This window comes from Erythrolamprus reginae, chromosome 3 (genome assembly GCF_031021105.1).
Source record: "Erythrolamprus reginae isolate rEryReg1 chromosome 3, rEryReg1.hap1, whole genome shotgun sequence".
NCBI lineage: Eukaryota > Metazoa > Chordata > Lepidosauria > Squamata > Dipsadidae > Erythrolamprus > Erythrolamprus reginae.
Genome location: NC_091952.1, coordinates 170,782,539 through 170,849,279, shown reverse-complemented (window position 1 = coordinate 170,849,279; position 66,741 = coordinate 170,782,539). Strand labels below are relative to the sequence as shown.

General features: G+C 44.4%; 1 pseudogene; it reads left to right on the top strand.

Moving 5' to 3' along the window:
• Window positions 1–10,873: 10,873 nt before the first annotated feature.
• Window positions 10,874–62,430, top strand: LOC139165447 (PH domain leucine-rich repeat-containing protein phosphatase 1-like; annotated as a pseudogene).
• The last annotated feature ends 4,311 nt before the right edge of the window (window positions 62,431–66,741 follow it).

The window sequence follows — 66,741 nt, the reverse complement described above, 5'->3', positions numbered from 1 at the left end:
AGGCAGGACGTTGCAGCATATGATCTTGTGGGCAATACTTAGATCTTGTTTAAGGCATCTTAGTTCTAAACTTTCTAGGCCCAGGATTGAAAGTCTAGTCTCATAGGGTATTCTATTTCGAGTGGAGGAGTGAAGGACTCTGCTGGTGAAGTATCTTTGGACATTTTCAAGGATGTTAATGTATGAGATGCGATATGGGTTCCAAACAGATGAGCTGTATTCGAGGATGGGTCTGTCTAAGAGCCTTTCATTGGGATGGGGAAACTGAGGGTAAGGTAGGGAAGGGCTGCCCTCAAGATTGGACTTCTTGGCAGAGATTATTTATTTATTTGTTTGTTTGTTTGTTTATTATTTTTTTGTCCAATACAAATTGAAAGTTAAGGAGAATAAAAACGTGTAGTAGTAAATATAAGGGAAGGGATAGAAGAAGAGATATGAGAATAGAATACATCAATGAAGAGTAGAGGAAGGATATTGGATGGGAGAAAACATATATAAAATATAGGAGAGACAATTGGACAAAGGACGGAAGGCACACAAGTGCCTTATGCTCGCCCCTTACTGACCTCTAAGGAATCTGGAGAAGTCAACTGTGGAAAGTCTAAGGGAACAATGTTGGGGGTTGGGGGTTGACGCCACGGAGTCTGGTAATGAGTTCCACACTTCAACAACTCGATTGCTAAAGTCATATTTTTTACAGTCAAGTTTAGAGCGGTTGATATTAAGTTTGAGCCTGTTGCGTGCTCTTGTATTGTTGCAGTTGAAGCTGAGGTAGTTTGTTGACAGGCAGGATGTTGCAGCATATGATCTTGTGGGCAATACTTAGATCATGTTTAAGGCATCATAGTTCTAAGCTTTCTACAATGAGGGTTTTAGTGGGTAGGTGGGTGTGGGTGTGGGTGTGTGTATATATATATATACACACACACACACACACAGTAAAATACATGGTGAAGGTTATAGAGGAGATACTCATAGTAAAATATAATTAAGAAAGAATAGAAAAGGAGATATAGTAATAGAACATATCAATGAAAGAATAGAAGAGATATAGGAATAAAAGAAGGTATAGGAGATATAGGAGAGCAATAGGACAGGGGACGGAAGGCACTCTAGTGCACTAGTACTCGCCCCTAACTGACCTCTTAGGAATCTGGATAGGTCAACCGTAGATAATCTAAGAGTAAAGTGTTGGGGATTTGAGGATGACACTATGGAGTCTGGTAATGAGTTCCACAATTCGAGAACTTGGTTACTGAAGTCATATTTTTTACAGTCAGGTTTGGAGCGGTTAATATTAAGTTTAAATCTGTTGTGTGCTCTTGTGTTGTTGTGGTTGAAGCTGAAGTAGTCGCCGACAGGCAGGACGTTGCAGCATATGATCTTGTGGGCAATACTTAGATCTTGTTTAAGGTGTCTTAGTTCTAAACTTTCTAGGCCCAGGATTGAAAGTCTAGTCTCGTAGGGTATTCTATTTCGAGTGGAGGAGTGAAGGGCTCTTCTGGTGAAGTATCTTTGGACATTTTCAAGGGTGTTAATGTCTGAGATGCGATATGGGTTCCAAACAGATGAGCTGTATTCGAGGATGGGTCTGTCTCAGAGCCTTTCACTGGGATGGGGAAACTGAGAGGGTAAGGTAGGGAAGGGCTGCCCTCAATATTGGACTCGTTGGCAGAGATTATTTATTTATTTATTTATTTATTTATTTATTTATTTATTTATCTCCAATACAAATTGAAAGTTAAGGAGAATAAAAACGTGTACAGTAATAGTAAATATCAGGGAAGGGATAGAAGAAGAGATATGAGAATAGAATACATCAATGAAGAGTAGAGGAAGGATATATGGATGGGAGAAAAGATATATAAAATATAGGAGAGACAATTGGATAGGGGACGGAAGGCACACTAGTGCACTTATGCTTGGCCCTTACTGACCTCTAAGGAATCTGGAGAAGTCAACCGTGGAAAGTCTAAGGGAAAAATGTTGGGGGTTGACACCATGGAGTCGGGTAATGAGTTCCATGCTTCAACAACTCGATTGCTAAATTCATATTTTTTACAGTCAAGTTTAGAGCGGTTGATATTAAGCTTGAACCTGTTGCGTGCTCTTGTGTTATTGCAGTTGAAGCTGAAGTAGTTGTTGACAGGCAGGATGTTGCAGCATATGATCTTGTCGGCAATACTTAGATCATGTTTAATGCATCGTAGTTCTAAGCTTTCTAGACAGAAAGCTTAGATTTCACAGAAGGAGCTGCTCTCTTGGCCCAAATGCTCTCTCTGTTTATTTTTATTTATTTATTTATTTATTTATTTATTTCAATATACAATGAGGGTTTTAGTGTTTGTGTGTGTGTGTGAGTTTGTGTGTGTGTGTGTGTATATATGTATATATATATATATATATATACACACACACACACACACACAGAGTAAAATACATAATGAAGGTTATAGAGGAGATACTCATAGTATAATATATCTAAGAAAGAATAGAAAAGAAGATATAGTAATAGAACATATCAATGAAAGAATAGAAGAAGAGATATAGGAATGGAAGAAAGGTATAGGAGATATAGGAGAGCAATAGGACAGGGGACGGAAGGCACTCTAGTGCACTAGTACTCGCCCCTTACTGGCCTCTTAGGAATCTGGATAGGTCAACCGTAGATAATCTAAGGGTAAAGTGTTGGGGGTTTGGGGATGACACTATGGAGTCCAGTAATGAGTTCCACACTTTGACAACTCGGTTACTGAAGTAATATTTTTTACAGTCAAGTTTGGAGCGGTTAATATTAATTTTAAATCTGTTGTGTGCTCTTGTGTTGTTGTGGTTGAAGCTGAAGTAGTCGCCGACAGGTGGGACGTTGCAGAATATGATCTTATGGGCAATACTTAGATCTTGTTTAAGACACAGAGCAGGTAGAGTCTATCAGAGAGGTTTTACTCCTTTCCATTCCTTTTCTTAGGTTCCTGACATTTCAGAGACGCTTCAGAGATATATTCTCCTGCTACAGGCCACAAAAACCTTTGAACTCGTCTTCAAAGGATGGGTGCCATTGCTTTCCTCGTAGAAGAAAGCGAGTTACATTTGAAATACAACACGAAGGGGACCAACGTGAGTACACCCTCTTGTTTGGAAAGACTATCTCAGCTTTAGTGGATTGTATCAATTATTCTGATTGGGATAATTACATGATTGGCTGTCCCTGCTGTAATTTAAGTTTTATGTATGGTTTGTTTGGGTTGCATGAATGTTTTTAATTAAGGGCTTTTTTAACTGTTCTGCTTTTTTAATCAGTGGATTTGTATTTTGTGTTCCTGTTGTGAGCCGCTCCGAGTCTTTGGAAAGGGGCGGCATTCAAATCAAATCAAATAATCAAATCAAATCAAATCAAATCAAATCAAATCAAATTGTTGAATGAATGGTGTGTATGTAATTTATTCTTCTAGGTAAGCATGCTGGTGCTTGTAAGATAAGCTAACAACTACTAGGACCAGAGTGTTTCTGACAGTGGTGCCACATATAACAAATATTTTTTCATTGCAGATACCATAATTTTCCTGCACAAAATCCACTGAGGTATTTTGGCTATGATTAATAGAGCAATCCAATCCTTAGTAATAAGCCTGATTGATTACATCAATCTTAATTTAGTCTCAGATGAGGGAGACTTCTCTGGTAGGCTACAGCTTAAAAGATTTTAGTCCACCAAATGTTTTAAATGGAACTACGTCAAGTATTGTAGCAACAATTGATTGCAAACATGTCTCTTTACACTAAGGAGAGTCATTGGGGAAGAAAACTGTAGGTAGCCCAGTATTATCAAGTTCAAGGTCACTTCTGACAATTATAGAGGTTAATGCAGCAATCTCAGAGGTCATTTTCTTCCTTATTCACAGAAAGTTTGTCTAGGCAAACGAAATTGCGCACTATACAGTTTTGTGCCAGAGGATTCATGCCTGTTTATGCAAAGCACCAATGTTCTAAATTTAGCTGCAGGGTGATTATCAAGGCATTTTGCTACACCTAGACAGAATTTTATATTTAGTGACATTTGAAATGCATTTGCAAAATTGCACCATGGGCTAGAATCCAAGCTAATGTATTTGAATGCTAAATTTGCTTACCACGTCTAGGTTTCAAGCTGAGTTACTGTAAGAATAAGATCACTATATTGCTTTTAAAAACCCAGTGAGAATCAAATATAACTAATAAAAGAAAGCACCAAAAAACTGTTAAGCTCTGTGACATAAAATGCAAGCATATCCATTTTCATAGCTTCAGGTTTGCCTATAGGAAAGAGAAAGGGAAGGAGAGAAAGGAAAGAGAGAGAAAGGGAGGGAGAGAAAGAGGGAATGAAGGAAAGAGAGAAAGAAAGAGCGGCTCACAACAAGCAATACAAAGTACAAATCCAATATTAAAAAAAAACAATTTTAAAACCCTTATTAAAAACAATCATACAGTCCAAACAAATCATACAAAAAACAGAACAGCTGAGGGGTATATCAATTTCCCCATGCCTGGCGACATAGGTGGGTTTTCAGGAGTTTACGACAGGCAAGGAGGGTGGGGGCAATCCTAATCTCTGGGGGGAGTTGATTCCAGAGGGCCGGGGCCGCCACAGAGAAGGCTCTTCCCCTGGGTCCCGCCAGAAAACTTTTGTCGACGGAACCTGGAGAAGGCCAACTCTGTGGGACCTAATCGGTCGCTGGGATTCGTGCGGCAGATGGGAATTAGTAAAGGTAGACTATCACCTGAGACAGTGAAGGACTACCAAACTTTTTACTACCACACTGTGGGTGTGGCTTATGTAGGCTTATGCATTTTCTTTCAACATCTTTCAGTGTAAATTGGGTGCTCTGGGCTGGAACTCTATTTTCGCTACCCCACTGTGTTCCCCCCCCCCATCTGGGCAGTAATAATAATAATAATAATCATGATCCAGGTGTTTCAACTCAGTAGACCGGCTTAGGCCTGCATAATAAGTGAATTCTGTCAATGATGTAAGAAGACAAAAAAGAGGCTATTTCTGTTTATAGCAAACTTTTACATGTTTGTTCTTGAAATAACTTGCTTTGTGACCTCTCATGGCAGCATCAAACTTAATGTGTTCTGGCCAATTTTGTCAGTGGAAACCTATGAATACCTAAGTTATTAGACAGATTATTCCTGTGCGTGGAAAGAACATGATGTGTAGGAGATAGGAGGGAATAATCTCACATAGCAAGGCCAAAAGGTCAAGCAGTATACAAGGTAGCAATATGTACCATACAGAGAACAAATAAACACAGGCCCTATTCTAATAAACTTCCCTCAGTTTCATTATTGGAATGAGTAGGAATTCATACAGCACTCTTCAGAGAAGTAGCCATGTAGATTGTCCTGAAAAATTAACAATTGAGCTGTGGCAGAAAGAGTAGCTTTTTAAAAAAATACATGAAATGACTGTCTTAGATTGCTATGGACTGTGTATTGTTCAGTCTTGTTTTTAGAAATAAATTCCTTTGTCTGACTTAAGACAATTTTCTCAGGGGGCCCAGAATAAGTAAGCAGGTTTTATGGTCTCAAGAATTTTTCATTAGTCAAGGTGATATATGATGGTAGTGGGAGAAAACGGTGTATGTTTTTCTAGCTGAGTAAACACATTGACTAGGGTCACACATCACCCAAGCCTAGACTTATTTAGTTATAATTGAACTAAATTATTATTAATAATCCTGGTTTAGAAAACATAAAATCTGTATTTCCGCAGCAAATTAAAAATACTTCAAATGTATGTAGGATGGATATTTCTTTCCAGAAACCAGAGTTTTCATTCACAGGAATACCAAAACCATCAATAATCAGCCACTACCTAGGACAGAATATGGGAAGAATAAAACAGGAAAGGGCAGGATGAATAGGTGCCAATTTTAACGTTTTGGGGAAGCTTCAGCCATATTGTAGCTAGCCTAAAGAAAGCCTGAGAGAAGCCATGTTTTGATAAAGCAGGATAATGAACAGTCTTTTAAAATTAAGCTTTATTGATAAACCACGGGTTAGCTGAATCTATGAACAGTTTATTAAATGATAAATTATGGTTTACACCCATGATGGGTAAAATCAGATAGTAAGCCAAGCTAAATCCAGCCATCAGCAAGTGCTGATTTAGCAACGTCTATTAGTAACTATTCTTAGATGGAATGCTGGAATGGTATGCTGGCATTCAAATTAATCTTATAATGTGCTATGATTGTTAAGTGCATCCAAAGCTATCTTCAGTGTTGCCTGGAGGGAAGAAACAAACTGACTGATTGCAGCATTTTTAATAGTGGAATTATAAGCCACTCTGGGCATATATTTTATAGAAGTGCCTCAAACTGTTTGAATTCAAAATTAATTAAAAATTAAAAATATTTTTAGAGAGAATAGAGTTAGAATTTTACCCAAGACTCAAAACACTATATAATAATAATCCTCAATGTAGAATGGAGATAAATACAGATTCTGATTAAATATGTGAAGAATTTCTGTGTAAAAGGGTGAAAATATATCATTTTGATTAATAGACAGAAACAAATTGTCATTAAACACTGGAAAAACAAGATTTATGGTTATTAGGGAGCAAATGATTCTCTGTACAAATGGTAGAAAGAAAAGGTTTGGAGAATACACATAAGTCTTAAGATGTGGACCCTTCTGTAATTATTAATCTTCTGAATGAGGATACTACCACAAGTGGCAACAAGAAATATAAAGCTGATACAGTAAGTCAATTTAGTGGGTTCATCTGATTGGATTAGATATACATATGGTGAAGAGGCAATGCTTCATTTCAACTAAGGCCACTTCTAATGTCTGGTCTGAATCCCTCTATGGGAATCTCCTTAATTAAACTGTGCCTTTTCCTGGTGTTGCACAACTATTGTGCGAGTCCAGATGAAGACACAGCTCTTATAAGAAAATGCTGGTTTGTGTGCTATGTGAATTCCTGCATGCTCTTCTTGCTGTTGGTATGGTTTTATACACGCTAATAATTACTTTTTACCTTTGCTGTCCAAGGAATCAGCAGGAGCCTTTTACTGTCATCATAGCCTGAACAAGTGGTGGCGTTTACTTAAAAGCCCCAAAATAGAGCTGAATCTTTATTTAATGTTGTGCAGTGAGAAAACTAACCAAACTTGGGAGATATGAGCTACTCCAAAGGAGGATGACTACTCAGGGAATAATTGAATCAGGAATGAAGATGGTTAAGAAGAGGTCATTGATTATATACATATGCACATACATATAGACATATATCTGTGGTGCGTGTGTGTGTATACATCCATACACACAGATACACGAGTGTGTCCCAGTGAAGGGCTACCAAAATTTTTACTACCACACTGTGGGCGTGGCTTATGCAGGATGCCTTGCATTTTCTTTCATCTTACAGTGCAAATTGGGTGCTCTGGGGTGGAGCTCCATTTTTTGCTACTCCATTGCATCCCCGTACGGACAGCAGCCCACCCCTGAGTGTGTGTGTGCGCATGTGTGTATCAGAGTTGGTATTCAGGAGGTTCTGACCAGTTCTGGAACACCAGTAGTGGAAACTTTGAGTAGTTTGGAGAACTGGTAAATACCACCTCCGACTGCCCCTCCCCTCCACATCTATTCTCTGTCTCCCGAATCTCAGCTGATTGGGAGGAAATGGGGGATTTTGCAGTATCCTTCCCCTGCCCCGCTCACCAAGCCACGCCCACAGAATCAGTAGTAATTTTTTAAAAATCTCACCCTGGGATGTGTATGTGTGTCTATGTGTGTGTGTTTGCGTGTATACATAGGTCTTGGCATATTTGGGTCTTTCCCCATGTAAGATTGATTCAATCTTGGCGACATTTTGACAAGGTCCAACTCATCATCTTCAGGCTGGTCCTTTAGGCTTCATGTTAGGGCAAACAAAATGTGGTCTGAGCTTCTGTCCCCCTATAAATACTGGGGTATGTGGAGTGCCGGTTCAACTGCTGCAAGCGGGTTGATGGGCTGTGTTGGAACATCCCGATTAGTTGTTGGCGTAACACCTTGAGTAGTTGGTGCAGTTGATGTTTGCAGATTTGGGATGGCATCCTGAGTAGTTTTTGCAGTTGATGCCTGCAGACTAGCCAACTGTTTTGTAAAAACTAGAAAACAGCTGTGGGGAAACAGCTGACTACTTGTGGGGAAATAGGAGGTGGAAAGTAACATACTGCATCCATCGTGCCATAGATTCTGGACAATTTTCCTGTGTCTTTGTAGCTCATACATCCTCAAAACATCAGCGATCTACCTCCATGTTTCACAATAGGAATGGTGTAGATTTCATCATAGGCCTTGTTGACTCCTCTCCAAATATAATGTTTGCCGTTTATGGTTGTGGCCGTATAGCTTAATTTTGGTTGAGCTTTTCAAAATCACCACTCCAAAGGATTTTGTACCAGAAGGTTTGAGCATTTGGGTAGTAATGGCTTTCTTCTGGCAACTCAACAATGCAGCCCATCTTTCTCCAAGTGCCTCCTTATTGTGCATCTTGCAGCGGCCACACCACATGTTTTCAGAGTGTCCTGTACTGCACCTGAAGTTATCTGTGGGCTGTTCTTTGCATCCCAAACAATTTTCCTGGCAGTTGTGGCTGGACCTTTAGTTGGTCTACCTGACCGTGCTTTGGTTTCAACAGAACCTCTCATTTTTCACTTCTTGATTAGAATTTGAAAACTGCTGATTGGCATTCTCAATTTCTTGGATACCCTTTTTTTCTTGTATATAGTTCAATTACCTTTTCCCACAGATCCTTTGATATTTCATTTGCTTTCCCCATGACTCAGGATCCATACACATCAGTGCAGCACTGGATGAATGATGTCTGTCATGCAGCCAGAAACTCACTGGCCTTTGATACACACACACTGATTACATGCAGATGTCAGGTGTGACTGGTTACCTTTAACCATTCACTCCTCTTTGTGCCAATATGTGTGCATATTATCAGGCCAAAATCACTATGTATATAAACTTTCGATCCGGGTCATTTAGGAAGTTTCTCTGGTCATTGTGATTGAAAAACACAGTTGATTGATAATAAATGGCTTCAGTCAAACACCAACTATGAGTGACCGAAAGGTTTTTGGGTTATCATTCATATTCTCTGAAAAATGGCTAGGAAATCATAATTATAAACACAACTGTATTATTAACAGAAAATCCCTGTTTAAATATTTTTCTGAGATAAGCTTTATTTACTAAACAAACTGCTATTCTGTGTATGAAGAGAAAGTTTCAATTGAAAATTTGAAACCCCATTTTATGCTAAGAAATGTGAACCACATTACAAATACATGTACTTAATTCCCAGCTTCATTGATTAAAACCGATGAATGAACTGCAGCTTTAGATTAGTAACTGCTGATTAAAGCTTTCCGCTCTAATAGTTAAAACAGAAAACTGGAAGGGGTGATAGTGAGATCTTTTGCTTCTTGTCCCTCCCTTTGGCAGAAAACCCGAGTGAGTTGTCTGTGATTTGCATGGCATTGCTCCTGCTTATGCAACTGAGTGCATTGAGATGTGCAGCCAACTTTTGCATTAAGTCCCCCAGTCATGTTTTGCTGACTGAAAACATATTTAGAATGCTTGTTGGAGGAAAAATTATTTTCTGTCTCATCCAATGATAATGTTTGTAGATTCCTGCAACATCATTCACTTTAGGACAGAATGTAGCATTCCTGAACAAGCATTTGGCACGAGGTTTCATTGCAGCCTTTACAGAATGAGAGCCTGTAGGAGGAAGGACAGACAGCCACAGGCAAAAGCTGCAGTTATTAATCAATCACTAAGAGGAGCAGGCTCTTTAGGCTTCCTCTGGAGAAAGAGAGGGACAATTCCCTTCTGCTTTCAGAGGCATGTTTGGCAAATTAATCAGTGGTACCATAGTCAAAACAGAGAACAAAGACTAAGATGGGGCTGAAGTATGGAAGCAGTTCTGCATTCAACATGAATGTTATGCATATGCTGACATTTGCTGGTACTCTCTTACGATTATTTTTGTTTCTCATGACCTGGCATCGGAATCATTGTCAATATTCCAGCATTGACTGTTGTTTTCTTATCCTATGGCTGCAATTATTACTTGGTTTGGATATCTCTCTTGTAATTTTAATCATGCAGATTCTATCCTGCAGAGTTGGTGCCCTCTGGATGTCTTAATTGAAAACAATGTCATTTATCCAGACTCCAGAAATGTGCCTTCTCTGTAAGAACACCTGTTCTGGAACAAAGTTCTTTCTAAGATCTGGATGATTCCCACTCTGCTGTTGTTCAGGAGAGCTGGGAAGACCTGGCTGTCCATCCAGGCCTTGGTGAGAGTGAGTGAGAGCCATTAAGCGCACCATTTTTTAATCTTTATCTTTTATTGATTTTATGTAATTAGTTTCATTGTTCTGAGTGCCTAGACTGGAGTCACTGAGGATCAGTTTAAATCAGAATATTGTAACCCAGTTTAAATATCTGGCTGACTCTGTGAAGAACAATAATTAGTAGAAACATCAGAAGCCTTGTGCAAAGATGAATAGCACAATGGAAGACCCAGTTGCTGGTCAATGATGACAGGTTAATTCAAGAGAGGAATTTTTCAAGGAGACTCATTATTTCTCTGTCAACAATACTTGAACAAGTCATGCCATAGTTAGCAACCATCAAAAACATTTAGCTATCTTACCTCCTTTACACAATATGAAGGTGTATGGAAAAACACCCTCTGATATTGAATTGCTGCTCAATGCTACCCTTATATACAGCCAAGATATTGCAATAGTTTGGACTGGACAAACATATCACCCCCACTAACAGGGAAAAAGTAATGAAAATGGAAGAAATAAAGATGCACCATGAAAGTCTGGATGGAAGAGCACCACAAAATACAGGGACACCTTCAAACGACAATGTCAAGCACACTGAAGTCAAGAAGGTTAGTAGTGAATACATCATGAGAATGAAGAAGCTTTTAAAGTCAGTGAAGAAAATACCATCAAGGCAATTAACACCTGGGCAATTCCAGTCATTAGATACTCAACTGGCATAGTGAACAGGACTTAAGCAGAATTAGAAGAATTTTAAAAAATAATGAAAATGAATCATGCTCTTCATCCACTCAGTAACACTGACAGAATCTTCTTACCAAGGAGCATAGATAGGCATGTAATGTTTACTTATTTATTTACTTATTTATTAAGGTTTTATGTTACCCATCTCACCTACTGTGACTCTGGGTAGCTTAATGTTAATGTTGCCCGGTGTATGTGTTGTGGTTGGCTCTGCCCCAGCTCCTGCCCCAAGGAATATGGAGGTAGATGTGGGGGAAACATCCACATGCCACAGGCCGGTTTTGGTCCCGATAGAATCTCCCGACGAAGTCTCCTCTGACGAAGGAAGCTTGAGTGGCAGGGAAGAGGGGAGTTTGGCAGACAGCCCAGGAGGAGATCAATCATCCTTATCACCTCTAGATTCTGAACAAGAACTTATGACAGACCCACGCATGCGTAGAGTGATGCATAGGAGAGAACAACTGAAGGATTATTACAGGAGATAAGTGAGGCAACCTGTGGTTGGGGGGGGCTGCTCTAATTAGGGCTACAGATAAAAAGAGCAGCATGTTGGTTTAGCCTCGTGGAAGTTTATCTGATTCATAGTTTCGTCAAGATGTGCTGTTTCCCTGTTCAAGACTGTGTGTGGCCTTTCTGGACTTTGGAATTGGACTCAATTTCCCAGCTACTGGGTGAGAAATTGGATTGCATTTAACCTGTGCCTTGTGTGTACCAGAAAATCCCTTTGACATTTAAAAAAGGAGTTTTTTCTGCTTTTCTGTTGATAAAGACTTTTGGTTTTCCTTCTATCATGTGTCTTTTTGGACTAATTACGCTGTAATTACGGGTGGTTGGGACACGCCGGCAGAACAGTATGTATCTACAAAGACAGTTGAAGAAGAAAAAAGGGCATTGGAACAGTACTCAAAGGACAAGAAGATCCTGTAGGACATCCTGTAGGCTTATACTGTAGAGATGAAACTTGCCAATAAAAAGACCAAATGAAGAATAGAAAATGTACATTGCAAGGCAAAGCTAGTACAGAAAGAAAAACTATCAGGTAAAACAGATAACAAGAAGTCCTGGCAATGGCTAAGAGCCAGAAAGTTGAAGAAAAAGATAGAGGGGCTAATTCTCTTTGCATAATAGCAAGCCCTTAGAATGCTTACAAAAGAAAAGAAGTTGAAGAAACCCTGGTTGGAGCATTGCTGCAAAATAATCACACAGACTGACCACAAACAATGGCATGACAAAGTAGTAACAATGATACATTGAAAGATCTGCATGAATTATCATTTGCCTGCAAGCCAGAAATAACAAAAGCCCCAAATAGATAAAGTAATAATAATAAAAAAGAAAATAAAGAAGTAAAGTGCTTTGGAACGTTAAAATTCAAACACCCGCCACATAATACCCCAGAATTATCAATTGTTGATAAGAAAGAGAAAAAAAGTAGATAGCGGACATTACATTTAATACCTGCCTTGGGTGCTATTACAAAACAATTGGTGCACACTTAGCATTGTGTTAAGTGTACACCAGTTAGCAATGCTAATGCTAACACCATCAGTTTTGCATCACTCAGTTGCAAAAGCAGCTTTATCTGGAACAGTTCCCATCCGTTAATGTTATTTACATTTGTCTATTCAGAACTTTAGAAAGGATTTGATAAAGGGACAAAAATGTCAAGGTCTTAATATGTGACCAGACCTGCAGGTTAATCAAAGCCACAGAGATACAGTGGCAAACTCCTGCCTGGCCATTTGCTTTGGATACATGAATGCTTTTAGTCCACCCCACTCCCCATAGCATTCTAGTTGAAGTTTGGGATATTTTCATATTGCTATGTCTCAAAGAGAAACGAATCAAAACTGCAATAAAACGTCTTCTGAATGAGCAGTGAATTCAATGCAGGTAAAGTGCAGTATCATAAGTATCTGGATATTGAGAACAAGTATACCCTTATTGCAAATAATATGCCTATTTGCAAATAATATACGGGCAAATGGGGATATTTTCCCACCCTACACCAAAGGTAGAGATATTCGCCACTGTTGCCTACATTCAAACATTTGTATCTGTGAAAACCTCAACAAATATGGAATTATATATAAAGGTCGAGGGCAAATAGGGATGAGGATAGATAAAGGACAACTAAAGCCACCACACTACATGCAGAATGTAGAAGTCAAATAAGGATGAGGAAAGATAAAGGAGAACTACAAAAGCCTACACACTCCACTAGCCCCCCAAAAGAGCGAGCAGCTAGAGGAAGGAAACCTGGGGAAACTGCCTTTTCTCTCCCGCCTAACGAAGAGGGCGCGATGGCTAAAGGGACATGTAGTCTGCACTGGGAGACTTCGGGAAGCAGAGCTGCGTTTCAAGAACTACGTTTCCCAGCAACCTCTTCCTCGGTCGATTTTTCTCCCACCGTTCAATCTTTTAGGCGCAAATTCTCACGTTTTGTTTATCCCCGGAGCCCCGCCCTTTCCCAACTCACGAGGGGTGTCGTCACTCCTCATGAATATTAAGAAGGCGCTCGAACGGCATTAAGGGCGAGCGAGCGAGGGAGGCAAAGCGGAAGATTACTCTCTTTTGTACGAGGCCTGCTCTAATCAATATTCATAAGGAGCCTCTGGAGGAGAAGAGAAGCCACGCCGGGCGGGTGTGAGGGACTAAGGAAGGAGGCGGTGGCTGCCGCCTGTCGCCCCTGAGCCAGTCTCTTCGCCAGTCCCTAATGGCGCTCGCAACATCGGCAGCAGCTGTGCGGGGGGCAAGGCTGAGAGGAACTGAACATTGAGAGACACCGACGGAATGTTCACTGTTACTACGTAATCCCGGGGCCCCTCCCCCCCGCTTCGGCCGCTCGACAATCGAACCTGCGCAGGAACTCCAGCTCGGGAGCCCAGAAACGCCGGCCGGGATGATCTGCAAGGGGGAGCGGCCGAGCGACTCGGCCCCCGGCCTCGAGAGCGGCAACGGCGCAGGACCCAGCCCACTGGAAGGGGGCGACGGAACAGCCGTCGCAGGAGCCGCCAGAACGGGGCTGGTCGGCGGCTACCAACACTACCGGCGAAGGAAACGAGGGGCCGGCTGCGTGGCTTCCTTGGCGCTAGCGGCCAAAGGGACCTCAGCGGCGGCGGTGGCGGCTATTGCCGGCAACGGCGCCAACTCCCTCCTGTTGCGGAGAGGCCGGCTGAAGAGGAATCTCTCGGCGGTTTCTTCGTCGTCCTCTTCTTCCCCCGCCGCTCCCATCGCGCTGGGGACGCGCAGCTTAGATCGGAAGACCCTCCTTCTGCTGCCCAAGCCGCCCCGGCAGCTCCAGCCTCTCCAAGCCCCAGAGCGAGACTGGGTGCGGCGGGGACCTACAGCGAGGATGCGTCCATGTCTACTATTACTATCACCCCCACCACCACCACCAGCAGCCACAGCGGGGAGATGGCGGCGGCGGCGGCTCTCTGCTCCCCGTGCTTTGCAACCTGGAGACCACCGCCGCCGAAGTGGCGCTTCGCTTGCTGCAAATCGGACACCGGGGAGGCGGGGGTAGCGCTGGCCGGCTGTGGGGGAAGGCGGCCGCCGAGGCTCCGCTGCCCCCTAAGGAAGAAGACGGGGGTTTGCTCCTGCAAGCAGGCGGGAAAGAAGAGGCGCTGCCCGAGCCCGCGGAGGTTCCGACTTCCCCGGCGGGAAGTTTCACCCCAATCCCAGTCGGGACAAGGCCCCGAAGCCGTCGAGGGGCCGCCAATGGCTTGGGAGCCGGAGAGGCGTCGGCTGTCCGGCCCAGGCGCCTGGCTCTCAATGGAGGGGAGAGCGGCTGGGCGAGCGGGCAGTCCAGCCTTTCCCCTTCCAACTGCAGCCCTGGACGGGCCTTCCTGCCGCCCCGCACCGATCTCTACCTGTCCGGCCCCCCGCTCTCTTGGGAGGATCGGATACCGAGAGTTTCAGCCCCAGCGCCGAGAGCGCCTCCGACCGCTTGGATCCTTATAGCGGAGGCGGGGGCTCTTCGTCGTGTTCTTCGTCGGAAGCGGATCTGGCGCGGACTGCGGCCAAAGAAGAAGGAGCGGGATCGGGGCCTGGGTGGAATCAGCTCTGCCGGCCAGGCGACCCGCATTCGGACTCCCCGGGCAAGGGCAAAGCTTTGCGGGAAAGTTCCTGCCCTGCTGATGGGGAAGCCGCCTCTCCGCAGCAGCCTCCGGCCTTGTACGTCCAGCTCCATGGGGAGACCGCCCGCCGGCTGGAATCGCACGAGAAGCCCCTGCAGATTCAAAACGACTACCTCTCGCAGCTGGGCTTCCGGGACCTGTGGCGGGTGCAGGAGGAAGGCATGGACTCGGAGACCGGCTGCCTCTCTTCCGTTTCTATGCAGGTGGGTGAGGGAATGAATGGGAGGCGTGTTTTTGTGCTCAGGGGAGCGTGTGAATCATCCCTTAACCGTGGCCGCTTCCTGGGTTGAGCAGAAGCCAGGGGATAGAGCTGCTTTCCGACCGGAATGGGAAGATCTGCTCTCCTACTCTCAGCCCGGAATAGTTTCACCTTTGAGTATTTTAATAGCACCTCTAGTCGGTCAAGTGTGGAAAACCGGGCTTCAAGCGAGTGGGGGAAAGATGTGATGGGCCTGGTGGTTTTATTTTGGTCCCTGTTACTTCTGGAAGGTTTTCCAGAAATGGATCAGAAATGTTCTAACTTCTGATACCTTTGGTCTACTTTTCCCAGTCTTGTTTATAATTCGGTTATAAGTTGGAAGAAAAAGTAAGGTGCAAGAGATCTGTGAAAAAAGTAGATCTCCTGATTGGCCTTTGGAACTTTCTTGTCTATTAATTTCTTCAGGAGTCTCATGGCCAAGGAATGAAGGTTGTCTGAAGGAACCTGGGAGGGTTCTAGATGGGGGTGTGGGCGTACATAAATGAATAGTAGTTTTCTACTATCTGCAGATACTCTTTCTCTCACACACCCCTCTCTCCATATTTACAATAAAAGAAGCGGGTCAGAAAAGTTACTACTTCACCTTTAGGAGAGAAAGCATCATCAGCTACTACCTGTACCTGAGTGGAAATTAGGGGAATGCTGGCTTAAGGCATGTGTGACACCTTTCATTAGGCAGAAGACAAAATAAATATGCATATGTGAAAGACTGAATGTTTCTGTTTTCTAGGTGGAACTAATTCTCATTTTCAAAATGATGCGCCTTGGTTTGTAAAAGTGTTCTGGGGCAAAATACAAATACAGTGGAACCCCGACATAAGAGCTGCTCTACTTAAGAGCAACTCGAGATAAGAGCTGGGAGGGGAGAGATATTTTTGTTCTACTTACAAGCCCAAATTCGAGATACAAGCGCCAAGGAGCTGTCTCCTGAAGCCAAACGCTAACTTCCGCGTTCGGCTTCAGGAGACAGCTGCGAAGCGGCGCGCGTTTTAAAAGGTTGCAGCCGGCCTGGGGGGCTCGGGGGGGGGGGGGGTGCTTGCAGCTTTCTTTCTTGCTCTTTTTCTTTCTCTCTTTTACCTTCCCTTCCTCTATTTCTTCTTTTCTTTCTCCTTCCCACCTTCTTCCCTCCCTCCCTCCCTTCACTCATTCCTCTCTTACTCTCCCCTTTCATAAGTTTCCTTGCTTCCTTCCTCTGTTCCTGTCCCTTCCCCCTTTCTTTCTTTCTTTCTTTCTTGCTCTTTTTCTTTCTCTCTTTTACCTTCCCTTCCTCTATTTCTTCTTTTCTTTCTCCTTCCCACCTTCTTCCCTCCCTCCCTCCCTTCACTCATTCCTCTCTTACTCTCCCCTTTCATAAGTTTCCTTGCTTCCTTCCTCTGTTCCTGTCCCTTCCCTCTTTCCTTCCTTCCTTCCCACCCTCCGTCCATTCATTCACCCATTCCTCTCTTGATCGCTTAAAGCCGGTCCCTGGTGCAAAAAGGGTTGGGCACCTCTGTCCTACAGGATTGGGTGGCAGAGAAGTTGAACATATGTAAATTTAAAAGTTTAAGAAAGTTTACAAGTTAAGTGAAAGAAACTTCATTATTCATTTATATGTACATGTACATTTCTTCATTAAAAACATGTCTTTCTGCATAATTTAGACTAACTTTGTGAGTTTTTTGAGGGCTGGAACCAATTAAAATTATTTACATTAATTCCTATGGGGAAAAGTCGTTCGAGATAAGAGCTGCTCGACTTAAGAGCCCAGGTCCGGAACGAATTAAACTCGTATCTCGAGGTACCACCCAGGCATAGGGATATAAAAAAAGTCTGAAGATTGTCAAAAAAAAGCTGATCCATGCTATTTAACCTGTGGTTTATTTTCTCTGAAGAAGCTTTATTTAAAATCTAAGGTCAAACTCACTCTCTCTGGCCCAGTTTAGATTGATTGAATCTTGGAATGAATTTGTGTTTCTCATGTGTGAAAATCATTGCATATTAAAAATGGAAAAGGAAAAACACTTTTCTTATCTTAAATTTACTTTAATTTATTAAGATCCATAATGCTGAATGCAGCCTGCCTGCTAACTCTCTCTAAAAGTCTTGATCATCAGCTTAACTTTTAATATACTGTATATATATATTAGTTCTAGATAGAAAGCTAACTATCAATGGATCTTGTTTATGACTTCAATGTTCATTGACACACTGACTTGATATCTATTAATCTGTGCAGCACTTTTTTGGATCTGAAAGCAAAAAGGTGCCTTAGGGTGTGATGTTTCAAACTGGCCTGTTTAAATCTTGCTTAAAATTTCTGCCTCTCAAGAGCTTCAGCATACATTTATTTTTACACTTTGCTTGCCTTTTTGTAGCTGCAAGCCTGGATTTTTTAAGCTGTGGCAAGAAATAATTCAATTGATTAAGTGAGATTCCTGAGGGCATGTGGGGAGAAGAAACCAGAATAATCTAGGCCAAGGTTCGACAAACCCAGGCGCCTGGTCGCCAGTGGCGCCTAGAAAATGTTGTCTGGCGCCTAGAAAATGTTGCCTGCTGTACTGTATGTGTATACAGCAGTGTTTTTCAACCGGTGTGCCGCGAGGTGGCTCCTGCAAGTGGGAGCTCCAGGGCTGAGGCTTCAGCCCTGGAGCTCCCACTTGCAGAAGCCGCCCCCCGGCTATTGCCCGCCGCCGCTACCCGCACACCCCAAAATACCCCCCTGCGTGCCCTTTTCCATGGGCGCGCAGTTCCCATTCCCCTGCCTGCCTGGGGGGGGGGCGGGGGCGGGGAGGCGCCGGCAGTAGAAGGCGCTGCCCCCGCCCACCCGATCCGCTCCCTCTCCTCCTCTTCCGCTGAAAGAAACGCGCGGAAGCTGCCTGCTTGAGCCTGGCGTTGCTCCACCCCGCTTCTTCCTGCTTGTCATCCTCCGTTGCCAGGAAAGCCGGGTTTGTTTTCCGTGAAAGCAGCGCGCCTTTTAACACGCTGCTTTCCTGCACCAGCGACGTTTGGCTGCCGGGGGGGCGGGGAGGAGAAAATCCTCCCCCCCCCCCAGGAGCAGGAAAAGCCTAAGCGGCGGGGTGCACTGTTTGCCTTCCGGCTCAGTCGCAGAGGCTTTTGCTGCTTGTGGAGGGGGGGGGGTTTGGCGGTGCCGATGCCAAATGCTTTCCCTCCGTGGTGGGGGGTGCAGGGCAGGCGCAGTCAGCCCCAGGAGACAAAGATGGAATGAGAGAAAGGAAAGAGAGAGAAAGGGAGGGAGAGAAAGAAAAAGTGAGAGATAGAAAGGATAGAGAGAAAGGGAATGAGAGAAAGGAAAGAGAGAGAAAGAGAGGGGGAGAAGGAAAGAGTGAGAGATAGAAAGGATAGAGAGAAAGAGGGAATGGAAAGAGAGAGAAAGGGAGGGAGAGAAGGAAAGAGTGAGAGATAGAAAGGATAGAGAGAAAGAGGGAATGAGAGAAAGGAAAGAGAGAGAGAGAGAGAAAATAAGAGAGAGAGCAACAGAGAGAGAAAGAACAAGAGAGAGAAAGCATGAGAGAGAGAAAGAACAAGAGAGAGAGAGAGAAAATAAGAGAACAAGAGAGAGAAAAAGATAGCAAGAGAGAGAGAAAGCAAGACAGATAGGGAGAGGAAAGGAGAGTGAGAGAAATGAGAACAAAAAGGGGAGAAAAAAGGAGAAATGATAAAATGATTGAGGCAGAGAATGAGAGGAGAGAGAAACAAAAGAGAGAGAGAGAGAGGTGATTCTTGAAGCATATGGTAAAAAGCATCCAAATAATAAGAAACCCCCCCCCAGCCCACACCTGTTTTTGAAAAGGATAAAAGAGAAAAAAAACCCAGCCCTCAACTGGTTTTGGAAATGGTTGGAGTGTGTATACATACACACACATAAGGGGGGGAGAGAGACAGGGATGGAAAAAGAGGAGAAGTGAGAGGGAGAAGGAATGAGGGAAAAAGGGAGGAAGAGAGAGAAATGAGAAACATGAGAGAGAAAAGGGGGAAAGACAGGAGAAGTACCCATAAATGAGACAGTGGTATAAATTTCAGGAGGGATGATTGATGATTGACTGTATTTATAAGGGGATGTTACATGGGATTGTATATATGAGGGGGTTATTTATTTATTTATTTATGTATGTATGTATGTATGTATGTATGTATGTATGTATGTATTTATTATTTATTTATTTATTTATTTATTTATTTATTTATTTATTTATTAGATTTGTGTCATTTTGGTTGGTGGTGTGCCCCAGGATTTTGTAAATATAAAAAGTGTGCCGCGGCTCAAAAAAGGTTGAAAATCACTGGTATACAGTATATTTTTCCCGCCTTGTGTTTACGCCCAGAAATGGTACATCTTGGCTTCCGTAGCTCCGCCCATCAACCTCGGAGCGAGCTGCTTTCCCAGCGTCCCCTGCGCTTGCGTGCGTCTCTCCCTCCCCCCCTTGCCTCCATTCCGCCTCCTACTCGAACCCCTTCACTCCCCCCCACCGCACACAGACGCTCCGATCTTGGCCGCTCACCCGCCTTCGGAGAGAAGCGGAAGCCCCTCCCCTCCCGGCGTGAGGTTTTGTTCATTCCTCCTCCGGCCGCGTGCGCGGTGACTTCCGACCAGTAACCCCTCCTCCCCCCTCACCCGCGTCCCCGGCCCGGTCTCCCTTTCCTTCTTCTCTGTTTCGGTTTCTGACTAACGGTCTCCCCTCGGATCCCGACGGGAGTACAGCAGAGCCGGCTCGGCGGAGCCAGGCCTGCGCCGGGGGGGAGGGGGTGAAAGCGATGTCAGGTGGAGACTCGGCAAAAAACCAAGTTTGCTTAAAAAAAATTCTGGCTCCTAAATTTTTTGGCTGGCTCCTAGATTCTGAACAACTTTGTCGACCCCTGATCTAGGCCTTTGCAAAAGGAGGAAATTGTGTGCTGAGGCCTTACAAGATCAATTCTGTTTCAACCTGACCTGTTTCCTTTAGTGGAGTTATCTGTGGAATGCTTGTTCCCACAACAGAATGATGAGAAAGCAAGTTATTTTGTTTGAGATGATTTTGTTTGTTCTCTGAGCAGCCGTGATTCTAAGAGGAAGTAGACGATTCAGACCTGAGGAAAGTATGTGACAGGTGCTTGGAAGAAATAATTGACATTGGTTTGGGGTACATATTTCAAAATCCCAAATAGATTTTATGTTGAAAAACAAATGATTTTGCTTCATAATTTAGTAACATCAAATAGAAGCCGAAAAAACAAAAGGAATAATTTTTGTATTAATTGTTTTAAATAGTTTTAAAATTAAATCCTTGAAACACATGTCAGCTTATAATCGTACTATGATAGGATCAGTTTTGCTTTTGTAATTTAGGCAGTTTCTTTTGGCCATTCCACCTTAAATTAGCATATTACTGTTGGATTAGTGTACTAAAATAAATAGGCATTGCTAATAATCCTACTCTTACTATGTTGTATTTCATTCAATTTTATAAAATCTGATAGAATATGAAAATTCTGTTTGCAAAATTCTAAAACAGTTTTGACTGAGTTGAGGTAAGAGAGAAATAACTTCCTTGTTTATTGGGTACATCTTGACCGTGTGCCCAGAATTAACTGAAATGCCATTTCTGTGATGGAGACATCCAGCTAGTACAGGCAATGTGTTCCTGAAATATTGGACTCTGTACTTTTGTGGATCAGCCATAGGCACAGCATGGCAAGAGTCAAATGGAGGCCAGAACAAATGATGAGTGAAAACTGTTCATCCGGCACAGTCTTGGCAGAGCTTGCTTCATCTCATTAATCAATGCTATCCTAATGTATCTTCCATGGTTCCGGTAGACGGAATGTTGTGTAGCATTCTCACATTTTTCACCTTTGGCCTTCTTAGTAAGGAAATGGTGTAAAGCAGTGTTTCTCAAGTAGTGGGGCGGCGCCCCTTGGGGGGGGCGTGGAGCAATGCGGGGGGGCATGTGACCCTGGGGATTGTGCTTTTTTTTTTGCCAAAGTAGGGGTTCTTTTTTCACTGAACAATAGCACACAGCACAGAGTAAGAAATACGACATTCATACAACAAACCCTTAAGAGACACCATGGAAAAATATTTAACAGGGATGAAAAGAAAGGAGGAGAGAGGTGGAGATAATGTGACAAAGTCTCCTGAAAGCTAAGATGATGAAATATGATGAAATATATGTACCGCTTGGTTTCATTGTGACTACGGTTGGAGACGAGGAAAGACCAGTGTGTTTACTGTGTCTAAAAATGTTGGCAGCGAACGGCATGAAGCCAAATAAATTAAGGTGACACTTAAACACATTAGGCCCCAATCACACTGATAAGCTGCTTGAGTTTTTTCAGCAAAAATGTGCTGAATATTGCAAACAAGCATCCCGGCGGAGAGTTGGGGGGGGCCCGCAAAATGTTTACTTCTTCTTGGGGGGGGTATAACAGAAAATAATTGAGAAGCACTGGTCTAAAGAAATGGTGGATACTACAACTTATGTGGGAAAATCTTGCTCCTCTAATATACAAGTGAGAGTTGTCCCATCCTAATCAAATGATTTTGGTGCGTTAGGGTGTATATTGTGTTAAATGGGTTGGAGATGAAGCAGACTGTTCATTAAAGAGCCTCCTTTTGAGCATTGAATCAGTACGCTGACACTCAGAAAGTTCTTTCTTCCGAAGCTTTTCTACTAATAGTTTAATCTTGAGGGTCTTTTTTTTTTGCTGTTGAAAATTTAGATATTCATCCCAATATAATTATAATATCTTATTAAATCTTTTCCATTTTTAGAACCTCTGTCAAGTGATTGGAGAGCTTCATTCTTCGCGCATTTTTCTCGCATTCCTTCTTTGGGGCCCAGCAGGAGAGCGCCAGAAACCGCGGCATCAGGCAGGAGCCGAGGGACAGCTGCTTGTGGGAGCCCCAGATCGGAGGCACCGGCAGCACCCCGCCCAGCTGTAGCTTCTCTGGCGTCGGCGGCAAGTGTCCTTTGGGGCCCGGCGGGAGGGCACTGGTGGTGGGAGTGGGGGGGGCTGAAGCGGCCGCAGGCAGTCGTGGGGAGATAGCGGCGGCGAGAGGGAGCTCCAGGCGGCGGTGAGAGGGAGCTCTCTCTCTCTCTCTCAGCTGACTGCGGGAGCCCTGACGGTAGCGGTTGGACGTGCTGCTGGACGCCGTACATGCTGGCGCTGCGGGCCTGGCATATACGACGTCCAGCAGCACGTCCAGCTGCCGCCGTCAGGGCTCCCGCTTGCAGTCAGCTGAGAGAGAGAGAAAGAAAGAAAGAAAGAAAGAGAGACATATAAGAGAGGTAGAGAGAGAGAGAGAAAGAGAGACATAGCAAGAGAGGCAGAGAAAGAGAGATAGAGCGAGAAAGAGAGACAGCAAGAGAGGCAGAGAAAGAGAGACAGAGCGAAAAAGAGAGACAGCAAGAGAGGCAGAGAAAGAGAGACAGAGCGAGAAAGAGAGACAGCAAGAGAGGCAGAGAAAGAGAGACAGAGCGAAAAAGAGAGACAGCAAGAGAGGCAGAGAAAGAGAGACAGAGCGAAAAAGAGAGACAGCAAGAGAGGCAGAGAAAGAGAGGCAGAGAGAGAAAAAGAAAGAGACATAGCAAGATAAAAAGAGAGACTTAGCAAGAGAGGCAGAGAGAGAGAGAAAGAGAAAGAAAGAGAGACATAGCAAGAGAGACAGAGAGAGAAAGAGAGAGAAAGAAAGAAAGAGAGATAGCAAGAGAGGCAAAGAGAAAGAAAGAGACATAGCAAGAGACAATGAAAGAGAGCGAGAGAGCAAGAAAGAGAGAAAAAAGCAAGAAAGAGATAGCAAGAGACACACAGAGAGAGAGAGAGAGCAAGGGAGAGAGAAAGACATAGAGGAAGGGGAGGAGGTAGAGAGAAAGAGAACAAAAAAGAGAGGAAGAAAGAAAGAGGGATGGAGAGAGAGAGAAAGAAGGGAAGGAAGGAAAAGAGAGAAAGAGGGAGAAATAGAGCAAAAGGGAGGAAGAGAGAGGGTTTTTTGTCCAAACTTTTCTTTAGCCCCCCCCCCCTTTCAATGTTCCCCAGGATTTTGAAAATATGAATAATGTGTCGCAGCTCAAAAAAGGTTGGGAAACACTGCTCTAAAGTATCCTTTATTTGGTCAGATGATAACGCAATTAGTTCTGTTTTTAGATGGCATACTCATTTGGTATTTATATGTGAAGGAGTTTGTTTTGCATAACTTTTTTTTTTTTTTGTACACTGTTGCTCTTGAGGACAGTGATATTTTCCACTTGGAGAATAAGTTGGGAATGTAGATAGGATGCCATTCCCCAATCAAAAAATCCTGACCTGGGCTTTTAATCAGTGGCTATTCATGGAGAGATAGGCATAATCTCATGCACCCATAGTGTATGTCTAGTGGGGCCAACTAATCCATACATTTCGTGTTGCAAGACCCAAATCATTTCAGATTGATGCTTAGACATATACTGTATAACCTCATTTAAATCACACTCTTGACTTATTCAGTCTGTCTAGGCCAATGATGGCGATCTGTTTTTTCCTTGGGTGCCGAAGAGCGTAGGTGCGTGGCATCACACATGCGTGAGTGCCCACACCCATAATTCAATGCCTGGATAGGGCGAAAACAGCTTCCTCTCCCCATCCCCCTGGAGGCCGGAAATGGCCTGATTCCCAACTTCTGGTGGGCCCAATAGATTGTTTCGCCCTGCCTAGGCTCCAAAGGCTTCCCTGGTGCCGGGGGAAGGTTAAAAACACCATCCCCCATCCCCCCGGAGGCTCTCTGGAAGCGAAAAATGTCCTCCCAGAGCCTCTGTGCGACCCAAAAATCAGCTGGCTGGCATGCACATGCACGTTGGGGTTTGTTCTGTCTGGGTTTTCCCAGACCTCAACACCAACTGAAAAAACAGCCAGACACTCTGGTAAAAGCCAAAAGTATTTTATAGCTGGAAAAAATAAGCACAAAGGAAAACCTGTCTTCACAACAGACAGGCTATAATACGTTACAGCAGGGTCCTGATGTCCAGTCAATACCACAAGCTTCTTGCTGGCACCCCCCCCCAAGGTTTCAATAGTCCAAGGCACAAACCAGGATTGTAAGCCACCAAAGTTCACAGACAGGTCTCATGAATCTCCAAGATAAAACTCCACAAGCCAGGAAGGGTGGGTCTGCCTTTTATCCTTTCCCAAGAGCATCACACCCAAACCCAGCTGTGACCTCTAATGCTGGAAATACTTAGCCAATTGAGTCCGTCTCTGATTAGCTCTCCTTTGTCGCATATCTATGATGTCTTGAGCATTTTCCCCTAAGGAATCCAGGCTGCTTGCTGGGGAGAGCTCCCCCTGGTGGGACTCTGGCTGTCCTTCTTCTTCAGCCTGGGATTCCTCTTCCTCGTCAGTCTGCACCTCCTGTTCCTCAGCCTCTCCCTCTGAGCTGGAAACCGACAGAAGGTCAGCCATTCCCGGAGGGGTCCCAGACTGAACCACAACACCATCCCCCCGCGGAAGGCCCCTCCCCACCTGCCAGCGGAGAGGACGCGGTTTCTGAGGGAACTGGGCGTGAAAATCCCGAATAAGGTCGGGAGCGTCCAACAACGCCGCTTCCACCCAGGAGCAATCATCAGGGTCCCCCTCTACCCATTGCACCTTGTACTGGAAACAACCATCCACCCAACGGGAATCCACAATGTCATGTACCATAGCTTCAGGGAGGTGGTCACGAACACACGGGGCAGGAAACACGGGAACATTGGGACGGAGCGGACAATCGGGAGGGACAGGGACTAACAGCGAACGGTGAAACACAGGGTGAACCCGCAAGTTGGCCGGCAGGGTGAGCCGGTAAGCCACCGGATTGATCACCCGCTCAACGGGAAAAGGACCCAGGAACCGGGGATCTAATTTGTGCCGGGGTAATTCAGAGGCTACATATTTCGTGGACAACCACACCTGATCCCCCACCACCAAGGGGGGCACATCCCGTCTGGAGCGATCAGCCACCCTCTTGTAGTCCTCCTTGGCTTTATTCAGGTACCTCTTCACCATCTCGTGGACCGCCTGCAGCTCTGAGAGAAAATCCTCAGCAGCAGGCACCGGGGAATCTAGGAGGGTCAAGGGAAAGAAGCGAGGGTGAAATCCATAATTTGCGAAAAAGGGCGTGAGCCGGGTCGATGAGTGACGGGAATTGTTAAAAGCGAACTCCGCTACAGGGATAAACCGGGACCAATCAGTCTGGCGATCCGCCACTACACACCGCAGGTATTGCTCCAGTATCCCTATAACTTTTTCGGTACCTCCATCGGTCTGGGGGTGCTGCGTCGATGCGAGGCACACGGACACATTCAGGGCCGACATCAATTCCCGCCAAAACCGGGCTGTGAATTGTGTTCCCCTATCAGAGACCACTCGATCCGGAAGCCCATGTAACCGAAACACGTGACTGATAAACATTTGAGCCGTGAGTTGGGCAGTGGGCACCCTAGTGCAAGGTACAAAATGAACCATCTTGGTGAGCATGTCCATCAAATGAGTTACAAAGTCAATGGACACGGCACCCCAGGGTCTCTCAGGCGTGGGCAAAGGTTGCAGTAATCCCGGTGGGGCTCCAGTCACCCCCTTGGCCGTACGACACTGGACACAGGTGGCCACATAGGAACGCACATCATCTTGGAGGCGTGGCCACCAGAATGTCCGAGAGACTAGCTCCAATGTTTTGAACAGGCCAAAATGCCCCGCCACTGGACAGTCATGACACTGGGTCATAATCAACCCTCTCACTGGGCCGGCGGGAACATACAGCTGCCCCCGGTACCGAAGCAGACCGTCTTGAAACGTCCATGGGGAATTGGGGGTTAACTCCCGCACTCTCTGCGCTACAAACCCATCCTCCCGCTGCGCCTCCCGTAAACGGCGACGCAAGTCCACGGGGTCCTGAGTGGCAGCCAAAGCTGCAGGGGGTAAAACTGTCTGCAGAGGAGCCGGCTCCTTCGGGTGCGTGTATTCCGGCTTGCGCGACAAGGCATCTGCTCGAGGGTTCTGGGCACTGGGAGTGTACCTGATGCGGAAATTGAACCGCGCGAAAAAGAAAGACCAGCGGATCTGTCTCTGGTTTAATTTCCGAGCCGTCTGCAAATACTCGAGGTTCCGGTGATCCGTCCGTACCTCGATTTGATGACGGGCCCCCTCCAGGTAATGCCGCCAATGCTCAAAGGCGGCCTTCACCGCTAAAAGTTCCTTCTCCCAAATAGTATAATTCCTTTCCGAGGGAGACAACTTCCGGGAGAAGTAGGCACACGGAAACAACATGTCACCGGGACGATGGGCTTGGAGGAGCACTGCGCCAACCGCTACATCTGAAGCGTCTGTTTCTAACACAAACGGCCGAGCGGGATCAGGATGGCGCAGAAGCGGTTCCGCCATGAACGCCGCTTTCAGGGCATCAAAAGCCCGCTGTTCCGCCTCCCCCCAACCAAATGGGACTTGTTTTTGTAACAACCGAGTCAAGGGCGTGGTTAACGTGGCATACCCCGGAACAAAAGCCCGATAGTAGTTCGCAAACCCCAAAAGACGTTGTACGTCTTTCACCCGTCGTGGAGGTTGCCAAGACTGAAGTGCGGCCACTTTGCTCGGGTCCATGGAAATGCCACCTGGAGACAAAATGTGCCCAAGGAATTCGACGGTAGTCTGGAAGAATTGGCACTTCTCCAGCTTGGCATACAACTGCTGCTCCCGCAACCGGAGCAGGACCCGGCGCAGATGGTTCAAATGCAAGGCATGGTTCGGGGAATACACTAAAATGTCATCAAGGTAAATCACCACAAAATGGTCCAACATGTCCCGGAACACGTCGTTCATCAGATGTTGAAACACGGCCGGGGCGTTGGTGAGGCCAAATGGCATCACTGTATATTCAAAGTGGCCGTAACGCGTGCCAAACGCTGTCTTCCACTCATCCCCGGCCCGCATCCGGACCAAATTGTACGCACTGTGCAAATCGATTTTGGTGAATACCGTTGCCGTCCGCAACCGGTCCATGAGTTCAGGGATCAAGGGCAAGGGGTACCTATTCCGCACCGTGATGGCGTTAAGGCGGCGATAGTCACAGCAGAGGCGAAGATCGCCTGTTTTCTTTTTCACGAACAAAACAGGGGCAGACAAAGGGGACTTGGATGGCCGAATAAATCCCTTGGCCAAATTCTTTTCCACAAACTCCTTGAGAGCCACAAGCTCCGGCTCGGACATGGAGTACAAACGACCAGCCGGGAGCTTGGTGTCAGGGAGCAGGTCAATGGCACAGTCATACGTCCGATGCGGTGGTAGCCGATCCGCCTCCTTTTCGTTGAACACATCGGCGAACTCCTCGAGGCAACGGGGTAATTGAATCGCGGGAACTACTGGGCCGTGGGCTGCGCACACATGTCGGTGATGGTCCACGCACTGCAAACTGGAGAATGTGACCAGGTTCTGAGACCACACCACCTGCGGGTCATGTGCACGCAGCCATGACAACCCCAACACGAGGGGAAAATGAAGCCCCTTGGTAACATAAAACTGTAGGGCCTCCTCATGAGTTCCGATGCACATCCGCACCGGCAGGGTCTGGAAACGGATGGGACCAGCCAGCAAAACCCGCCCATCGATAGTCTCCACAGTTAATGGCGGGGTAACAGGACAAAGGGGCAAGGAATGACGTTGGGCAAAGGCTTCGTCTAAGAAGTTCGTCGTCGCCCCCGAATCCACGAGGGCCAACGCAGGATAAGTCCGAGTCCGTTGCGCGATATGCAGAGTCACCGCAAGCGTCAGGTGTCGAAACGGTCCGAATTCGGGAGTCGTGGAGTCAGAAGAAAGTGGGATCCCCGCCCGACCTAGTGTTGCCACCAAGCCGGGCCCCCCTCGTTTCCCGATCGTTCCGGCGACGGAGGACATCCAGACGAAGGCCCCGCCATCGGAGAGTTCAGGGCAGGGACGGGGACACCAGGGGTTGTCTCCTGTAACTGCACAGGGGACGCCATGGGAAGCACGGGAGAACTGTAGGGTACGGGAACGACGGCAGCCACTGTGCTCCGCCTCTTCTGGGGACAAACGACAGCAAAATGTCCCGGGGCCCCACAATAGAAGCACAACCCAGCTGCCCGCCGACGCCCTCGTTCCTCCGGGGTCTGTCGGGGTCGGGCGTAACTCACGTCCATCGGCTCCCCGGCAGCAACACGATCCATCAAGCGTGGAGGCAGCGCTGGTGAAAAAAGTCGGGGCGCAGGGACCGGAGCCGGGGTGCTTACGGTTGACAACCCCCGCCGCGAAACAGGTGTCGGCGGGACGCCTGACGCACGGGGGTTGGACCGTCCCGCTCGACGGACTTCCCTGGCCAACAGCCTGGCCTCTATTGCCAAGCAATGCCGCTCCAAACCGTCCAACGTGCCGGGCATCACCTCATGCACCAATGCGTCCAACATCGTGTCTGATAGTCCATCCTGAAAGGCCTCGATCAGGGCAGCCTCATTCCACTGGACTTGCCCGGCCAGAGACCTAAAGTCAGCCATATAGTCCACCAGGGGGCGCGAACCCTGGCGTAATTGCTTCAGCGCCCGCGTGGCCGTTTGTTCCTGCACCGGGTCCGCAAATTGGTGACGCAGCAAGTCACAGAAAGCATTGTAGTCCTGGAGTAGCGGATCATCCCGGGTCAGGTAAGGTGCCACCCACGACGCTGCAGGGCCAGCCAATAAACTACACAGAAATGCCACCTTGTGGTCATCCCCTGGGAAGTGCATCATCTGGGCGTTGATAAAAAGCTGCACCTGGCTCTGGAACGCAGAAAACAGCCGCCGGTCCCCCCAGAACTTTTCCGGCATCGCCACAAAACATTTCCTTCTGGGCAAAGGTGCTGGAGGTGGTACCACAGGTGCCGCCTGGGGTGGGGCCGCCTGGGACAAAACCTCCACTTGACGTTGTAATAACAAGACTGTCTGGGTCAATTGAGCAATGTCCCCTCGCAACTCTGCAAAGACAGCCTGCATGTCAGCTGCAGAAACATCCATGGTGACAGGCAAAAACAGGAAGCCGAAAAACAAAAGATGTCCAACAAGGAACCAGCAGCAAAGAGCAAGGAAAAAAGCAACCAAACCACCCCTCCAAAATGAGCACCAGGTGTCTGGTGGTTGGTGGAGTTTTATACTGTTCTGTCTGGGTTTTCCCAGACCTCAACACCAACTGAAAAAACAGCCAGACACTCTGGTAAAAGCCAAAAGTATTTTATAGCTGGAAAAAATAAGCACAAAGGAAAACCTGTCTTCACAACAGACAGGCTATAATACGTTACAGCAGGGTCCTGATGTCCAGTCAATACCACAAGCTTCTTGCTGGCACACACCCCCAAGGTTTCAATAGTCCAAGGCACAAACCAGGATTGTAAGCCACCAAAGTTCACAGACAGGTCTCACGAATCTCCAAGATAAAACTCCACAAGCCAGGAAGGGTGGGTCCGCCTTTTATCCTTTCCCAAGAGCACCACACCCAAACCCAGCTGTGACCTCTAATGCTGGAAATACTTAGCCAATTGAGTCCGTCTCTGATTAGCTCTCCTTTGTCGCATATCTATGATGTCTTGAGCATTTTCCCCTAAGGAATCCAGGCTGCTTGCTGGGGAGAGCTCCCCCTGGTGGGACTCTGGCTGTCCTTCTTCTTCAGCCTGGGATTCCTCTTCCTCGTCAGTCTGCACCTCCTGTTCCTCAGCCTCTCCCTCTGAGCTGGAAACCGACAGAAGGTCAGCCATTCCCGGAGGGGTCCCAGACTGAACCACAACAGGGTTGAGCTAGGGCAATGGCTTGCATGCCAGCAGATATGGCTCCGGGTGCCACTGATATGGCTCCATTCGCCATCACTGATCTAGGCCGTGAGATTCTGACATCCACTGTGGAACATAAAAAGTGTTCTGAGGGCATGAATAATGTTGGCTTTTAAATATATCGAGATTTATGAGCATCTAGAAGCAGAAATCTATCAACCATGTGGAGTTCAATGTTTTTGTCCTCTCATTGAAACCACAAAGTGACCAGACTTCCCTGGTATTGTAAATTTTGCTTACCGTACAATAACTAAGAGTTACAAGCACGGGAAGAGAAGTTATGTTATAAGTCATTGCTGATTTAATTAATGCTGCTTAGTGAGCCCTTGGGATGATTACACAACCACATTACCCACTGCATTTGCTATAGAAAGGATTTGCTTGCTTGAGACACAAACACAGGTTGACCAATAATTTGATCCCTTAGCTGGAGAATACTATCCGGATTGCATTCAGCAATCTGGTCATTCTGTTATTCCCTGTACAGAAATCAGCATTTAATTTCATCATGGATATTTGAGAGTATCAAGATCTAGCATGTCAAAAGAATGGATACTTTTCTCCGAAAATTGTATTACAAATTACAGTGAACAGAAATGCTTCTTTGCAAAACTTACTCCAGTTGTTGCTACCAAACCTGATAAGATATAGTACTTAAGGATTTAGAAGCAAATGTTTCCCAGTATTCTTTGATGAGCAAGTCCTAAAACCTTACTCGGGGTTTCCTAGCAAAGAGAACACTAAACCAGATAGGTATGGAAAGCATAATTTGTTTGTACTCTTCATTCATCCTTAAAAACATGAATACTGTATAATGTCTTTTGGTTTAAAAAAACCACACACCTCAATATATTGTTATTTGAGTGCACATCAGAATAAGGGATTTGATTGATTAGCAAAGAGACAAGTTGCAATCCGATATGCAACATTCTTGGAAATCAAAATAGAGATTGAGAGATACATTTTTCAAGTATCTTTGAATAAACCAGCTAATTCTTATGTTGACCTCTACATCAGGAGTATAGATTATATATTGCTGTACTTGAAGTTCAGCTTTGTACATCTGCATTCATCCAAAGATAGTGTATGCCAGTGGCCCCTAATCTATCTTCTAGCTTCAGGGGGGAAAAATTGTATTCCAGGGACCGAGGAGGGATGGTTTCATGTGCAGCCTAGATCCCATGCATACGCAGATGAAACTTTGCTCATTTGCCCGCCTCTTGCATAAACCAGTTCCCAGCAGTCCACAGACCAGTAACCCCCCACACACACCGGATTCCCCCAGTCCCGTCCACCCATCCCGTCCCCCCGTCCCCTGATGTATGCAATGAACAGGAAAAACGAAAGTGTCATTTTTAACTTTTTTTTGTTAAAAAGGTCTGGTAGTAAAATGGATTGTTGAGAATTTATCTAATTGATTTTACAGTTAACAGTTGTTTGTCATTGTTAATTAACAATGAAATCCTATGTATCAATTAGGGGCCATTATACTACTACTTGGAGTTTAATCTCAGATATAATAATAATAATCATCATTATCATCATCATCATCATCATTTATTAGATTTGTATGCCGCCCCTCTCTGAGGACTCGGAGCGGCTCACAACAACAATACACAATGTACAAATCTAATGTTAAAAACAATTAAAAACCCTTCTTATAAAAAAAACAATCACACAACCTAACGATCCATACATAAAAAACCATACACAAAAAACCATACACCCCTTATCAGTTTCCCAATGTCTGGCGACATAGGTGGGTTTTTAGGAGCTTTCGAAAGGCAAGGAGAGTGGGGGCAGTCCTAATCTTGGGGGGGGGGTTTGATTCCAGAGGGCCGGGGTCGCCACAGAGAAGGCTCTTCCCCTGGGTCCTGCCAGACGGCATTGTTTAGTCAACGGGACCCAGAGAAGACCAACTCTGTGGGACCTAATCAGTCGTTGGGATTTGTGCAGCAGAAGGCGGTCCCGAAGATATTCTGATCCGATGCCATGTAGGGCTTTATAGATCATAACCAACATTTTGAATTGTGACTGGAAACTGATCGGCAGCCAGTGCAAGCCGTGAAGTGTTGACGAGACATGGGCATATCTGGGAAAGTCCATGATTGCTCTCACAGCTGCATAATGCATGCTTGTGGTTACTGATGTTGAGAATTTTGACATTTCAGGACAAAACATATAATGCTATGTTTTGTTAGCTTTTATATCCGTGGTTTAAAGTGAAACTTTTTTCAGTTAATATGTGCGTTTTTTCCCAATTCTGCTAGCATCAGAATCTGTAGGGAGTAATATTCTAAAATGTTAAATGTTGAATTTGGTCTAGGGACAAATTTTACTTATCTATAAACCCAGAAGCTCAGTCTGTGAATCATATATTCTGCTAAATCAGACTTCCACAACATGTTACCTTTTTGATGTGTTAAGGTTCATGTCTTCCAATCTCATAGTACTAATATGGGATAATGGGAGCTGGATTGGGAAAAGCATCTGGAAGATCCAGTTGGTTCATACTGCAGTGGCCATCCTGGTTTTGTGCAGACATAGGTATGCACCTGTAATACCTCTCCCATAGGAGGTACATTAGTTGCCAATTTGATTCTGGGTGCAATTCAAAGTGCTGGTTGTCACATCCACCCCACATACTAGAGAGAAGAGGCAAGGAATTGCATCCCCTAAGGAGGTACATCTGGTGGGTCCCAGAAAAAGAGCCTTCTCTGTGGTGGCTCCCTCCTTTTCAAACATTATCCTTCAGAAATTAGATCAGCCCCCACTCCCACTTTGACTCTCTTTCACAAGGCTCTGAGGACTTGGTTTTGCCTGCATCTCCATGGGACTTCTCCAGGAATCTCCTGGGAGGAAACAAGGCTGGAAAAGGTGGGGAGAAGCCTCTGTGGGGCCTCTCTAGGAATCTCCTGGGAGGATAAAGGGCGGTAAAAGGCGGGGAGAAGTCTCCCTGGGGCCTCTCTAGGAATCTCCTGAGAGGGAACGGGGCCGGAAAAGGTGGGGAGAAACCTCCGTGGGGCCTCTCTAGGAATCTCCTGGGAGGAAACAGGGCAGGAAAAGGCGGGGAGATGTCTCCGTGGAGCCTCTCTAGGATTCTCCTGGGAGGAAACAGAGTCGGAAAAGGCGAGGATAAGCCTCCTTGGGGCTTCTCTAGGAATCTCCTGAGAGGGAACGGGGCCGGAAAAGGTGGGGAGAAACCTCCGTGGGGCCTCTCTAGGAATCTCCTGGGAGGAAACAGGGCAGGAAAAGGCGGGGAGATGTCTCCGTGGAGCCTCTCTAGGAATCTCCTGGGAGGAAACAGGGTCGGAAAAGGCGAGGATAAGCCTCCTTGGGGCTTCTCTAGAAATCTCCTGGGAGGAAACAGGGCCTCCACCCTCCCTGTGGTTTCACCAATCACACACATTATTTGCTTTTACATTGATTCCTATGGGAAAAATTGCTTCTTCTTACAAACTTTTATACTTAAGAACCTGGTCACGGAACGAATTAGGTTGATAAGTAGAGGTACCACTGTACTTACCCACCGGAAATGAGATATTAAGGAATAACGCTTATTCTACATTCTTGGATTTATGTAATAGTTTTCTCAATAGTGAAGTTCACGAGCGGCGAAATCCACCCTTGGTCTATAATGGTACAGTCCCAGACCTTGGTTTATTACTGTGCATGTTACTTGTGGCAATTGGAACTCTGATTTCTTACTGTAGCAGTCTATGTAACAATTAGGCCTCTGTGTTCCAAAGACCTATGGCCTGTTTATTTTAACTCTCCCTTTGTTCTTCAGTGTGTGGACCTGAGCTGTAATGAACTGACCAAAGTCAAATTGCCTGAAACTTTGCCTGCGACGCTGCAGGAACTGGACCTGACTGGAAACTCCAATCTAGTTCTGGATCACAAAACCTTGGAGGTGCTGAAGTAAGGAGCCGTCCATGTTATTATTACACAGTAGGCAAAAGGGTACATGATGCACTTGGGGAAAAGCATTTATTATGTAAACAACCATCCTTTTTTTAAAATAACTATGTTCAGGAGGATTGTTTTTCTTTTGAAATTCAGTAAATAACTGGTTTGGTAAATAAGAGCCCAGAGCCCAGTCCTTATATTTTAATCGTTCCTATTTGTTCTTGTCCAAGATCTCCTTGAACCCTTGAACAATAGTTTCTTTTTTCTCCTGACCTTTATACTTTCATTTTGAAGAGGGATAGCACTTCCCACCACTCATCTTCCACCCAGAGAATCAAGAAGCAGGAGCGAAATCAATTTTTTTGTTTTATTATAGAATAGAATAGAATGGAATTATTTTATTGGCCAAGTGTTATTGGACACACAAGGAATTTGTCTTTGGTGCATATACTCTGTACATAAAAAAGATTTATTTGTCAAGAATCATGAGGTACAACACTTAAAGATTGTGATAGGGTATAAATAAGCAATCAGGAAACAATCAATATTAATAAACATCTTAAAGATACAAGCAACAAGTTACAATCATACAGTCATAAGTGGGAGGGAATGGGTGATAGGAATGATGAGAAAAAACTATTAGTAATAGTAGTGCAGACTTAGTAAATAGTTTGACAGTGTTGAGGGAATTATTTGTTTAGCAGACTGATGGCGTTTGGGGGGAAAACTGTTCTTCTGTCTAGTTGTCTTGGTGTGCAGTGCTCTGTAGCGACGTTTTGGAGATAGGAGTTGAACAGATTTTTTGGTTTTACTTTTTCCATCTCCAATCATTTTTGGTTCTGTTCATGTCTGTCTTTTCGCCAGTTTAAGTTGAGAGAGTGACCAGCTCTCAAAGTCATCCAGTGAGTTTCCTGGTTGGAGATTTGATCTCTGATCATGTCCCCTTACTCCTGTTATGCTATGCTGAATGTTCAAGTCCTCATCCTGCATCCTGAAGAACTAAAGGAAACAAAATGTCTTTGTCCCTTCCAAAGTGATTATAAGATCACAAGTTTCCTAACAGACAGGAAGCAGCAGGTGAAGCTAGGAATAATCACATCAGATATATGTACAATTAGCATAGGTGCCCCCCAAGGCTGTTACTCTCACCACTTCTCTTCTCTCTATACACTAATGACTGCATCTCATACGATCCATCTGTTAAACTACTGAAGTTTGCAGATGATACAACAGTGATCGGACTCATTCGAGACAACGATGAATCCGCATACAGACGGGAAGTTGAACAACTATCCTTGTGGTGTGACCAGAACAATCTAGAACTGAACACACTCAAAACTGTAGAAATGGTGGTAGACTTTAAGAGAAACCCTTCCACCTCTCACAATACTAGACAACACAGTATCAACAGTAGAGACTCTACTAAACAAATAATTCCCTCAACACTGTCAGACTTTCTACTAAATCTGCACTTCTCTTCTACTAGTTTTTCTCATCATTCCTATCACCCATTTCCTCCCATGTTGACTGTATGACTGTAACTTGTTGCGTATATCCTAAGATTTTTATTAATATTGCTTCTTCATTACTTATTTTACCCCTATGACAATCATTAAGTGTTGTACCACATGATTCTTGACAAATGTATATTTTATTTTATGTACGTTGAGCGCATATGCACCAAGACAAATTCCTTGTGTGTCCAATCACACTTGGCGAATAAAAATTCTATTCTATTCTATTCTATTTACATATTTATGAGCCTGACTTATATCTCCGATGATTCCAATAGCTTTACTGCTGCATACATTTGTCAGCTTAATCTACCAGCCCTATCAAGAAAATGTCAAGGTTCTTATGTGAGTTGAAGGTTCTTACGTACACAGCACGTTGGTTGTTGTTGTTTTTTTTGCACATCATACTAAAATAGGATAAGCCTCTTTATCAAATATTGAAAGATTCTGCTATTTTGTCTCTCATAACTTGCAAATATAATGTAATCTGAGTTTGCTGACTCATGACTTGGAGGTTTGTCACGGTCAAAGTTCTCCCCTGGTGAACTTTATTTCCTGTACAAGGAAATAATTGTGTGGGTTTTGACTGCATTCTTGAATGGCACAACGGTTTCCTTGTTTGCACTCTCATATTGCTCTGAGGAATTCTGCTTGTTGTCTTGACTGCTCCAAAAATCAGTCTTCAGTGGCCAAATTAGGATGAGTTGTGAGCAAATGTGTATCGGCCGTTTTTCAAAGAGTTTTGCCAGAGATCACTTTCTTCGGTTCTCTGTTAATCTCTACATTACTTTTAGTAATTTGAATAAACATATCCTGCATGAATTCCAATGTGCCTAGAACAGAATATTCCTGTTTAGTTTAGGAAGTATCTTCAGCCACTTCTGGAAACTCCACTGCTTTTGACAAACTTGTCAAAGCCCAACCCTTGGCATATTGTACTGCTTGCCAACAATTAATTATCTCCTGCTCCCAGTTCAGGGCCAAGATAACACACTGTTTCTCCCCCCCCCCCCTAGGATTGTGTCATTCAGGGCATTCATAAAGAATCTTATCTTGACATGTGGTGGCTTTTCCTAACTTCTGCATGGCCAAGTTAAACAGACTCTAGCTCCCTGGTTGCCAACGTAGGACCCACGCCCCACAGGGGGGCAATTTCATTTTTAATGGGGGCAATTGGAACCTTGTTCAAACCTAGTTAATGGCCTTTTAAGCTTCCTCTGCGTGAGTAATTCACTTTTTGAATAATAACAATTATATGTCATGGGGGGGGGGAGGCTTCAGGAGTTTAGAGATTCTTAGGTGGAGCATGGCCAAAAAAAGGTTGGGAACCACTGCTCTAGCTAGATAGGCTCAAACCCCTTCTCATTCCTAGTGTTGGAAACCACCAGCAAAGAGGAGGAGGTAAAGCCATCCTGAGTGGCATTTTTTTCCATTATTAGGTTAGTTCTCTCTCTGTCCCATCAATATGAGAAGAAAAAACAATCCAAAGATTCAAAACTATGTAAAATCCCTGTGATGGTGAACCTACGGACACGCATGAACCATATCTGAGGGCATGAAAGGCGTTGCCCTATGTCAGCTCCAATATGCATGTGCACGCTGGCCAGCTGATTTTCGGCCTTCCAGAAGGTGGAGAAAGGGCAGTTTTTCCCTCCACAATGTTCCCTTTACTTTCGCGGGGGATGCGTTCCAAGACCGCCCGCGAAAGTCAAATTTCTGCGAAGTAGAGATGCGGAAGTAAATACACTATTTTTGGCTATGAACAGTATCACAAGCCTTCCCTTAACCCCTAAATTGCAATTTCCCATTCCCTTAGCAACCATTTAGATTATTACCATGTTAATTTATTAAAGTTTATTAAAAAAATATTTATTAGAGGCAGACAAAAGTTTGGTGATGACATAACGTCATCAGGCGGGAAAAACCGTGATATAGAAAAAAACCTGCGAAGTATTTTTTAATTAATATTTTTTTTAAAAACCATGGTATAGACTTTTTGTAAAGTTCAGACCTGCAAAAATCGAGGGAACACTGTATATCTCAGGATCCGCAGCAGTAGCATCCAAATCTGCAAGAGTCGTGTATTTAATAAGAGTAGGTTAAATTATATTTATTTATTTATATTTATTCGATTTTTTTTTAATGCCTCCCTTCTCCTTAGACTCAGGGTGGCTTATACAACATGTTAGCAATAGCACTTTTTAACAGAGCCAGCATATTGCTCCCACAATCCGGGTCCTCATATATGTTTTGTTTTGCTCTCCTTTTTAAAAAAAATAAATATTGTTTATAAAAATAAACATTGATTCATTCAGCCTATTGCACTTTATACTTGTTTTTAAGCACTAGCGTTTAAACAGTTCCAGGGGCTTTTTTTTGTGTGTGTGTGTGTGATGGCAGTTAAAATCCAGGCAAGTGTGTGGGTGAAGTTTGCCACCAGATTTCTGGATTGCAGGATAAAATGTTGCCCATGGGCAAAAGGAAAGTGTGTAAGTGCGGCCAACATAAGCAGGGTATATGGGTGTGGATTTATGATTATACACATGCAAACAGAAACACTTACAGAAACACACACACACACACACACACACACACACACACACAAATGACTGGATGACTACAAGTTTAACACTTTTACTGAAAAATAAATATGGTGAAATGCAGGAATTAAAAATGCAATTATGTCAGAATGTGTTGGAGTGGAAACCATTTTCATCTGTGCCTAGCTGTTTATTTTTTGTAATACCCTATTCAGGCAACTAATTAATTTACCTTATTATTAATATTTATAATTTCCTCTTTTTTAATATCATATTTGACAACACTTTTTTTTCTTTTTAGCAAAGCAGAGTAAAAAATATATAATGGTCTTTTTTCTTGCATATTCAGAACTCTCATCACTGCTATTATAAATACATTCTCGCCTAGTGACCTAAAATATAACCTACAAACATGACACAAGATTAGCAGAAAAGAATGGGGACTGCTTCCTTTTCTTTTGAAGTATGGATGCTTGAGCGTTTTTGTTTCTCTTTGTAGTAACATTAGTTGCTTCAAGATTGACCAGCCTTCTGCCGGAGATGTCTATGGAGCCCCAGCAGTGTGGAGCCATGGTTATACTGAAGCATCCGGAATTAAGAACAAGTAAGCTGTTCAAAATCACTTGCAAGCCTGATTTTCTCTTTTTCCCATATTTTCACCTGCGTGTGTGTGTGTGTGTGTGTGTGTGTGTGTGTGTGTGTGTGTGCTTCTGTTGGATCTAACTTAACCATGGCTTCAAAAGAGACATTCAAAAGAGGCATAGAAACTCTGGAGAAGGTGCAGAAAAGAGCAACCAAAAATGATTAAGGGACTAGAAAACAAGACTTATGAAGAGAGATTGTTGGAACTGGGCATGGATAGCCTAGAGAAAAGAAGGGCCGGGGGGACATGATAGCAGTCCAAAGGTACTTGAGGGGTTGTCACAGAGAGGAGGGTGGTCACGCTGCTTTTGAGGGCACCAGAGGGCCAGACGAGGAACAACGGTTGGAAGCTGAGAGATTCAACCTAGAAATAAGGAAAAACTTCATGACGGTCAGAGCGATCAACCAGTGGAACGGCCTGCCAGCGGTTGTGAACTCCCCAACTTTGGACATTTTCAAGAGGAGTTTAGACTGTCATTTGGCTGGGATGCTGTAGGATTTCCTGCTTAAGCAGGGGGTTGGACTTGATGACTTGCAAGGTCCCTTTCAACAATCAATCAATCAATCAATGCATTAGATGGTCTATTGAGCAAGGGTGGGCTGCTAGCTGGAATACTAAATTGGGCTCGCCTCTTGCGGGGCCAGCACGATTTTGCTTCTGCACCTCTGGAAATAGCAAAATCACGCACGGAGCCGCAGATGTGCCCGTATTTCGGCATGCACGGAAGCAAAAAGCCTCACCGAAACATGGGCACACCTGCGGCTTCGTGCAAAATCGCGATGGCCCCACAAGCACTCATGAGTCATGGTGGCGAGCCAAATTTAGTGTTCCGGCTGGAGCCCACACCTGCTACTGAGCAACCAGATCTGGAGGGGTGATAAGTGTAACATTCAGCAATCTTTGCAGGCAGCAGTATATAAAAAAAGAGGGGTGCAAAATAAACAAGCATACATGTTAAAATAAAATAAAAATCTTAATTAGAAAGAGATATAATCTTACAGGCTCACAAATTGTGTGTGTATAAATCGGAAAGTCAGGGTTGGGGGGGAACATTTGGTGATGTTCCAAAGGCCATGGTGTCACCTCTGCTCTGTGTGTAAACAACTCTCTATGCTTTTAGAGCAGTCCATGCAAATTTTGGAGAGTGAAATGGTGTACTAAACAAAGCGAGATCAATCTAAAAGTGAATTGATCTGATAGATATTCAATTACCGTATTTTTCGGAGTATAAAGACGCAGTTCCCCCCAAAAGAGGGTGGCATTTTCGGTGTGTCTTATACACCGAATACAGCCATTTTTGGACTCCAGAAGCCCTGTCCCAGTATCTCATTATTGCAAAAAATGAGCCCGTTTTTTTGCAAAAATGGGGTGGGCAGAGGATCTGGGAAGCCTGCAGAGAGCTCCTGGGGGCTAGAAAAAGGCAAAAACACTCCCCCTTTATCTGAAAAAAGGGCAAATAATGTCCCCCTTTTTTTTTTTTTTTTGCAAAACCAGGTGCATTTTTGCCTTCAGCTCCCAGGAGCTCTCTGCAGGTCTCCCAAACCCTTTACCCACCATATTTTTTGCAAAAAAAATGGGGCACACAGAGGTTTTTTTTCTTACTTACCTCTTTGAAATCTTGGTGCATTTTATATACCGGTGCGTCTTATAGTCCGAAGAATACGGTAAGCTAATTGACATGGGTTCCCCTGTTTTTATTCATTTTGGCCCTCCTGTCCTACCAAGAAAAAAAATTCTGCAGCCATATTTTGACAATGCCGGAGTGTCAGCTTGTGCATTCCTGTTAGAGGGAGGACCAGTTAAGCTGCTTTGAAGTTCCTTACAACTTGGCACAGCTACCATTCCTCACATTCTTTGCTAGGGAGCTATTTTTAACCTAGGTGTCAAAACTGAGAAATTCCAGGCCTACTGACACACCAGCGTCTTTACTTCTTTTCTAAAAGCTGTGTAAATTATTTAGTCTTGCCGATTAAGTTTCCTACCCAAGTTAGTAGTATTTCTGACAGCTTTAACAAATATGACTTCCCCAGCATCGCATTATACTCGGGTAAGTCACACAAGGCCACTTTTTGCCTGCCCTACAAATCTAAATTTAAATATGGCAAGCCTTTGAGGATATGCTGTTTTGAAAAGTGCAGGGAATGACTGAAAGAACAAACCTAGTATCCCACTCTGTACATTTTCTCCGAGTGCAGAATGGCAAATTCTTGCATGTGCCTGTGGTAACATGAATAAGGAGAGTGTGTCAGGTCTGGAAATCATACTTTTGAATAAGCACCATGAAATTGAACTTCCTTTATAAATGGAAGCTATTCCTCACTTTCAGAATGCAGTGGAATCCTTGAGTTGCAATGCACGGGTTATGGTTTGAAAAAAGCCTTCAGTGCAAATTACATATCATTTCTATTTATAATGCTCTATTTGGGAGACTGGTTGCCAAGGTTACATTTGTATTGTTTTGCTATAGTACGGAAATGTAGAGTCCTTGGTGCATCCCAATCTTGATTGTTTTCTTGTGGACATTTTGTTAGCAGACTAAGTAACAATTTTTTTGTGTTAATCCCCCATCAGCTTCCCTCAGTCTGATGTTTTGGGGATGCCTTCGGTGAGCAGCGGCACGGCCTCCGACGAGCCACCTCAGGTGGCTTACCCTACTGTACAGCGCTGTGCGCGCCTACCACCGTGGCATGCCAACTCCTTCCCATGGCAGCAGCCCTATGATCCACAGTCAGACACGGACGATGAAGATCCAATCCATGTTAGCAGAATGGAAGTGACAGTGGACATCCACCATGACCCAGCCACAGAAGTCACAAACGCAGAAGACGAGGCATCCAACACTGCTACAAATGGGTGCCGCCGACGCAATGGCTGCGTCGTTGCTCAGGACAGGAGCCACAACAGAATTCACATAGCAGGTGATGCGCCACCCAGGAGGAGGGGGGGCTATTTTTCTGCTCCAGCTCAGCCGGATCCAGAGGATGAGTTCATCGTCCCACCAGAGCTTGAGGACGAGGTGAGGGAGATAATGAGGGTACTTTACGAGCTGTAATGATCACCAACTTCCTTTCTCCCCTTTTCTAACTCTTGTTTAATCTTGTTTATCCCCTTGTTTGTGTTCAAAGTTGAGAAAAATTAAAATATAAAATGTTTAATATATGATGAAAAAACTGACGTTGATGTTATATTTTTAAATTTTGTTCTCTCCCCCCCTCTTCTTCCTCTGTCTTGTTTAACCCTTCTGAGGTTGCTGCAAAGTCCCTGAGGGGAACGATGTCTTCAGAGGGACTTAGAGCAACCCCAGCCATGGGGGGTCACTCACAAACGCGAATCCTAGAAAGAAGACTTGGACACATCTCTCTCTGGGTGAAATGACACAGTATTGAGCTGTGCACCTCCTTTTATTGGGGGAATATGCAAATGGGAATGATTACACATACATGTCAAGTGATATACAAACATCCAATAACGTAACTCTAAGAGAAGACACAACTTCCGAGTCCTTCCCATCTCCATATGGCACGTAACTAGTTTCTACTAAGCAAATGTTTCTCATGGCCAATTTCCTGGGACCTTTTGTTGTTTAACACAGCTATCTCCTGTTTACCACAAAGCAAGGTCTTTTATCACAGCCTTCGTCCTGTTTACCCCAGGCAATGTAAATTGCGTTTTTTGATCACACAGTTCTTCTCCTGTTGACACATTCTTGTTATCCGAGGAGAGTTGCTTGAACTGTTTTATGGCCAGTCACTTCCTTAAGCAGATTTCACCAGAAATGCAGACTCACATTATGTGACCTACGTGCAGTCCTGTCCTGGCTAACGGAATCGGAATATATAAGGCATTTGTTGTTAGAAGTCCAGATATAGTGTAATCCTATCCTAACATGCTATGGCAGCTATATCTCCTCCATTTTATTTATGTTTGAATGCAAGTACCCAAATCAGTGCTCTGTTTCTATTTATTCATCGCTGGGGAAGTGGAAAGGTTCCTTCGTGTTTGTTGGATCATCATAATACGGTTCGAAGGAGGCCATGAGAGGTTGAGCAGACTCATACAATACATTGTGAACAAAGGCAGAACGACACATAGACAACAAGGAAAGTAATACATTGGATAAAACAACATATTAATATAGCGGCTGAAATAATACCAATCATATACATAAAAATTAACCTTAACCATGAGCCATCCGGAAGCCATGACCATAGAGCATTCCACCAATTGGGTAGTATATCTGCACCTATGTTATCCACCAATTGCTTCATCTGCTTTATCTGTTCTTCTATGGTGGCAGAGTTATCAGTGAGATTGAAACAACACATGTTCTTAACTGCCTGACAACCCTGATGATGGAGTAACAGTAAAAAGTCTATGGCAGCTCTGTTATCTAGTATAGCATGTCTTAGGTCAGATTGTTCTTCATTTAAAGCAGCCAAGGCAATGGAGGTTCTATTAATATCTTTTGCCAAGGCACAGGCAAGCTTTCCTATCAAACACTGATTATACAGTGCTAGTGCGGGCACTCCTACAAGTGAAACAGCTAAGGAGGTATATTCAGCTTTGTTCAATAAGGCGAGGTTACTATCACAAGTGTCATCCAAGGGAGTAGTGTCTCTGCATTGCCGGTAATGTTAAGACAAAAGTACTTCCTCCTTGGAGGGAAAAACAGGGATTAGACGAGTAAGGCTACAGACGGTTTCTGATAGGTTTGCTGGAATATCGCCACATGTAAAAAACCATCCTGGAGGCAGGAGCACATGACCATAGGCAAAAGATACATTTTGAATGGATGAACAATTGTGCTCCCACGTGGCAGATGACATTTTCAAGCAGCCTGGGTGGGACCGATGGGTAGAACAATTAACAATACGGGTACACGTCACATTTGCTCCTATGGCAACGTGAGGGGTATATAATGACATTGCTCCAGAAGGGAGACGATATGACGTGGGACCCCACTCATAATACCGGGTGTATTGTAGTTCCTGGGCAGTTGAAAACATCGACAAAGAGGAGTCATTAAGGAACACAGAAAGGGGGGTACATATAGGAATCAGACAATGTCCAAGAATCATATGCATATCAACAGTTTGCAACAAACAAAATGTAGACAAGTTGGAAAGATTTGCGAGACGTAGCCAAATATTATACTCCATCCGTTGTTGCAGGTCCACAGAACGTCGGGCGGGTGTAAGCGGGAGCATGGGAACAGGTAACTAGGGCAATAAGAAAAATTAAACAAAAAACACAAAAATAAAAGCATGCAAGAAAAATGACATATATGACATGGGTCCATTTAATCCCTCCCAAAGAATGACATGGTGGTGGGCATTTGCGAATGCGTAAAACAGGGCATCCTTGAGGAAGGGGGTATTCCGAAGGATCACGAAAAACTTCATCATAGGTAGGAGGTTGATGCAGTCCGGATTCCTGGGCGGGCATGGAGACAGGCTCTGTAGCTGATGCAGACATCATCAATCAAAGATACAGCGCTCAGAGAGGGCAGGGATGGATTCCTTCTTTTCTTTAGTTTTTGGCAAAAGCGGGCGTACGTGCCGTCCTGGAACCCAAAAAACACGATCCTCTAGTACCGCGGCGTAACCTCGGCCCCAGGTGATGAGATCTACGGGGCCTCTCTGTCGGAATGGAGAGACCCCTTACCTTAGACAAGGCGCTCAGCCCGTGAGGAGTGAGCCGGGAGCTTCCAAAGGCGATGGGTATTGAAGTACAGACAAAGCATGTTCGAATGAACATAGAAACATAGAAACATAGAAGTCTGACGGCAGAAAAAGACCCCATGGTCCATCTAGTCTGCCCTTATACTATTTTCTGTATTTTATCTTAGGATGGATATATGTTTATCCCAGGCATGTTTAAATTCAGTTACTGTGGATTTATCTACCACGTCTGCTGGAAGTTTGTTCCAAGGATCTACTACTCTTTCAGTAAAATAATATTTTCTCATGTTGCTTTTGATCTTTCCCCCAACTAACCTCAGATTGTGTCCCCTTGTTCTTGTGTTCACTTTCCTATTAAAAACACTTCCCTCCTGGACCTTATTTAACCCTTTAACATATTTAAATGTTTCGATCATGTCCCCCCTTTTCCTTCTGTCCTCCAGACTATACAGATTGAGTTCATTAAGTCTTTCCTGATACGTTTTATACTTAAGACCTTCCACCATTCTTGTAGCCCGTCTTTGGACCCGTTCAATTTTGTCAATATCTTTTTGTAGGTGAGGTCTCCAGAACTGAACACAGTATTCCAAATGTGGTCTCACCAGCATTCTATATAGCGGGATCATAATCTCCCTCTTCCTGCTTGTTATACCTCTAGCTATGCAGCCAAGCATCCTACTTGCTTTCCCTACTGCCTGACTGCACTGTTCACCCATTTTGAGACTGTCAGAAATCACTACGCCTAAATCCTTTTCTTTTGAAGTATTTGCTAACACAGAACTGCCAATACAATAGTCAGATTGAGGATTCCTTTTCCCCAAGTGCATTATTTTACATTTGGAAACATTAAACTGCAGTTTCCATTGCTTTGACCATTTATCTAGTAAAGCTAAATCATTTACCATATTGCCGACGCCTCCAGGAATATCAACCCTATTGCACACTTTAGAGTCATCGGCAAATAGGCAAACCTTCCCTACCAGACCTTCCCCTATGTCACTCACAAACATATTAAAAAGAATAGGACCCAGAACAGACCCTTGTGGCACACCACTTGTAACCTGACTCTGCTCAGAATACTCGCCATTCACAACAACCCTCTGGTGTCTATGCTTCAGCCAGCTGCAAATCCATTGAACTATCCAAGGATTAAGTCCAATCTTCACTAATTTATCTATCAGCTCTTTATGTGGAACCGTATCAAAGGCTTTGCTGAAGTCCAGGTATGCAATATCCACGGCACCACCTTCATCCAACACCTTTGTGACATAGTCAAAGAAATCAATGAGATTAGTCTGACATGATTTGCCTTCAGTAAAGCCATGCTGATTTGGGTCCAATAAGTTATTGTTTTTTAGGTGCTGATTTATCCTCTTTTTCAGTAGAGTCTCCATCATTTTAACGACAACTGATGTCAAGCTAACTGGCCTGTAGTTACCAGCTTCTTCTCTACTGCCCTTCTTGTGGATAGGCACAACACTTGCCATTCTCCAATCCTCAGGAACATCTCCTGTTAACAAGGATTGGTTAAACAAATCAGTCAGGGGGGTAGCAATGACAGATCTGAGTTCTTTAAGAACTCTGGGGTGGATGCCATCTGGACCCATTGCCTTATTTATCTTTAATCGTTCAAGTTCTTCTAAGACATCGGCTTCTAAGATCACTGGAGCTGAATCCGTACAGTTGGAAGCAATGCTATATCCCTCTATAGTATTATTTTGTAAGGTGTCTTTTGAGAAAACTGAACAGAAGTAGCTATTGAAATGGTCAGCGATCTTCTTATTCCCATTAATGCATGTATTTTTCCCGGTACTAAGCTTCGTGATGCCGCAGTTTTTCTTCTTCTTATCACTAATATATCTGAAGAAGGTTTTATCTCCCTTCTTTAGAGATTTGGCAATTTCTTCCTCTTTTGAGGCTTTAGCAGCATATATTATCTGTTTCGCCTCCTTCTGTCTCATTTTATACACCTCCCTATCAGCTATACTTCCAGACTCTTTATACCTCCTATAGGCAGCCTTTTTTTCATTGACTATAGTCCTTACATCATTGCTAAACCATAGCGGTTTCTTCTTCCTTTTACCTTTAGTTATTTGTCTTACATACAGTCCAGTGGCTTTTAAAATGGCCTTTTTAAATACAGTCCACTGGGTGCTCGCTCCTGCCATTTTATCCCTCCCCTTTAATTCATTATCTAAATATTCCCCCATTGCATTAAAATTTGTTTTTCTGAAATCCAATACTTTGGTTGCATTATAGGATTGCTCACAATGAGTTTTTACATCAAACCACAAACATAGATGGTCACTGCAACCTAAATTTTCTCCCACCTTGACATCTGAAACCCAATTCCCATTTGTAAAAACTAAATCTAGAATATTCTCCCCTCTAGTTGGTGTCTTAACCAGCTGTGCCAGAGCTGCTCCTGTAAAGGCCTCTACTATATTCTTACTTTTGCATGTAAGGGCACTGGGGATATTCCAGTCAACATCAGGCATGTTGAAATCACCCATAACCACAATATCTCCCTTTACTGCCATTTGGGTAATTTCATCCACCATCTTGTTGTCATATTCCTCAGATTGCCCTGGAGGCCTATAGATCACCCCAATTCTAATGACAGAACCGTCTTTATTTTGCATGCAAATCCAGAGGGTCTCTAGATCTTGACATGTATTTTGAATTAGTGTTGTTTTTAGAGTTTCTTTAACATAAATGGCTACTCCACCTCCCCTTCTCTCTATTCTATCCTTCCTATACAGTGTATATCCTGGTATGGATATTTCCCATTCATTAGAATCCTTAAACCATGTCTCAGTTATGGCAACCAGGTCCAAATTATCTCTAGATATTATGGCCATTAATTCACAGAGCTTGTTGCTCAAGCTTCGAGCATTCGTGCACATTACACGAAGAACATTATTTTCATTATTAGTTTGCCCCTTATCATCAACAACTACATCTATTTTATTTGCAGCTCCCTTTTCATAAGCTTCCAAAAACTGCTTTATCCTCATTGGTCGGGGACAGAAATCACCCACATCAGTTACATCTCTGTCCCCTTTACCTAGTTTAAATGCCTGTCCAAAAAAGTTCTGAATTCCTCACCGAGTACCTGGGTACCTCTGTATGATGGATGCAAACCATCCCTCTTAAACAACTCCCTATTAGACCACCTACTGACATCATGACTTACATAGCCAAAACCTTCAGCTTTACACCACTGCTTTAACCACACATTAAACTCTATGATACACGTTGTTTTATCCTCTTGCCCACAAACTGGTAACACCTCTGAGAAAGTCACTGAATCTGCTATTTTACCCAGCTCCACACTTAGACATTGAAAATCTCTTTTTACTACATTGACATTTCTCTGGGACAAATCATTTGTGCCAAGATGCACCACCACATCAATGTTATTACCTTTACTCACAGCCTTGACAATGTTTGTAATCCTCCTCCTGTCCCTGCTGGCAGTGGCCCCTGGGAGACACCTCAGCACCTTCACCACGTCCTTACTCTGTCCCAAATCAACACCTCTAACAGTCGAATCACCCACAAGAAAATGTGTCCTCTTTATATTTCTACTAACTGCACTTGATTGTTTGGTGACATTTACAACAACTTCCCCTTTGAATATCCCCTCATTCTCTGCCTGAGGGGCCTTGCTAATATCTCCAACATCCTTACTATTTAAATCCGCAAGAACAGTATAGGAATTCGATAAAGAGAGACCAAAATTACTATGTTTTTGCTCAACTGCACGCAATCTTCCTGAACCGACAGTTGTCCACACAGCCCTCCTCCTCGGGGGGCGCTGTGGAAGTGGAGGCTGGACACATGACTGCATTACAGCACGTGGCTGGGACAATCTTTCCACTTCTGACTGCAAGCTACAAACTAAGGACTGCAATCTAGAGATCTGGCCATCTAACCTAGATGTCCTAATGCAAAGAGGGCAGTACCCCAAGTTCCACAAGGTACTACGGAAGACAACAGCCAAACAAGTGTTACACTGCACCAAGCCAGTCATCTTAACAATGTATTGAAATACAAGTACTTAGCAATAAAATCCACAACCCCTATTGCTACCAAACTTTGCTGATTTTGGTTTATAGTTATATGATTCGCGCGCCGTTAGGCGCGCGGGCCACTACCTTCCTCTCCTTCTCTGTGATCTGAAGTGCAAATTAAAATGGCTTTTTCCTGTTTTTATCCTTCCCTTTGTCTGTTACAGCCAGTTAAATCTCCCCCTTCTCCTTGAATTCCAAAAATGCAAAATGCAAAAAGTAAAAAAGGACTACCTTCCTCTCCTTCTCTGTGATCTGAAGTGCAAATTAAAATGGCTTTTTCCTGTTTTTATCCTTCCCTTTGTCTGTTACAGCCAGTTAAATCTCCCCCTTCTCCTTGAATTCCAAAAATGCAAAATGCAAAAAGTAAAAAAGGACTACCTTCCTCTCCTTCTCTGTGATCTGAAGTGCAAATTAAAATGGCTTTTTCCTGTTTTTATCCTTCCCTTTGTCTGTTACAGCCAGTTAAATCTCCCCCTTCTCCTTGAATTCCAAAAATGCAAAATGCAAAAAGTAAAAAAGGACTACCTTCCTCTCCTTCTCTGTGATCTGAAGTGCAAATTAAAATGGCTTTTTCCTGTTTTTATCCTTCCCTTTGTCTGTTACAGCCAGTTAAATCTCCCCCTTCTCCTTGAATTCCAAAAATGCAAAATGCAAAAAGTAAAAAAGGACTACCTTCCTCTCCTTCTCTGTGATCTGAAGTGCCAATGAACAAGTTACTTTATTTAAAAAGCATAAAATAATAATTGTCTTGAGAGACAAAGATGGCACATCTTGTAGCTAAGAAAAGATGAACCGGAAAGTTTTAAAGAACAATGGACTCTCGATAGAGACCGCCCTTCTTCATCAGAAAGAGGGGATGTGAGCAAACAGGTTACATCACACAGGAGGAGCTACCTTACTAGACAGAATTAACTCTCTAACTACTGGATGTTTCTTAATGTCGTTGGGGGCTGGCAATTTCCAGCGCGACACCCCTTCTTTGTCAGTCATCAGAGACAGGGACATCAGGACATCAAGACATCAATTCACTTAAGGCACATTTTGTTGGTGAGGTATTCATGTTGATCAGCTGGCAATGGCTTATTCAGCAAGTCAGCGATCTGCTCAGTAGTAGCCACATACTGAAATTTCACGAAACCATCTTTCACCTTCTCTCTGATATTTTGATACCGGATGTGAATGTGCCATGAACGAGCTCCAACAAATTCAGCTTCAGCAATGAATGCAACTGAAATATTATCCTCCATAATAACAATTGGTGTCATAGGACCTTTCCAAATACTATCAATGAGAGGAAAAAGAGACATTAATGCATTACAGCAATCAGAAACACATGCATATTCAGATTCAGTTGAAGAGCAAGAAATAAACTTCTGCTGCCTAACTTTCCAAAAGAAAGGACAACCATTTAAAAACATGATATAACCAGAAGTACTTTTTCGTGTTTCTGTGTCACTTGCCCAGTCAGCATCAGCATAACAAATCACTTCAGGGTACCCAACATGATCTGGCTCAAGGTACAGCTTCTTGCCTTTCGTGAGCTTCATGTATTTGAGCAGCTTCTTTATGCAAGACCAATGAAACGTGGTAGCTTTCCCAACGTATCTGGACAGTAGATTCACACTCAGTGAAATGTCAGGTCTCGTCCAGCTGCTGATGTACAATAGCGATCCAATCACTGACCGGTACAATGTTTTCTTCTCAAAATCAGGATACTCTTCTCGGGTTAACCTGTAAAAGTCAGTTTGCATAGGAGAACGACAAGTATGCGCATCAGACATGTTACAATTTTGCAAAAGCTGGTCAACCTTACTTTCTTGTGAAAGAGAGAACCCCTTCTCAGTTTTCTCAAACTGAACACCTAGATAATCATTGATATGCCCTAGGCTTTTCAAGGTGAAATGTTTCTCAAGGCCCTTAGCAAAAGTTTGACTAGTGCTTTCATTGAGACCCACATAAACAATATCATCAACATAAACAAGAACAATTTCATAAGTCTTACCTTGCCCTTTTGTGAACACGCATCCATCAGATTCGGACTTAATAAAGCCCATTGAATTTAGCTTTTGGGATAATAATTTGTACCAGCAGAGGGCGCTCTGCTTGAGGCCATATAAAGACTTGCTGAGAGACCAAACCTCTCCTTCTCGGTTCTGGAATCCGGGAGCACCCTTGACGTAGATCTCTTCATTCAGATCAGCGTTCAAATAGGCAGTCTCTACATCGAACTGAAAAACCTCTAAACCCAAAGCAACAGCAGTGATTAGGGCAATCTTGACACTTTCATTTCTGACTGTGGGTGAGTATGTGTCTGTGTAGTCATCCGGATAAACTTGAGAGAATCCTTGAGCTACGAGTCTAGCTTTATACAGCTTTTCCTCATTAGGTTTTTGTTTGACTTTATACACCCAGCGTGTGCCAATGACTTTCTTCTTGTTAGGAGGCTCCACCTTTTGGAACACATTAAGTTTCTTTAAACAGTCCAGTTCGTGTTCCATAGCCTCATGCCATTTTTCTTGTTCAGAGTCAGGCAAAAGTTTGATCTGGTGAAAATGATCAGGTGGAAGTGTAAGATTGTTACACATGAAAAGATAAGGAGAGTCAGATACTTGCTGTGCAAATCTCTTTGGAGGAGTTCCTTTGGTAGTTCTCTTGGAACGTCTTGGAACGCTGGTCCATCCTTCATCATCATCTCCGCCTTCAAGTTCATCACCAGAGGTTTCCTCGGCAGCTGTCGAAAGCTGTTCATCATCTGGAACATCAGGAACATCTGGCACAGCTCCCTGGGCATCAGGACTCTGCACTCTTTCCTTAGGAAAATAAACTGAAGTATCATTACTATGTATACTGGACCAATTTGTGTCTTCCTCAAATTTGGCTGAATTAGAAATGTAAACTCTGTGATGAGAGTCAGCAAATTTGTGGTACTTGGAGACTTCATCAAAGCCGATGAATCTCATTCTTTCTGACACAGGACCTCCTTTTCTTCTCTGTTCAACTGGAATATTAACAGTGGCATAACAACCAAAAATGTAAATGTTTTGAATGTCAGGTTTCTTGCCATGGAGCAAGTAATAAGGAGTGTCTTGAATGACGCTACTCCATGTTCTGTTAACAATGTAATTAGCATACCTTAATGCTTCGCCCCAGTATGAAAAGTCCACGTTTGCATCCTCAATGAGACAACGAAACATTGTCTGCAGAATCCCGTTCCTGCGTTCGCACACACCATTCTGCTGTGGCGTCCCGGGTGATGAGGTCTGCTGGCGGATTCCATTCCTGGCCATCCATCCTTGGAACTGTTGCGACATAAATTCGCCTCCACGATCACTTTGAATCCGCTTGATCCAGACGTCGTGTTGGGTGAGTATCTCTGCAGCAAAGCCTTTAAAAGCCTCAAACGCCTCTGATTTTTGTTTTAAAAGAAAAACATAGCCAAATCGTGAGTAACTGTCAACTACAGTTAAGAAATACTTACGTTTACCAACAGTAGGCCGAAATGGACCGACAACGTCGGTATGAACCAATTCAAAGATGCGTTTACAGAGCCGGACAGCAATCTTGGGAACTGGGGAGTGCCGGGATTTGGCAGAATTACAAATTTTACAATCTAGGTAAACCTTGCAAGCCCCATCAATTGTGAAACCATCAACATATTCAGACATCTTTGCTAAGACGGGGTAAGAAGCATGCCCCAAGCGACGATGCCATCTGTGAATGCACCTGGAATGAAAAGATTTATTTGTTAACATATGTTTAACATTTTTAACAGCATTGGGAACCTCAGGGGTTTCATTGGTTTTAGGAACCTTTGAACTAGCGGTGGCACCAGGGTTTCTCTCTGGACCTGTGCTTACGCCCTTTGGAACGCTTATACTTACACTACCTTTGCTGGCAGGTTTGGGTTGCAAATAAAAGACACCTTTGATGGGGATGGCAGTAGCAAGAAGTTTGCCATCCTTGATAATGTTAGTGTCAGTAAGTTCAAAGTTTATTACAACCTTCAATTCTTCTCTCAGGCAATATCCACTAAGGATGTTGTTCTTGGCAGTTGGAACGTAGAAAACATTTGAGATAAGGGAGTCCAGTTCTTTGACGAAGACTTTTCCTTTTCCTTCCACCTTGGAACGTAGATCACCAACTCCAAACACTTCTTTGACATCTGTCGGGTGTAGCTCACTGAAGGATTCCTTCCGGTACGCGATGTGTGCCGCTGCTCCGCTGTCTAGGGTCCATAACTCACGAATGTCGTAGAGTGGACTCTTGTCAGGAACAATGCTGAGGTGGATGGTACCAACATAAGTAGGTTTCTCATCTTTTGAGTCTTTGGGAGTTGACTTTGCAGCTCCAGAACTCTTTCCTCTGGATCCTTTCTTGTGTGCGCCTTTAGGCTGGGTTGGATAAGGTGGATGATCAGTCTCGCCAGACTTCACACTTTGCACATCAGGAGATTTGCGGGTGTCATCCTTCTTAAAAGGTTTCTGGCGTGAGTACTTTGGAGTACTTGTTTTCTGCTGACCGCCCTTGGCCAAGTTAGATTTAAATGCTGCTGACATAGGTCTAAGGCCAGTGTTCAGCAACTCTGCTTCTTCAGTTAGCATGTTACAGAGTCTCTGAGTAGTCTTCTGGGCCAGTGGGAGTATACTGAACTTGTAAATAACTTCCTTCCATTCAGGACCAAGGGAAGTTATAATAGCCGCATTTACTTGATTATCATCATAGCGATATCCTCTTTCTTCTAAATCTTTATGCATAGTAAGGAGTTTAGAAAGGTGAGGTGCAAGTTTGCCCCCTGTTGGAAGTTTAGTGTTATTAAACTTGGCTATCAGTATGAAATTGCCTTCATCTGATATTGGCCTAAACATGCCGTCTATTGACTCTAGTATCTGAGCAGAAGTAATGTCACGTGTGTCATATCTTTGTGACAATTGTGAGTCCATGCTCATAAGAATGAGTAGCTTGGCTTTTATGTCAGCTTCCCTTTCTTCTGCAGTCCAGCGCCTTACTGGGGGATTATGAGCAATCCCATCTATGTCATGAGCCAGTAGGTGCAAATTTATTCTGTGAAGCCACTTCCGATAATTGTGTCCATTAGGTAACAGTATGAACTCACCTTTCAGAGCTGAAGAGGTGATGGTCTGCCTTGTTGATGCAGTCAGCTGGACCGCTTGGAGTTGTTGGGGTTGAGCCCCAACCCCTCCTGACAAACCTTGTGGCTGTACCACCTGGGGAAGTTGTGCAGGCATCTGTGGAATAAAGACTGGAGGCCTCTGCGATGAAACAGAAGGACCTGAAACAAATGGAACTTGTCTTTGCATTTCAACTGCCATATCTGCCTGGGAAAGTCCCTGTCTGGCTTCAGGCAATGCCTTTTCCTTTCGGGCATTCCATCCACTAGTGGCCGCTGTTGCGTAACTTGTAGCAGCGGGGGAAATTCTCCCCCCTCTGTAATCAACAGTTTCAAAATGCAGAGGGACCATTGTTTTTTCTTCGGGCTGGGTAGCCCTCCCTTCTTCGAAAGGAATGTGTTCTATGTTAGAGCCTGGCGGGAAGAAGTGTGTGACCATGGGAGGATTTATGATGTGCGCATGCTTATCTTGAGGTGAGTGGGAGGAATGGATTCCTTCTGTCTCTCCCTTTGGGGAATGAGCATGTGAACTGCCTCTCAGGGACATAACCTCCATCTTTTCTGTAATAAGTTTAAGCTGAAGTTTCTTCAGAGATCGTAATTCAGTCCTGGCATTATCAGCCTTTTTTAAATAACTGAAATAGATTTCTTGCTGCTCTATATTTTTCATAGTAGGTAAGTTATCAAAGTGGAGACAGACTGATTCTAATGCATGAATCTCCTTCTCATCCTTTTCAATGAGCTGCTCAATTGTCTGCAAGTTTAGGGACATTCCCTTTATGTTAGCAGAAGCGAGAGAGCTGAAATCATCTAAGTGCTTCGTTTTGGCTTGTGCCTTAACTTGCGTGGCAGATGATTGCGAGGGGAAGAGAGTTAATGTCTCCTCCTCTTCATCGTCGCTAGGATTAATGGAAAGACTGCCGGAGGGACCACCCTGGGTAGATTTACAATCCTCTTCCTGGTTCCCAACATTACCAAACAAGTAAGATTCACTTACAGTTTGTTGAATGCTGTCGTCAGCTAGAAGAGCTTCCTTCTCACCGTGCAAAGACATTGTAGGATTCCTTTTACTATCGGTAACACGAATAGTCTCCTTGAGTTGGGCTAACTGCTCGCTCGTGAGGGAATCCACGTAGGATTGCGTGAGAGGATTGCGTTTCTTCTTCGCTGGCATCAGGGAAGATTCCTAGGAAGCTTACGGGGTGTAAGCGGGGTCTATTACTTCAATAATAACTGTCACTCTGTCTACCATGTCGGAATGGAGAGACCCCTTACCTTAGACAAGGCGCTCAGCCCGTGAGGAGTGAGCCGGGAGCTTCCAAAGGCGATGGGTATTGAAGTACAGACAAAGCATGTTCGAATGAACAAGTTACTTTATTTAAAAAGCATAAAATAATAATTGTCTTGAGAGACAAAGATGGCACATCTTGTAGCTAAGAAAAGATGAACCGGAAAGTTTTAAAGAACAATGGACTCTCGATAGAGACCGCCCTTCTTCATCAGAAAGAGGGGATGTGAGCAAACAGGTTACATCACACAGGAGGAGCTACCTTACTAGACAGAATTAACTCTCTAACTACTGGATGTTTCTTAATGTCGTTGGGGGCTGGCAATTTCCAGCGCGACACTCTCCAGGTCAGATCCGGAAGTATCCTGTAATAAACGGGGGGTCGGGGAGGCAAAGACTCATACGCAGCAAAGTGTCGCTGGGCAGCAGTAGAGGGAGTGGAGGACCCAGTTAAGTTCAGGAAATTAAGAGTAAAAAGTACTCTGTTCAATTGGTTTTGCAAGGACGGGAGGCCCGGAGGGATTTTCTCCATTTTTAATTTTTCTAGCGCCCGTTTAACGGTCAAGTTCGCCCTTTCCACTATCGCTTGACCCTGGCAATACCGAACTTGTCCATGATACCCCAAGTGTTACAAAATTGCGCAAAGGATGAACTAGTGTAAGCGGGGCCATTGTCAGTTTTAAGTTCTTTAGGGCGTTGCAAAGGTCACGGATACAATGGTTGATGACATGTTTGGTGGCTTCACCCCTTTGCGGGAGGCCATAATAAAACCTGAATAAGTGTCAATGGAAACATGTAAATATTTCCAGGGCGCAAAAGGTTGGAATTGCGTAACATACATCTGCCAAATTTGTGAAGCCTCAAGACCACGCGGGTTGACCCCCATAGGGATGGAGTTGGCATGCTGACTACATGTGGGGCATTGTTGAACAATGGCCGAGGCTTCAGATTTTGAGGTGCCAAATTGCTTAGCGAGAGCCTTGGCATTTTGATGAAAGTAGGAGTGGCTCTCCCATGGGGTTGGGGAAGACAAGGAAAAAACAGTGGGTGATCTTGCAGCCTGGTCGGCAGCGTCGTTACCCTCAGTTAACATTCCAGGAAAGGGCTGATGGCTGCATATGTGAGCGACAAAAAAGGGAGCAGTCCTAGCCATAATGAGCTGCTGGAGAGTCAAAAACAAGGCCATTAAGGAGCTCTCGACTGCCGGGGACAAATAGGCATCAAAAATATTAAGAATAATCTGGGAAACATACAAGGAGTCTACAATAAGATTAAAAGGTGTATCAGTTAGTTTCTGAAAGGCCAAAATGGAAGCAGCCAATTCTGCATGTTGAGCAGAGGATTGGGCTGGGGTGTGATGTATAACCCATTTCCCGTTCCTTTGAAAAACACAGGCTCCCTTGGTTTTTGTCCCATCAGCGAAAACAGTTAATGCCTGCGGGATAGGTTGGTCTTGCATACAGGTGTAAAAGCGGACGGGGACCAACTGAATCAATTGAATGCAAGTGTCCGCAGATAGATGATATAAGATCTGACCAGGCCAGTCCACAAGAGCCATCTGGAGGTCTGTACTTTGAGAAAATAAAGATTCCCACATGGGAAGGGGAAGGGGGACATAAAGTGAAACCGGCTCAAAACCTATGAGTGTTAAACAGCCGCAGCGGCCACGAACAATTAAAAGAGAGTATAATGAAAAGCGAGAGGAAATAGTTTTCCGGGGGGTATGCGGAAGATGAATCCATTCAATGATCAAGACTGAGGAGGGCAGTACTTGTATAATACAAGCAGTAGGAATAGAAAGAGTGTTAAGCAAAAGAAGAGACGGGGGTGTTCTCCTGGTATCTATCCTCCCACTTAACACGCAGCGCACGATTGACCTCAGCCAGCGTGTCCAATTGCTCAGGGGTGAACTGAATAAGATCTGAGGGGGAGGAAGCCCCTGCCAGGGCAGAAAAGAGGGGGGTCAACTGAGAGGTTGTGAATCCCATGTAAGGGCGAGTCCAATTCAGCGATCCCAAATACTGCTGGAGCTGTACTAGGGTGATAGGGGAGGGTAAAGACAAGGAGGGAAGAAGGGGAAGAACGAGACTGAGAATGTTTATGACCCAGATACAAAAAGGGTTCTGTTTGTTGAACCTTCTCGGGAGCTATAGTCATACCATTAGCTGTTAAATGTTCAATGAGAGAAGGAGCAGAATCTGTTGAAAGGATGGGTGAGGCATATCAGCAGCAAGCAAGATATCATCCATGCAGTGATACAAAAGAACGTTTGCGTGGGAGTGGCGGAAGGGCTCCAACAGAAAATGCACCACATATTGACACATAGTAGGGCTGTTTAGCATGCCTTGAAGCAAAACTTTCCACTGATAGCGAGAAGTAGGATAGCTATTGTTGAAAACAAGGAGAGTAAAAGCAAACAGCAAACAGTCTTGGGGTTGCAAAGGGATGGAAAAGAAAGCATCTTTTAAATCAATTACGGCAGTTTAAATTTTTGAGGAAGAAGATTGGGATTGGAAGAAGGGTATAGATTGTGGTAAGGTTTTTAAAAACAGTCTGACAATAAGCAGAAATAAGGCCATATTCAGTGACAGATTCTTTAAAGTTCCTCAAAACCTTATAGGGGATAGCCCTATAATTCGGGGCATTTCCCCCCAAATCAGCAGGAAATTGGGAAATGGTCTCAATATCCTCTGGAGAAAGATGGGTCAGCGAGGGCAGAGGCAAGCCCCCGCGCAACCGCACTGCCGTAAGAAAGATCTGAGCAAAGAGGAGGTAAAGTAAGCAGAAGCGGGAGTGGAAATATTCTGAGAGGATGTAGGTATGGGAGCAGGAAAATCCTGAGAGGGCATAGGCACGGGGTCTGGTGGGGGCATAGGTTGAGGAGGGCAGGGATCAGTGAGGGAGGGGGGATAAGATGGGGGTGGTGCCGAAGGTTCGGCGGAACGGGTGGTAGAAAAGTCGGAGGGAGAGAGAGAATCAGAGTTGTGAAAATGAAGGGCAGCAAGAACAGCCTTCCAAGTTAAAAGAATTGGTGCAGGAGCACAAGGCTCCTGCTGAAGATAAGTACCTATCTTAATCCAAACAGCAGACTTTATCGAGCCTTGAGGAGGATAAGAGGGATAATGTTTCCAAATATAAGTTAAGAGTTGGCGTAACTCGCGTTTAGTAGGGAAAAGAACGTTTTTTGTTAAAAGCTCTGAGAATTTGTCCAAGTTCCTTTTTCGTGAGCGACCTGCTCCTTGGACAAATTTGCCCCCATGCTTACGAAAAATCACCTGCTCCTACCGACGGACGACGAGTGCGCGGGTAAACGATGGGGGTCTCAGACACGTGACGAAGGCATCAGCACGTTGAGGTAACAGGATGAAACTACCCGCCTTCTCCACCACCTGAGGGTGCTGCAAAGTCCCTGAGGGGAACGATGTCTTCAGAGGGACGTAGAGCAACCCCAGCCATGGGGGGTCACTCCCGAATACAAATCCTAGAAAGACTTGGACACATCTCTCTCTGGGTGAAATGACACAGTATTGAGCTGTGCACCTCCTTTTATTGGGGGAATATGCAAATGGGAATGATTACACATACATGTCAAGTGATATACAAACATCCAATAACGTAACTCTAAAAGATGACACAACTTCCGAGTCCTTCCCATCTCCATATGGCACATAACTAGTTTCTACTAAGCAAATGTCTCCTTTGTCAAATCAAATATGACCCATTAGACCCAGGTGGATGCTTCACATTAACCTCAGCAAATGTGGGAAAGTGCCAATCCGTTCTCTGCAGGAATGGGAAGCCTCTGCCTTTGTCTAGGTCTTACACAATAAAATGTGAGGAAGAGCTAACAAGGATCAAGGAGCACAAGGCCATTATTACATAAGTAAGACACTGGGTTGTCAACCCCGGGGATGGTGACAGATGGAGGGATCAGGGTAATAAAATGCAGGTGCTTCTTTGCAAATCTGTTTCAGAACCCAGCCAATAAGGTAGAATTTAGTTTTAACATTTTGCCCACATTCTGATGATTAATGACTGTAACTATGATTTATGACCTATGACCTATCATTTTGGGGTTTTTTGTATTGATTATTTGACCCCATGACAATCATTAAGTATTGTATCTCATTATGCTTGACAAATGTATATTTTATTTTATGTACACCGAGAGCATATGCACCCAAGACAAATTCTTTGTGTGTCCAATCAAACTTGGCCAATAAAGAATTCTATTCTGTTCTGTTCTATTCTATGTACATTGAGCTTTTTGTTCTGCGTGTTCTGCTCTACTCTACTCCACTCTATCCCCATCCCATTTTTTAATAAATGCATGTACATAAATAGATAACTATCTATAATTTAAACTATAGATAGTTATTGAATTTGAACTATCTTCAATTCAAAAGTGACTCTGCACAGCATATACTGAAAAACCAGTTAGAATTGAATTGAATTGAATTGGCCAAGTGTGATTGGACATACAAGGAATATTTCTTGGTGCATATGCCCTAAGGGTACATAAAAGAAAAGATACATTTGTCAAGAATCATAAGGTATGATAGTCCGGGTATAAATTGTAAGGATACAAGAAGCAAAGTTACAGTCATAAGTCATTATTGGGAGGAGATAGGTGATGGGAAGAATGAGAAGATTAATAGTAGTGCAGACTTAGTAAATAGTTTGGCAGCGTTGAGGGAATTATTTGTTTAGGAGAGTGATGCCGTTTGGGGAAAAACTGTTCTTATGTCTAGTTATTCTGATGTGCAGTGCTCTATAGCATCGTTTTGAGGGTAGGAGTTGAAACACTTTATATCCAGGATGTGAAGGGTCTTTAATGTCTATAATGTCTTTTTAGAAACAGACAAAATTGAACAGAAAAAAAATATAGTAGCTTTACATCAAACTATCTCAAAGTTTAGAGAAAAGCCAAGGTGACGTGTGCTCACCCCCATGGCTCTAAGTGATAGCACAGTCCAGTGCGATTTTGCTACCTGCACAGGTGCAAGTAGCAAAATCGCGCTGGATTCCGCTACCACTCATTCCACCTTAACAGCCCACCTCTGCTCTTACTTTTCTATTGCTATTAGTTATAGAAATCCAACATCATGTTTCAAAAGTGGCAGGAAGGGAGTTATGATAAGGTTCCCTTCCTCCTTAGCTACTTCCAACAAAAACCACTTCCTGCTGTTAGATTGACATTGATGGTCCACATAGCTCCTTTCTGCCTCTTTTAAAATTATTGGATATTCAAGTTATTGGAAATATTATATTTCATTTGGATGAGTTGTCAGTGGACCAGAATGATAACCCATCCTACCCAGGTACCCAGTGGATTGATACTAAATTCAACTCTGTCCTCAAATATTAGCCCTCCTCTCCCCCAAATAAGAGCTGCTATTTAGCTCTTAAAACAACATTAAGCAATTAATAGATTTTTGTCCCTTCCTTCCAGGATGGCAAAGTGAACGGTGTAACAGACTCAACAAGGATTTTGGGATATACCTTTCTTCACCCAAGTGTTGTTCCACGCCCCCACGTACAGTCCATCACTTTACCTTCTCAGGATGAATTCTTCATTCTGGGCAGCAAAGGCCTATGGGATAGTCTCTCCATCGATGAAGCAGTGGAGGCCGTCAGGAATGTGCACGATGCCCTTGCAGCTGCAAAGAAACTTTGCATATTGGCTCAGAGCTATGGCTGCAACGATAGCCTCAGTGTTGTGGTGGTTCAGCTCGATGTAACTGAGGATAGCTTCTGCTGCTATGAGTTTAACAGGGCCCTTCCTTCCAGCCTGAGCAGCTTCCCTCAGTCTGTCAAAGATAAGCCTTCTGATGTTTTGGGGATGCCTTTGTTGAGCAGCGGCACGGCCTCGGAGATCAGCAGCGAGATCTTCATTTCCGAAATGAGCAGCGAGGTTGGATCCACGGCCTCCAACGAGCCACCTCAGGTAACCATGAATGAAAACAGCCCCGCTTACCCTAGTGTACAGCGCCGTGCGCACCTACCACAATGGCACGCCAACTCCTTCCCATGGCAGCTACCCAATGCTACAATGTCAGACACCGACGATGAGGATCCAATCCAAGGCAGAAGAATTTAACTGACAGTGGACATCCACCATGACCCAGCCAAGCAGATTCAGATGGTGCTGCAGGCCCCCACAGAAGTCACCAACGAAGGCATTGCTATCAGCGCGAACAAAGAATACGAGACTTCCAACACTGGTTGAATGGGCGGCGCCGACGCAATGGCTGCGTGGTTCCTCAGGACAGGAGCCACAACCGAATCGAAGTAGCAGGTGATGCGCCACCCAGGAGGAACGAGGGGGCTATTTTTATGCTCCAGCTCAGTCGGATCCAGATGATGAGTTCATCGTCCCACCAGAGCTTGAGGACGAGGTGAGGGAGATAATGAGGCTAATTTACGAGCAGCAGCAACAAGAGCAGCAACGTCAGCGGAACCAACTGCGCAAAATGCCACGATAATAGAGCTTTGGGAAACATTAAGAGCTGGAAGCTCCTTAGGTTTATATTACATTAGTTTTGTTCCCAATTCTCTTCCATATCCTGCCCTTTAACCAAGAAGCGCCGTTGCTTCTTGGTTGTTAGCTGTAATGATCACCAACTTCCTTTCTCCCGTTTTCTAACTCTTAAGTGGTTAATCTTGTTTATCCCCTTGTTTGTTAACATCAAATGTGTTCAAAGTTGAGAAAAATTAAAATATAAAATGTTTAATATATGACAAAAAAACTGACAACTTGGCACAGCTACCATTCCTCACATTCTTTGCTAGGGAGCTATTTTTAACCTAGGTGGCAAAACTGAGAAATTCCAGGCCTACTGACACACCAGCGTCTTTTCTTCTTTTATAAAAGCTGTGCGCGCCTACCACCATGGCACGCCAACTCCTTCCCATGGCAGGTGCCCTATGCTGCAATTTCAGACAGCGAGGATGAGGAGCCAATCCAAGCCAGAAGAATTGAAGTCACAGTGGACATCCACCATGACCCAGCCAAACAGATCCACATGGTGCTGCAGACCCCCACAGAATTCACCAACGAAAGCTTCTTTATCACTGCGAACAAACAAGACGAGGCTCCCACCACTCGTACGATTGGGCACCCCCGACGTAATGGCTGCGTGGTTCCTGAAGACAGCAGCCAAAAACAAATCGAAGTAGCAGATGATGCGCCACCCAGGAGGAGGGGGGGCTATTTTTCTGCTCCAGCTCAGCCGGATCCGGATGACCAGTTCATCGTCCCACCAGAGCTTGAGGACAAGGTGAGGGAGATAATGAGGCTAATTTACGAGCAGCAGCTGTAATGATCACCAACTTCCTTTCTCCCCTGTTCTAACTCTTGTTTAATCTTTTTTATCCCCTTGTTTGTTAACATCAAATGTGTTCAAAGTTGAGAAAAATTAAAATATAAAATGTTTAATATATGACAAAAAAACTGACATTGATGTTATATTTTTAAATTTTGTTCTCCCCCCTTCTTCCTCTGTCTTGTTTAACCCTTCTGAGGGTGCTGCAAAGTCCCTGAGGGGAACGATGTCTTCAGAGGGACTTAGAGCAACCCCAGCCAAGGGGGGTCACTCACAAACGCGAATCCTAGAAAGAAGACTTGGACACATCTCTCTCTGGGTGAAATGACACAGTATTGAGCTGTGCACCTCCTTTTATTGGGGGAATATGCAAATGGGAATGATTACACATACATGTCAAGTGATATACAAACATCCAATAACGTAACTCTAAGAGATGACACAACTTCCGAGTCCTTCCCATCTCCATATGGCACGTAACTAGTTTCTACTAAGCAAATGTCTCTCATGGCCAATTTCCTGGGACCTTTTGTTGTTTAACACAGCTATCTGCTGTTTACCACAAACCAAGGTCTTTTATCACAGCCTTCGTCCTGTTTACCCCAGGCAATGTAAATTGCGTCTTTTGATCACACAGTTCTTTTCCTGTTCACACATTCTTGTTATTCGAGGAGAGTTGCTTGAACCGTTTTATGGCCAATCACTTCCTTAAGAAGATTTCACCAGAAATGCAGACTTATTTTATGTGACCTACGTGCAGTCCTGTCCTGGCTAACGGAATCGGAATGTATAAGGCATTTGTTGTTAGAAGTCCAGATATAGTGTAATCCTATCCTAACATGCTACGGCAGCTACACCCTTCCTCTCCCTTGCACATTTAAATCAAATATATACAAAACAAAGTGGAGAAAAATTGAAACTCAAAAGGTTTAATATATTACAAAAAAACTGATGTTGACGTTGAAGTTATATTTTTTAAATTTGTTCTCCCCCCCCCCTCTTCTTCCTCTGTCCATTTGGAAAAGAGGGCAGTATTGCCAGTGCAAAATGTTAAGTAATATTGTAATACTGTTATTTCTTTGAGAGAGAGAAAAGGCTTTTTTGGTCTTGAAAATGGATAGACATCTGGAGGGCGAGCAGGGAGCAAACTTGCGAGGGCGAGGGGTGCAGACCCTGAAATAGGCCCGCAACCCCTTCCCTCGCTCCCAGCCGCCCCTGCGAGCCAACCACTGCCTGTGGTGGCTCCGACGCTTGGCGCCCCACCAATCAGCTGGGATGCGGCGTCCCGCCCCTCCCAGCTGAAACAGACGTCCGGCCGGGGCGATTCTTCCCCCCGCCGGACAGGCATGCCTTTTGCTGCCAAAAGCAGCGTGTGGGCGAGCCTGCGCTTTGCGCAGGCACGCCCAGCTGGCAGGCGGTGTTCTTGCCCCTCCCAGCTGCCGCAACTATCGGCCGTGCGAAAATCGCCCGGCCTCTTAATTGCGCCGGACAGGGAATGAAACTCGAACACAAGAGCTGGATGAAAATGGGTCACTTTTATTGATTACAGTAATAGTGCTAAATGGGGTGAAAAATCCTGAACAAAACATACTTGGGCAACCAATGGGCAAACTCCTTGCTTGGTAAGGGTGAAGCGAGCCACGCCTTCACCCAAATTGAAAACCACGCCCAGCGTGTGGGAGGGCTCACCTCCATGACCCGGAACCAGAAGTGACGTTGATGAGCCCCAAGTGCTCCTCCCTCCCACCGCTCCATCCGTGGAGAAGGCATGAGTTGTGAGATGAAGGAGCCCATCACCTTTTAACAGATGCCCAAGGGAGAACACACGGTTGCAACTGACACCCTTTCCACCCCGTTTTTGCCACAGCTTGGGGTCAGATCTCTATGCTGGCCCCCAGCTCCCCCCTTAAGCCTGCACCAGCTCCAGCAGGCCCCTCTGCAGGTCTGTCAAGAAGATGTCGTTGCCAACATCTGTCAAGTGTACCCCATCTGGTCTGTAAAGATCGGGAATATGAATGTGAATGTCCGGGTGCCTAATTATAAATCCCCCTTCGGCCAAAATTAGTTTTCCAATTTCCTTATTAACTTGAAATCCTTTGTTTGTCAATCGCTCTTGGATGCTGTGCAAACCTCCAAACCTTGCGAGGCAGGATCCAAGACCACACCAGCCGCGTGCTCGGCCACCACTTCCTTAAGACCTTAAGGTCTTCACCAGCTTGGGCCACCAGCGCCAAGCCCTTCAGCAGTCCAAGGTTGTTGCCACTCAAGTGCAACACCAAAACACCAGGCTCAGCCCTTCCACGGCTCCAGCCTCTCAGCAGTGGGAGGAGTCCATCCCAACGCAGCCCTCTTCGTCCCAGCTGCTCCACCTTCGCATGGCGACTTAACGCCAACTGTGTTCCCCAATGGGATGTTGCAGCTCTTCTGCCAGCCCAGAAAATCATACTGTGTCCACACAACAGTATTGTGGGCGGCCTCATGGGCATTTCCTTCACCCGTCGTACAACACACCGTGGAGCTGGGCCAGGACCTAGAACAGTGAGAAAAAAACAAAAAACAAAGCAGGTTTAATTACCGGGCAAAGCGGATGTTTCCACTGCTGTCCTTATGTATCCTTTGAAAGCCGAAGATTTCCACCTGCCTATGTCCTGGATCTGGCTCGCTGGGAGCCCCAACCTAGCCGCTGTTGATGCGGCCCCAATCCGGAATGAGTGTGTCCCAAATAGCTGGGGGTCCAAACCAATACCTGATAGGGCCTTTTTGGTGATGGTCCAGAACTGATATATCGTTAAAGGTGCCATATTCTGGTGACAAAAAAGATAACCTTCCTTGTCTCCTCTTGCTTCTAAAAAGCTTATTAAAGTTGAGACAGGACATATTTCCTTAACTCCGGCTGCCGAGAGGTGGACCACCTTGCCTTTACCCAATTGGTCTGTCTTGGAGAATCTTAAGTGTAGCGACACCATATCATTGGAAATAGACAGGTCCTTGGCCTGAAATGCTCTTAAGGATGCATCTTTGCGGGAAGAGGCGAGGGCCTCGCTGACTCTAAAAGCCCCGAAAAACAGTATGGAAGCTACCGCCCGAAACAGGTGTGTTTCGTAACCTGAGGAATATAACAACTCTCACTGCTGAGAGATCCTCATTAACTGGGCAACAGAAAGCGGATTCCTTTGGTCAACTTTTCTTGGCACCTGCTCCCTGGACCATCCCTCCAGCATCTTTCTAACTCTGAATTCCCTGGCTGTATCTAGGAAGCCATTAGCTTTGCTAGAAATGCCAAACCAGCCAATTTACCACGTATTGTCCTGGGTGCGCACCCCGCTTGGTGCTTCTCAACACAGAATTCCAGCAGGTGTTCTACTGGCATGGGCCAGCTCTGCGTGTGTCCTCTGCCCTGCCTGAAAGCCCAGAACTCCTCACCTGATTTGAAGTATGCTTGTCTGGTGCCAGGAGCCACCGACATGCTTACCGCTCTGTTGACCTCAAGTTCCCAAGCTGCCACAGGTGGGGTGGGACATTGTGTGAAGACTGCTGTGCATCCGGCGCCATCTCCCAAAACCTGACCAGCTGTCCCCGTGATAGAGCGTCAGCTAGGCCATTCTCCACGCCCGGGATGTGACGGGACGTGAATAAAAACATTGATTTCGAGGCACCTGCTAACAAAGTGGCGAACTAGACACATCACGCATTCGCTCTTGGATGACAATGAGGTAATGACGTGCACTACGGCTAGATTGTCACACCAGAACAAGACAGTTTTATTCCTAAACTCTTCCCCCCATATCTCAACAGCCACGATAATGGGGAAAAATTCCAGGAATGTCAGATCCCTGCAAATGCCTTTTTCATGCCATTCCTGAGGCCAGGGGGGTTGGCACCATCGGTTTGACAGGACAACCCCAAAACCGACCCCCCCCCTGCAGCATCTGAATGGACCTGTAGTTCAGCTTCCAACCTGCGTTCCTCTCTCCAAAAGGAAACTCCATTGTGCTGGTCAAGGAATTTGGATAAGCATGACCACTATGACTTAATCAATTTAACAATAATATTAACGATATCATCACAAAACAATCACCTCAATAATAATAACACTATAGTAACAGATATCGTGGTCTCTGCTTTAAACGGTGTTTATCCTCTTAGAGTCAATAACAATGAAGTGGGTCTTACAGGAACACGCTAAAGGAGCTGTGATGGAATGGCCTTATTTCTTGCAGGAATTCAATCTTGAAATTAACACCTTCATCCTAGCCTGGTGCAATATTTTCGCTTGTATTTTCATCTTAAACTAAAACTGGCGATGAAAATCTGGTATTACTAGGAAATTAAAATGATATCTCATGGCCATT